The sequence below is a fragment of the Lycium ferocissimum genome, chromosome 3, assembly GCF_029784015.1.
Source record: "Lycium ferocissimum isolate CSIRO_LF1 chromosome 3, AGI_CSIRO_Lferr_CH_V1, whole genome shotgun sequence".
In the NCBI taxonomy this organism is placed as follows: domain Eukaryota; kingdom Viridiplantae; phylum Streptophyta; class Magnoliopsida; order Solanales; family Solanaceae; genus Lycium; species Lycium ferocissimum.
The window spans coordinates 3,934,059-3,993,940 of NC_081344.1; the positions used below are offsets into that span (position 1 = coordinate 3,934,059).

The 59,882-nt window shown below is 34.2% G+C and overlaps 5 protein-coding genes and 2 long non-coding RNA genes across 9 annotated transcripts in view; 3 read left to right on the plus strand and 4 right to left on the minus strand.

Annotated features, from left to right (window-relative positions):
• LOC132049333 (proteasome subunit alpha type-3) overlaps window positions 1-6,687 on the plus strand; it is a 6,876-nt gene extending 189 nt beyond the window's left edge. Inside the window, exons 1-9 of one of the 2 annotated variants that reach the window (XM_059440087.1) lie at window positions 1-97; window positions 164-247; window positions 1,468-1,541; window positions 2,599-2,685; window positions 2,780-2,864; window positions 3,021-3,067; window positions 5,181-5,246; window positions 6,044-6,134; window positions 6,408-6,687. The exon at window positions 1-97 is cut by the window's left edge and continues 188 nt beyond it. In XM_059440087.1, the coding sequence (XP_059296070.1) occupies window positions 1-97; window positions 164-247; window positions 1,468-1,541; window positions 2,599-2,685; window positions 2,780-2,864; window positions 3,021-3,067; window positions 5,181-5,246; window positions 6,044-6,134; window positions 6,408-6,479 (703 nt within the window). In that variant the 3' untranslated portion in view covers window positions 6,480-6,687. Of the gene's footprint in view, window positions 98-163; window positions 248-1,467; window positions 1,542-2,598; window positions 2,686-2,779; window positions 2,865-3,020; window positions 3,068-5,180; window positions 5,247-5,751; window positions 5,810-6,043; window positions 6,135-6,407 lie in introns of those variants that run through there. The other variant, XM_059440089.1, reaches the window with a different exon arrangement.
• A 2,920-nt stretch (window positions 6,688-9,607) lies between these two features.
• LOC132050841 (uncharacterized) lies at window positions 9,608-11,460 on the minus strand. Its single transcript, XR_009413510.1, has 2 exons — window positions 11,004-11,460; window positions 9,608-10,146 (listed from the first exon to the last, which is right to left on the minus strand). It is a non-coding gene; the product is annotated as an uncharacterized LOC132050841 (long non-coding RNA).
• Window positions 11,461-13,732: 2,272 nt separating this feature from the next.
• Window positions 13,733-19,662, minus strand: LOC132049334 (uncharacterized). The gene is made up of 2 exons (XM_059440090.1): window positions 19,591-19,662; window positions 13,733-16,373 (listed from the first exon to the last, which is right to left on the minus strand). The coding sequence occupies exons 1-2, from the start codon at window positions 19,595-19,597 to the stop codon at window positions 14,284-14,286; spliced, it is 2,097 nt and encodes a 698-aa protein (XP_059296073.1). The 5' UTR covers window positions 19,598-19,662; the 3' UTR covers window positions 13,733-14,283.
• Window positions 19,663-22,163: 2,501 nt separating this feature from the next.
• LOC132049335 (COP9 signalosome complex subunit 2-like) lies at window positions 22,164-31,002 on the plus strand. Of its 2 annotated transcripts, XM_059440092.1 has the most exons (12): window positions 22,164-22,273; window positions 22,803-22,895; window positions 24,827-24,905; window positions 27,327-27,567; window positions 27,658-27,732; window positions 27,832-27,966; window positions 29,012-29,199; window positions 29,608-29,676; window positions 29,757-29,847; window positions 29,927-30,061; window positions 30,262-30,374; window positions 30,634-31,002. In XM_059440092.1, the coding sequence occupies exons 1-12, from the start codon at window positions 22,264-22,266 to the stop codon at window positions 30,722-30,724; spliced, it is 1,320 nt and encodes a 439-aa protein (XP_059296075.1). In that variant the 5' UTR covers window positions 22,164-22,263; the 3' UTR covers window positions 30,725-31,002. The 2 variants fall into 2 exon arrangements, with proteins under 2 accessions (XP_059296075.1, XP_059296074.1); XM_059440091.1 differs by lacking the exon at window positions 22,164-22,273 and having other exon boundaries at window positions 22,304-22,895.
• A 12,673-nt stretch (window positions 31,003-43,675) lies between these two features.
• On the plus strand, window positions 43,676-48,571 carry LOC132049336 (ubiquitin-conjugating enzyme E2 22). The gene is made up of 7 exons (XM_059440093.1): window positions 43,676-43,861; window positions 45,903-46,022; window positions 46,198-46,342; window positions 46,417-46,494; window positions 46,826-46,938; window positions 47,063-47,166; window positions 48,083-48,571. Exons 2-7 carry the CDS (start codon window positions 46,020-46,022, stop codon window positions 48,432-48,434), a joined length of 795 nt encoding a protein of 264 aa, XP_059296076.1. The 5' UTR covers window positions 43,676-43,861; window positions 45,903-46,019; the 3' UTR covers window positions 48,435-48,571.
• Window positions 43,887-44,334, minus strand: LOC132049337 (uncharacterized). The gene is made up of 2 exons (XR_009413074.1): window positions 44,072-44,334; window positions 43,887-44,019 (listed from the first exon to the last, which is right to left on the minus strand). It is a non-coding gene; the product is annotated as an uncharacterized LOC132049337 (long non-coding RNA).
• A 1,284-nt stretch (window positions 48,572-49,855) lies between the features above and the next one.
• On the minus strand, window positions 49,856-52,349 carry LOC132049338 (calmodulin-7). Its single transcript, XM_059440094.1, has 2 exons — window positions 52,175-52,349; window positions 49,856-50,383 (listed from the first exon to the last, which is right to left on the minus strand). Exons 1-2 carry the CDS (start codon window positions 52,248-52,250, stop codon window positions 50,010-50,012), a joined length of 450 nt encoding a protein of 149 aa, XP_059296077.1. The 5' UTR covers window positions 52,251-52,349; the 3' UTR covers window positions 49,856-50,009.
• Between the last annotated feature and the right edge of the window lie 7,533 nt (window positions 52,350-59,882).

The following is a 59,882-nucleotide window of genomic DNA, read 5'->3' on the forward strand; positions in this document are numbered from 1 at the left end:
GCCTGACGGCAGAGTATTTCAGATCGAATACGCCGGAAAAGCTGTAGACAACAGTGGTACTGTTGTTGGTATCAAATGCAAAGATGGAATCGTATTGGTAATTTTGTTTTTTTATTGGTGTTAATGTTAGGGTTAGGGTTTCTATTAATTGTTTTAATTGTAGGGAGTTGAGAAGCTGATTGCATCAAAAATGATGTTGCCCGGATCTAATCGAAGGATTCACTCCGTTCATCGTCATTCTGGCATGGTAATTATTTTTAGCTCAAACTTACTGATTTTTCTTGCAGCAATTCATTATCTGATCTCCTGAGGGATAATTATGTGTATTTGCCTTATTTGATTAGGGTAGAAGGTTAGTAGGTAGTTGAGTGTTGTCCCGCAGTTGTAGTATTACTCTTGTAGTTCATCTGTTGTTTCTTGTACTTGCGATTGTCGTATTAATTTGTGGTAGTTACTGCTTCTTTTTTCAGACTGCTCTATCATGCTTGTTATATATTTTGCCATGGCTTATTCGCTTCAGTTTTTTTTTTTTTTTTTTTGATTTTGTACTGCTTTGATTTTCTTGTCCTTGTGCCGAGGTTCTACCGGAAACGGCCTCTCTACCTTCCAAGGTAGGGGTAAGGTCTGCGTACATCCGACCCTTCTCAGGCCCCACTTGTGGGATTACATTGGGTATGTTGTTGTTGTTGTTAGGAGCTCCGTTTTTGGCTGACAATGCAACTAGTAGTACAATAACTGCTACTATGCTTAAGCCCCTAGGTGAATGCCCTAAGATTTAGGACCTGGAGTGCTAATATAGGAACCCCAATAAAGGTAACATCAACTCAATTCTTCCCATTTGCCTAAGCCTTGTCAGATATAGGTAGCTAAAATGTACGGGGAATTAGTTGAGGTGTGAGTAGGCTGGCTTGGACACCACCTTAATTTGAAATAAACAGAAGGAATTAAACTTGTAGGCCTCATTCCTTTTGGACTGGGTCGGTTATACGAATCTTCTAAATCCATTCTGCTCTATTTGGGTTATTGTCATTCCAATACGTAATAATTTGTGTTTGTAGACAATTTGGGTTCTCTAAAGTTAGGGATTCTCTAATTCTCCTACTTATTTTTGTCAAATATTGGTTCCGGTTTAATTTTGCCAAATCTTTGGCTAAGAAGATGAAAGCTTTCTGTGTCTATCTTTGGCTAAGAAGATGAAAGCTTTCTGTGTCTATGTTCTATCATCTTTCTCTTCAATGGTGTTTGTTGTGAAAAATTAAACTCAGATGGTTTCTAATGATGACAGTGGAGTGATGCTACTGTTTCTTAATTTGTTAGAACTTGGATGTATAAATTTACATAAGCATCACAAATAATCAATTAAAGTACAAAAGTTCCTATGACATAGTTAAAGTTTTGAACCAATGCTCTGTTGGATGATTCTTCAGCGATGATTCATTTTATTTTGCTGATTTCCTTTATGTACAGGCTGTTGCAGGGCTGGCTGCAGATGGGAGGCAAATTGTTGCCCGCACAAAATCTGAAGCAACCAGCTTTGAAAGGTTTGCTTCTTGCCACCGTATCGGAAAACATATGTGTGTGTTTACTTACAGCTTGATGTGTGAATTTCGGTTCTACCTCTGTCTCCTGTAGTTTAGCATTCATGGGAGTTCACATCTGACATTCCGAAGATCCATGAAAACTACGAACCAATACTATTAAAAGCTTTTCTTCCCACCTCGTAATTTTCTACTATTTTTTTGAAGATGTACATTGATTGGGACCTATCATCTATTGAACAAATTGACGTTCAAAAGAATCAGCTCGTTCTATATGGAATAATTTACGTTGTATGGTGTATTTGAGTCTTTGACTAGTTTTAGGTAAAGTGCCATACTTGATACTCCATAAGTGTGGCACATGGACGAAAAACTTCATTTGAAGTATCTATGCATGGTGTCACGGCTTTGAAGTGCAAAGTCGCTTCTAGAGTGAGCTTTTTGCATGTGAATTATTTAGTCAAGTTTTTCGGGGTTATAAGAACATAAATGGATGTCCCGGGCTCCAGGCCCTTATGTATAGCTATTTAGTTATCTATGTCAACCAAGAACTCAGATCAGTGAAAAACATTGCAGATCTAGAATTCCATTATGAAGCTACTCCAGACTAAAGAAATTTGAATTGGTTTGATTTTCTTTTCAGAAGCACCTTCTTATTTTAAAAGTGAGATACAGTGGTATTAAGGTCATTTTCTGGCTCTTCTATTGGTACTAGTGCGTCAAAGAGGCATTGTTGGATACCTCTCTGTTTCTGTTGACATTTCCAGCAAAGATTTATTTGCACTTTGGCAGATCCTGCTTTTAACAACTTCATCCTTAGAAAAATGCCAGTGATATTTAATAACATAGCTTTGGAGGGCATTTGCAGTATGCTTATTAGTTTATATGTTCCTTCATTAGTAGATGGAAACTCAAAAGATTTTAGAGCCTCATCTTAGAACCTGGATAGTGATGATAGTTTCGTTTGCCGCTCAACATTATGAAATTTGTTGCTGCACAGTCATTGTATACCACCATCCTAATTTTTGACTCTTCTATTGACTGGGTTTATAATTTGTAGTGTATATGGTGAACCAATTCCGGTGAAAGAGCTTGCAGAACGTGTTGCTAGTTATGTACATTTATGCACGCTTTACTGGTGGCTCAGGTATGTTGGAACATCTGTTTCCATTTTTGATACTTTCTACTTCTTCCTTTTACTTGCTTTCTGTACCTGAATTATTGGAGTACTACTTGTGTAGGCCTTTCGGATGTGGGGTGATCCTCGGAGGCTATGATAGAGATGGACCGCAACTCTACATGGTTGAGCCGTCTGGTGTCTCCTATGTGAGTTGAATCACTGTTTAACTGCTATATGTTTGCACCATGTAGCCTGCTATTATATTTCCTTAATCATCTAGATAAGCTCCGTTTCCTTGCTATGGACCAATGCTTATTAATTACAATTATTAAGATGTTGATGTGTCGTGTTGTTTGTTGTAGAGGTACTTTGGTGCTGCTATTGGGAAGGGCAGACAAGCTGCAAAGACGTAAGTGTGTAGATCTCTGTACAGCCTAAATTTCAGAAATGTATCAATCAGGCATGATTTGTTGATGTTGATGATTATTAGAATTTGCACACACCTTTCAACTATAAAAAAGGATTGCACGAAATGTTCCAACTTCCAACTTGAGATTTCAGTCAGCCTTTTCACAATGCTATGGATAGTATCTTGGGGTTGTGCAGTTAGCTTTTCTAGATTTGGAGCTCTGTCTGTTATCATCTACAAGGAAATGACAAAGTTCATTATTAAATAACTCCCCTTTCCCCTAAGAGAATGACAAATTTTTTGCTTTACAAAAAGGTTAAACTGATTAATATCTGCTCTAGTTCTGTACATTGATTAATTTATCTTTGGAAATAAAACTTACGGATCCAGAAACTACATGGGAAGTCACTGCTTATAGGTTTGATTGGGCTAAAATCAGAATGAAAAAGGTCTTGTCAAAGAAGTTTTTCTTTGACCTCACTATGACACAGAGTATCAAAGTCGATTTCCTGATACATTAATCGTGCTTTTGTTGTTCATATGATGCTTTTTACCCAGACTACTGGTGATTAAACACTTCCGCTCGTCTAAAAGCACTGCTTAAAAGGTTCACATATCTTTTCATGCCAAAGTTTGTCAGAGGTGTCTGTAATTGAAAACTGGGGACATCTTGTTTGGACTCCACGTGGTTTCGACAACAATGGGAATATCTTCTCGAGCTTCTACCATAATATAACACCCATTATCAATGAGAATAACTTGGTCATCATAGGAAGTGAACACCCTTAGCTAATTTATGTCATTAAACTGGTCCAGTATGCTTAGGATATATCATCTATTTTCTATATGTCTTATTAAGCAAGACAGATTTATTTACCTATCCGCAAGAGAGAGAGGGAGAGATCTATAACCCATTGGTGTGGCACACTTTCTTGGGTCCTTCTGAAATGTCTGTATTAGAAATGTTATCCTATTAACTTTGAACTTGCTGGAATTCAAATTAAAACTGCCCTCAACCAACCTGATCGTCCAAATCTGGTTGTCCTTTGATTTATGTTTCCTTATTTGAACTAATCTTCTTGCTGTTATTCAGCTACTCTCTTTCATAATCACTTATATGATATACAAGGCTAATTAATAGTAATTTATATTTCACGCTCTGTCAAAGTATGTCATAGACAACGATTTTATTGCTGTGAATTGAAAATAGTCACAAGCAGTTTGAATATGTTAGATTCGTGAAGCTTAGAACAGCTAGAAGCCTTCTATTTTCTTTTCAATAAAAATATGCTATGCTGTTATTTATTACCCTTTTCAAAAAAGTAAAATGTTATGGCTCTTAAAAGGACAAATCAGTATTCTTTACCTTGACTAAACTATATTAGAGGTCAGTACTAGTATTTACAGTTAGGGTAAATGATGCATGCATGGTTATATTAAATTTCGAAGATGTATTGCAGTTTAAAAATAAACATAAAGAGTAGGAGATGTGAGATGTGTATCCTGATCAAAGCACACTATATGAGAGGTCAGAAGCACCGTCTCCATGGTGCATTTTTATTTTTAACTTATCCTCCATACCGGCCAAATAAAGTGAGGAGCATCAACAGCTTTGGTTTTTGCCTGTTGGGTTCCTTTTCCTTTATTTCCCTCTTTGGCATTGGGGCTTACAGCTGTAAGATACATGTTTTGGGGGTTCTAAAAATAAAAACTTAAAAGCATTGGAGTATGATCCCAGGATGCATATGGTGGACTATCTGGAAGGAAAGGAATTCAAGATGTTTTGATAACAAAGGCAACCCTATCCAGAAGATAAAGCTTAATTGTATTCGACTTTTGTATTTTTGGTGTAAAGAAAAGTACATAGATGAAACAGAGACGCTCATACAATTTCTAGAGTCTCTCTAATTGCTAGTTTATTATTTTTGTGCAGCTTTAGCTAGACTCCCTGTAACTATGGCCTTTCACTGGCACTTTTGATTCAATACAGTTTGTTACCATCTCCAAAAAAAAAAAAAAAAAAAAAAAAAACTTAAAAGCAGAAAAGTTATGTAACAAGAAAACGAATTTCTTTTATGCTCACTAATGTGATTTTGAAATAAAATTTTGGCAGAGAAATTGAAAAGTTGAAGCTCTCTGAAATGACGTGTCGGCAGGGAGTAATCGAGGTGGCCAAAATGTAAGTTACTATTCTCATTGAACTTTACAATTTGATTCATGTTAATATTTTATTGCTGATTTTTTTTTTTTTTTTTTTTAAAAAAAAAAAAAAAATCTGACACCAGTGCAAACACATGATTTAGTTGTATTTTTATGTTCTGGGTTTTGACATTTAGAGTTGGCTGCAAATCAATTTATAAAACATGTTCCAGTTCTCCCGACCTTTGGTTATTTCAATATTTTTCGAGCAGCCAATCACAATCTTAGCTTTATAATGATATTGTTTAGTTGCAAGTGAAAGTCAATTTGCGCAACTGGTGTTTAACTATGTAAAGGGATGTTGGTATCATCTTTAACATTTGGGAACACCAATTTTAGTTCTTCATGAAATGGCAACTCTATGCTTATCTGTAGGTTGCAAGAATTGAGGCATCAATTTGTAGTTTCTTCCAGATAATTTTAGTAGTTTGTGTTGCATGCTTTCATCGTTTAGCTTTTTGACAATATCTTCTATCTGGAACCAGAATTTACGGAGTACATGATGAGATCACAATCTTAGCTTTATAATGATATTGTTTAGTTGCAAGTGAAAGTCAATATGCGCAATTGGTGTTTAACTATGTAAAAGGATGTTGTTATCATCTTTAACATTTGGGAACACCAATTTTAGTTCTTCATGAAATGGCAACTCTATGCTTATCTGTAGGTTGCAAGAATTGAGGCATCAATTTGTAGTTTCTTCCAGATAATTTTAGTAGTTTGTGTTGCATGCTTTCATCGTTTAGCTTTTTGACAATATCTTCTATCTGGAACCAGAATTTACGGAGTACATGATGAGGCAAAGGACAAGGCATTTGAACTGGAGATGAGCTGGGTGTGTGATGAGTCTAACCGACAGCATCAGAAGGTAATTCAGGATCCTTCTCGAGTACACTTTCAATAGGAACTGGTATCTCTGTGTTCCTTCTGCATTTTTTTTTTTTGCTTGACCTGTCACACAAGCGAAAGGAGATATTAAAGCAAATAACTCTTTTTAGCTTTAGTTATTTTTTTTTTTTTGGTAGTTTTCCACCTTCTATTTTGTCTTCGTGCATGCATCTCATAATGGTGAGTGAATATTATTTGATGTTAACTGAAATAAAAAGTCAGTAACTCTTGCTACTATTTGATGTTGCCATAGGTTCCTAGTGATCTGTTAGAGGAAGCGAAGGCTGCAGCCAAAGCTGCACTTGAAGAGATGGATGCAGACTAGTGGCACAAAGACACCTTATTCCTTATTTATCCATGAACCTACCTTTTATAACCTGAGTCAACTTGTCTTGCTCTGCCATGTTTGGAATTTGGCACCTGTATGACGAATGCTTTTAGTGATGAAAGAGATTTGATATTGCTTTTAACTTTTGAAACTGTAATCTGTACAAGTAATTTCCAAGATCGAGAGGATAGGTTATATTCTCCTATGTGGAATTCTCGTTTTTTTAGCACCTTTTATCTTTGACAAATGGCAGTTGGTCTCGTTTATCTCAGTTGGTAGATTCTTATCTCTTCTTGTTATATTGCCACAGATTGCTTTGATTGAGCGAAGAATTACACTTCAAAATGGCCTGTTGATGTTATGCCTTGAAGATATCTCAAATTAAACAAAATATATTTCCCCCTACCACTATTTACAGTTGACAGCAAATGAGTTGCAGTTAACCTGTCTTCTCGTCTACTGGCGGTACCTGTGCTTCTGTCTCAGAAGTGGTACTAATTGGAGTGGATTCTATATAATGTTTATTTAACAAAATAATACAAAAGCTTTATTTTGACATAATACAATTGAGTAAATAGTGTGCGCTTTTAGATAGTTTAAACATCTAGATGAGATGATTACCCAGTTTAATATGGTATCATAGCAGGTTTAGGTCATGAGTTCGAGTCTAACTGCCATCTATTATCACAAGGTGTGTTGAGATAATGTAATCAAGTACAAAAGAAGTATGTTTTCTCTGACTGCTTTAAGTTTTGGGGATATCTCACAGCTACTACACTTGCACAAAAGAAAAAGTTTCCGAAAGTTACACTTCTTTTGATAAAAAAAAAAATAAAAAAAATAAAAAAAAAAGACCCACTAACCAGCAACTTCGATGGGCCTAAAGGCGAGTCTGATATTGGATGGGGCCCAATAATATTGCTAATGGATTACGGAATGAAAAATTGCACTTTTGTCCCTCGAATGAGCTAGTCTTTAATTTTTTCCATTTAGCTGTTGAACTTATGCCTGGCGGGGCTTAATTTATGGATTATTATGATGCGAAAAAAAGTTATTTGTTATGAGGAGCAAAAATTGAAAACCAGCACAAAATAGGGTATAAGTGAATGCAACAGGGGGCCGCTCTGAGTGGATTCGAATCAAGGACGCCATCAAATATTGGGACATCACTTTTGTATCCATTTCTTTTTTGGGGAAATAACTCATATATACAGTCCATGCATCTAGTTTGCAGCTGATATCGCCTACTGTATCATTAGTGTATAAATAATGTATTTGCTCTGTATAGCTATACTGTCAAAACATCTAGTTTGAAGGCCATGTAGCCCACCATATCATCGGCGTATAGATAATGTATTTGTAATGTAGTTATATATACACATTGTATATAATTTGTATATATAATATATATGCTTTGTATAATCATGTATAAACACACGAAACTAACTCAAATTACAGTGTATAGATTATTTGTTCTGTATATCTATGGATAAACATTACTATATACTACAGTGCCAAACCAAGCTTCACCAAAGATTCGCCATCTTCTTCTTCCTCTCTCTCTCTCTTTTTTTTTTTTTTTTTTTATTTTTTTAAATTATAAAGAAAATCACCTTTTTCACAATTACAACAAAGGAAGACGGTAAAGACATAAATAGAAAAATTGAAGGAAAGAGGAAAGATATGGGAGATGGTGTAAGGACCACACAACTGGGCTGTTTGCAGGAGGAAAAGTGAAAAATAATTGGGAAACTTACAGAAATGACTATATAATTAGACCTGTTAACAACCCGTAGCTATGTTTTGTGTATTTACATTTTATAGCTGGTTTTTAGGTGTATTTGCGTGTATTCGAATACACTTTCTAGTTGTATTATTAGCTAGGTTTTAGGTATTCCCATGTATGTTTGAGTGTATTTGAATACACTGCTCAGCCGTATACATAAGTATATAAATGAAACAAACAACACATAAAATAAAAAATCCAATTCATTTGGCGATCAACAGTCATAGTACAATCAAAATATGTATTCAGCCATATACATTGGTATATAAATACTCAGTTTTTGCAGTACGTAACCCAAATACATTCAAGTACATATATACTATTGCATATAGCTATGAAACGTAATTAACTTAAAATAGTAGTTATTAACCATAAATGTTGGAAACAACTAATCCCGGGATAACTTATCCCGGGATTAGTTATTCCACCCTCAAGGTGGGATAAAAAAAACACTCTAATCCCAGGATTAGTTATTTGGAGTTTTTTTTCCAACCAAACGTGGGATAAGGCGGTACTAATTTTTATCCCAGGATTATTTTTCTCTATCCATCATACCAAACGAGCCCTTAGAGTTAGCTATGCCATGTAAATTTTCCAAAATAATTTGCATTGAAAACCCAAAAGAAACTTAGAGAGAGGCAAAGGAGAAAAAACTAATGGGCCGTAATTGAGAAGTGGAGCGCGGGATTAGTGGGATATGTGGGTGATAAAGCAGGAATTGGGTTATATTTTGAGATCTAGATCACCAAACGGTATCAGACTGTAATTTTCCGTTCTTTTTTCATAAACTAGACGACACACCGAAAAGGTTGCCCGTAGTGGACGGGTGCGTTACTGAATTTGACTTTAAGTTCCGAGAATAAACTATGTATTTTGGCTAAATGTTATATACTTGGATGGTGTCGCCTCTAACTTATTTAGCCTTAGAAGATAATATACGTCAGCATTTAAGTTTTGTGCATTAACTGTGTAATTTGTTTTACATCATCAAGTTCAGTGGACCTACAACAATAAATAATTATTTACAACAAATTTGATATGGTAACTGGAAAATAGTGAAATAACCTGCTATAGCCGGTAAATTGCATAGACAAAAGTATACATAAAACATCTACCCAAAAAAACGAGGATGAGGTAACAGAATTGCATGGGAGGCATTTAATGGCGGAGCTACCGTTAATAGTTATAGTTACAAGTTTGATAGAACCCAATATTTTTGGCTCAAACTCTATATTTCGATTAAAATTTCATACAATACATACAAATAATCTATTCAGAACTCAGTAAGCAAAATAATTGTAGTTCAGAATCTATAAACTAAAAACTCTGGATCCGCCTCTCAAGGCATTATCCATATTTCATTAATATAACAATTCCCTAAATGGGATATTAAAACACAAACTTTTTTTTCTCTCCATATTTCACAATAAGTACAAACCATAATAGATCAAACAAACTAGCATTCAAACATCACAATATTTAGTACACGACTAGTACAATTACCCCCACATGACTTTTAGCTAGCATCAGAAATGCAGCTAAATTATTTAATAGTAATCTATACAACATTAGATTATAATTAATTAAAGTGGATCTATTTTTAATTTATCACACACTTCATAATTATGCAGGATTTAACAATATATATCTTAATTCTTAATTAATTCATCTAAAAGCTCCACACCCAATCACATTGTGTAGGTATATATCCAAAATATCTGCATGTTTTACAAGCCCATGCTTCACTACAATCAGCATTGGTGTTGCAGTGTTTGCCACAAGTATAAATATCACTTAGAGTTAGCCTTTGTCGGAGTTCTTTTAATTCCTCAGGCATGTCTCTCATAGCCATGATCACTTGTGACCAAGTCAATACAACTGCACAACAATATATATATCAAAGTCAAGTTCGAGCAGTGACGGAATCAGAAATATAACTAGCTAGGGTATTTAGTTAAAAAAATTGCAAACTTGCACAGTGAGTGAATATACCTCTTAGTTATGTAGACATAGCAGAGGAGTTGAACCTAGTTAGGCCAGGTTCTGAGGGAGTATTTGTCACGCATTCACTTAAGAAGTTTGTTTATTACAAACACTACTAGAAAAATAGGAATTAGGGATCGACAAACTTTATAGCTAAACAGAAAAATTCATCACTACTCAGCTTAATTAGCGACGGATTAACTATAAATTTTCAAGAAATTAGGTTAGCTGCGAGCTATCTAGCGACAAAGTTCGCATCTACTCCCATTTTTTCGTAGTGAATACCATGAAAAATATTGACAATTTGCAAATTGCAACCAAAAAAAAATGAAATAAGCGGGTTGATGAGAAAATGGATGCAACATTTTTGGGAGATGCTTATAATATTTATCATCAAAGGCAGAGAGTGCTTGATTCTTTAAAATGGTAGGGAAAAGAAGTTAGCTATACCCAGTGTTATAAATCAAAGCAATGTAAATACGTGACACATTTGTAAAGATCAGATGCATGTAAGGTACCGTCTTTTACATATATTATCACTTAACTAAGGTAAGTTAATGTAGATTGACGTAATCATCTGGCGTATGTTAATTTTCTCAAGCATCTATCCTCTCAAACATATCTAAGACATACTAGTTAAACAGATCTAGACATAATATTTTAATAGAATGACTGTCACATATCCAACTATGAATTTGAGAAATGAAGAGGAACTGAATCCATTAACGTGCGCAAGAGAGAAAGAAACTAACCAATTACAAGGAGAACTTTGAAAACCAGACCCAAATTAAGTGATGAAGGTGCACCAGCCATTTTAACACTAATGATGATAAAAAGTTGCAGAGTTTTTTTTTTGTTTTTTTTGTTTTGGTTGCTCTACTTCTCTTGTAGAGACCTTTATTTATAGGGCTTCGGAGAATGTTTTTTGTTGCAAAAAAGGTCCTTTGCTTAATTGCCTTTACTTTCTCATTTTTAGATTATATTTTTGTGGCCCATCATATATTGGTGGTGTCCACAAATTCCTTAATAATATGAACAGTTAAATCTAAATAGTCATCCACCCAATCACTTAAATTAAAAATTGTCGGCGGATGTATAATATATGTATAATTCATGTATTTTTTAAATTGTATATAGAGTCAGACCTCTATAACAATCATCTTCTAAACAACATTTCACTATAATAGTCATGTTTTTTGTGGAACCAATCATTCATGTTATGTTATATTATATGTTCTCTATAACAATATTTTGCTATGGCAACCAAAAAGTATCTCTAGTAAGTATTATTATTAACCTGAAAAAAAATAGCAATAATGCTATAAGGACAAAACGATAACATGTAACGTTAGACGTAACATTTATACATTAACAGTTGTGTTTTTCGTTATCGTATCACTTAAAAGCTAATTATAGGAACTATCTATAGCAAGTATTAACCTGAAAATAAGATAACTAATCGATGCAGCATGTGAAATTACAGTAAAGTATAATTTATTTTTTTTAACTTTATAAATAAGTATGTAGATATGTATGTATTTTTTACCTTATATACAATCACACCACGCAAAACACAAACGTTGCACGAACATACTTTTAACTTGACTTGTCAGTGGATTCTAGATAATTTAGACAACTTATCTTTATATCAAGAAAAAGAAGTGAGACATATGGCTCCTTGTCAGTGGATTCTGGATAATTTAGACAACTTATCTTTATATCAAGAAAAAGAAATGAGACATATGGCTCCTCACAAAAAATATGCGGGCCGTAATGACGAATTCAGAATTTTTCATAAGAAATTCATAATATAAAGAAGCTAATTAAGGAGCTCAACATACACTATATTATATGTAAAAAAAAAAAAAAATTAAACTTATATATAGAATAAATTTTCGACAAAGGGTTTCTATGAACCCCTAACTTAGCTCCGCCTATGGCGTGGTGTTATCTTTGCGGCTAAAAGTTCAGGTCTAGGTTGAGTTATAAAATCTTAAATTACAATGAAATAGAAAATGATAAGTTAATAACTCATTAAGCAATAAATCCTCTTCGTGACCCTTTGGGACAAGCTAATATTTATTTAAGAAAAATATGCATAATAAGTTTAGAAATTGACTTCTTTTTTTCCCTGAAGCGAGAACTTTCTAAATTAAAACACTATAATTCGAGCGTTCTCATTAAAATAGCAGTAGAAAAAAAAAACCTATATATAAATGCAAACACACACCCCTCCTTGGCTTCCTCCAAAATTAGTCTTTCCTTGGCTTCCTCCAAAATTAGTCTTTCTCAAAAAATCATATTTTTCTGACTGATCCTTTCTACCCGACAATGACTAGATCGTTACGCCTTTCGTGCAGGTCGAAATTTACCCTACAAGAAATTTTGCTATCTTAGAATCATTAAAGTTACGGCACGCCGTTCACGGAGCTTCCATAAATTAGGGTAATACATAGATATAATACTAGTTATATACATGCAGCAAATTTATACGTGTTTTTCATTCCGTTCAAATCAAACCAAAGTGCATGTCAATTTTTAATTTTTCTTGATCACCAACCTGTCAAGTGGTCTTTGTTGCTTATTTTCATTATTATTGATATGTATATATGGGGTCATTTTATCACCAAAATGATGGGGGTCTTTCGAATTTGATTGGTTAAAAAAAAAAAAATTGAGATAACGTGGGATATCTTTGTCGTCGTATATCTTTGTCGTCGTTGGTAATAATTGACAAAAGAGAATTAATCATTCATAGAAGAGTGAAGAACATGTCATTTTCCTAATAACAGTAGACTTAATATCAATTATTAAGAAGAGCAAAGAACATGTCGTTTTCCTAACGACGACTAAGACCTAAATATCAAAAATCAAAAAATATTATTTTATACTACGAATATTTAAATAGATCACGTGCAAACTAAATAAATAAATACACAATTTTTTTTTTTTTTTTGTCCTTCAAATAAATTCTTCAATCCTCATATTTGTCGATCCTTATTCAAAATTGATCAGTTTTAGCCACCAATACTAGAGATAGATCAGGCTTTTACAGTCCAACTATCGGCTGATTTACGCAAATGTTCCTTTTAAAACCACCATTCAAATTTTATCTATACTTTTAAAAATTATGCAAATATAATCCCTCCGACTGATAAAACATTAGACTGTCATCTGATGGTTACAGTATTTTAGATCGTAGTCTAACGCTTTTTCATAGGATTTCAATTTGTTCAAGCAGGATCTTTAGACCGTGATCTAACAGGTCCATAAGTTGCATGAAAAAAAAAAAGATCATTTACTAAGCAACTGTCCTAAAAAGACACAACCGGCCAGAATTTCTGTGAACTATCCTAGTGTTCCATTGCTTTTCAGCTCAAATATTGTAGCAGAAAGCAAACAGCAAGAAGACTTTCATAATGGTAATGCCAATGAACTTTGTGGAAAAAAAAATGCCAATGAACAAAAGAATAATGATTCATTGACTATTTCAACTAAACCATGGAGTTTCATAAAGTGATGAATCATATTATCCCATTTACAGATGTAGAAGGATTTCTTGAACACTGTCCTACAAGTCCATATCCGTAAGCAAAACAATTACAGTTCAGGCCAATCTCACTAATTGCTTTACAAGAAATAATCACGTTTCTAAGAAATTACATATCTGTAACCACTCAATGCTGCTAACTCCAATGTTCTTCGTTCCAACGGACTGCACAAACTGTAAGAATTCTCTTGAGCATTTCCAATGCAAATAGACGGTGAAAAAATGAAACCAGGATCAGCTTAATAACTAAATAGAAAATGTAATCACCGAGATGTAGGAACCACAGGTTGATTTACTCCTCAAGTCGGAAAATGGAAATAAAAAGTCTCTAATCCGACCATCGAGGACCAAAAATAATTCAATTGGTTGCCTGTAGAACTACCTTCCGGTACGTCCAGATAATCTGATAGGCAGTCCCACAGCCACAAAATAATGGTCAGAGAAGTGCAGGAAGGCTTCAAGGGCTGAAGAAAAACAAAATTTTAACTTGATGTAACAATCTCCTTTCCATGATCTTCTTCACGAATATGTCTCTCTAACCTTCTAAGCCAGATATCATAATCCAAACGATAGGCCGTTCCACAAAGGCTGTCAACATAATCTGCAAATGCTTTCAAGACTGTAGAAATATCTCCAAGCTTATGGTGGATTAACCTTCTTGACCAAGAGGTTTCCCTCCATTGCAATGCCCCTTCAACTGAATCCAGATCAGGCATATCACCACCAGACGAAAAGTAGAGCATGTAAACCAGGCTCTCAGCATCAGAAGCTGAACACAATTTTCCTTCTTGAAGAGCATACGTAGAGGAGAAATGGAGATTCATTGCAGGACGATCCCTCTCTTCTAAAATAGCATGTCCCCAACCAACAAGAACAAAATATGGCTGCCTCACACCAGATGTAACAAAAATAACATTCTCAGGTCTGATGTCACCATGCCGAATGCCAGCTGAGGCAGCTGCTGAAAGGGCAGATAGGCAGTCATGGCAACACCTAATAGCCTCATCTTTACCAAATTGGCCCTCTCTCACCATATCAGCAACTGTTATGCCCACTGAGCTAGTCACTAGAATAGGGGTCCTACACCATGGGTAATCACAATTACCACCATTTAGTCTCCTGCACTGGCCAGGGTGAATAATCCGACCAGATGCACTCAATTGAGGCAGATATTTGCTAGATAAACCATTTTGTTTCATAATTTTTAATATCTTAGTTTGCCTCTGAACTTGATACCATAGCTTCATATCCTCCCATGCTGGTTCCAGCTGAGAAGGATGCGAACCTACATACAGAAATAAAGCCTTACCTGGATCTTCAACAGGAGATGCGACATAATACGGAATCTCTCCGTCAGTAAGGACTTCAGTGATCTGATAACCCTTCTGCCAATTTGAATCTTCCATCAGCAAGACGGAGCCTACTTCCAGCTTCATTGACTTCACAGGTACCAACCTGACAGATTCTTCATGCACTTCTATAATCTCAGGTGAAGCACTATGCTGCTCGAGGAGAAATAAACCATTTCCATTCGACCTGCTATCCCACAATTGCCTTTCAATTCTTCTTGCTTGAAGACGAGAACTGTGGTCCGCAGCCAAATCTTCAATTGAGTTCTTTGACATTCCAGCGTACTGAGTGATCGAGTGGAAAGTAGCAAAAAGTACCTGTAAAGCACCAATATCTCCCCAGTTAGCATTTCCAAGCTTGGTCCAGATTCTATCAACGGGGGAGATTGTAATTAAAGCATTATTTTGTATCCATTCAGCAGCACAACCATAAACGTCATTCACATCCATTTCCAACTTGGTTATATCTCCTTCAACTTTCATAACCCCACCATACTGTGAGTCAATTAAAAGTACAAAAACAGAATTCAAACTGAGAGGAATATTGTATCTGCTGAGGCTTCTTGCAAGCAATACACGTATCGTGAAGAATAAAGCTTCACCTAAAACTGAGAGAGAAGGCTTACAGTCATTCTCTACTGTAGCACGGTTACCAATATCAGGCCTTAGAATAGCGAGTTGCAAAACATCATCCCACTTCCCTTGTGGATGCTTTGGGTTCTTTAGCATTATAGCTGTAGCACAAAGCCCTACAACTCTCCCTTTAGCAATAGCTTTCTCAGCCTGGTAGAATCTCAAGTTTGAACTGTAGATACTAGAAACATAGAAAGGCGGAGGTTCATCCTGACCCCAAAATGCTTCCCATAAACCTTTCATACTTGCATGTAGAAAATCTTCAAGGGCAAGATAAGCAGTTGCTTCCACAGCACCAGAAGCTGAGTCATAGATCGCTCTAGGCATTCGAATCAGCTGCTGAAATGGAACTCCTTCCAAAGCAAAATCAAACTTTTGAAGATCTATTAATTCAAAAGGAACATCAAAAGGAGGTTCCCCGTGTGGTGAATTTTCGGTTACCACTTCATACCATGTCTTAAGGTTTCTAATCAGGCTTTCGCTATCTGCAAACCTACGGAGAAATTCTTTTCGATCTTGGGTCCTCCCATCTGAAGAAATACTGGACTTTTTTGTCCCAGATTCCATGGATTCTCGATCTGGAGATCCACCTGTCAATTTTAGTACATAATCAGAAGCTGGTTGTTAGGTGTGTTCCAGGATTTTACTGATAAGAATCTTTCTACAATACATGAAAGAAAACATTGCAGAAAAAACATATAAATTTGCGTAGAGTGCAAAACAAAGCCCTGCAAGAAGGGATCAATGGTGTTATTGAAAGTCATCATTTTGTCACTTAAAGCAACAAAGCTATGCAGCACGCAGGACGAGTATCGCCTTGTGGGGAAGAGATGCACTTCACACAAGCACAAGTGTTAGAAAATAAGGTGCAAAGTGACACAGCGACAAGGGAAGGATTTCGCTATTTGAGTACTGAGACTCCTCTCCAAGAACGCTTCAGTGTTTTTTTTTGCCATTATGTTCTTCTTCTTTTCGAGTTTGTAATGCCAAGATTAATTTGTTGCATTCAATTTCATGCCTAATTGTGCTAGTAACTGTACTAAGAGAGGAGTAAAAGAGAGCTAAAATTCAGAACTAGTAGAATAAGTATAAGATGATACTTATACTTTTTTGCCATTATGTTCTTCTTCTTTTCGAGTTTGTAATGCCAAGATTAATTTGTTGCATTCAATTTCACGCCTAATTGTGCTAGTAACTGTACTAAGAGAGGAGTAAAAGAGAGCTAAAATTCAAAACTAGTAGAATAAGTATAAGATGATATGCATACTACAAAAAGAAGAATATCCATTGTATGAAGGGGGAGAGAGTAAATCAAAATCTTCAACAAAATATTAGTAGAAGAAGAGGCATTACAAATTCAAGAAGATGATGACCACAACAAAGAGTACTAGAGAGGAGTTATGGGAAACCAGACCTCGAGTCCGAATAGAAACTGAAAACACCAAGTGATTTCTTCACATCTATCTAAACCTTAGTATGAAGAATTACTCAGTATCTTTGCTAGTTGAAACTTGAAAGTACCAGGTAGCGGATTGAATAGTCAAGGGGCACTCAAGCTGACCTAGATACAATAGTTATCAAAAACACACACACCAGAAAAAGAGCACTGAGAGGAGTCTGGTATTCAAATAGCAAAAGCTCTATCTTTTCAGCCCCTTTTTTCTTTCAAAGTCATTCAGTGGCAAAACATGTTCAGTGAGCATTCATATAGCTGCCTCAACTTGTTTGGATTTAGGACTGAGACCGTGAGACCTAATTGTTCTTGTCGTTGTTGTTGTCAGAACCAATGGTGGCATTTGTAATGGAATTTTTTTGAAATCTTGCAAGAGAATGTGTCCAAAAAACGTGTTTGTTTAAGTTCCTTCCAGGAAGTTTTGCAGAAGTTATTCAAAAAAGTTTAGGGTATTTTTCAAAGAAAAGCTCAAAAACACTCAGAAATTTTAAAAGACGAGCACAACTACCCAAAACTTAATTCCTTTGCACAAACTTCTCTTTACCATAAAGAAATTTCAAAAAAGCTTTTCCCACAAGCTGCCCACGAATCTTCAGAAAGTTCCTTTTGGATCACTTTTCTACATCTCACTGTCTGAAGTGTGAACCTCTCAGAAGCACACCGCTTCACCCAAAAGGAGATAATCCCTTTCTTAGCATTGCCGTCACTTTAAGAAACAAGCCAATGACTTTTAGTAACAATGCTAGGGGAACTTCTAAAAGATCTGCCTAGTCCAAAAGGAATCTCATCATTGAAAGGATTCGACCTCCTTAAGCGTGAGACAAACCCCACCAAAATTTGTAATCTTCATTGTTTTTAATTGATAGATCCAGTGTTTGCCAAGAGTTTGTTAAAATAATTGCATGTTAGTAAAAAATGCAAAGAACCTCTAGAGGTACAAAACCCCTATTTTGTCCTTAGAACCAAATCATTGAGTGATTGAACTGAAATGGGTCCCAGCCTAGCATAGCGGATAGTGAGGATCCATATATCCAACCCAATTAGTTTATAATTAAAGCATAGTAGTTATTATTGTTTTACTGGCAGTAGGCGAGAGACTTGAAGGGTAGAGAGAAGGATAAAAATATGATTAAAGGAGGCCAATTTTCAGACAGTGTAGTGTACTGCCTTCCTTGACTCTGATTCATATATCTCTGTATTTAATTGCTCCAATTCCTTTAACATAATAAATCTAACCAAAAATTGAATCATGAGGATTGTGCTTTCATTTGATAACTTTTTCCTAATGTATGCTAGAAAGACATGTAGTTTTCCGCCTCCTCCATTCCCAATACAAGTAACAGATCCACGGAGGAAAGTCAATCAATATGCCTCTAAGCCAAATTAGTTGGTTCTGGTATAAGAAATCAATGTAATCATTACGCTCTAATTAGGAGATAACAACAACAACATACCAAGTGCGATCCTCAAGTGGGGTGTGGGAAGGATGGGGTGTAAGCAGACCTATCCCTCTACATTTGCGGGGTAGAAAAGTTGTTTCCGATAGACCTCCAGCTCAAGAATTACGCTCTACTTAGGCATTTCCAGAAAATAATTCAAGAAAGTTTTCCTTTTTCCGAAGAAAAAAGACTTTTAATGTGCACTTGTATGATTAATTTCCCCCCCTCTTCGCTTCCAAACAGAGACTAAATTCAACTTAAAAAAATCAAGAGCTGCATACTTCTGAGATTAAGAACGAAAACTTAATTCTGGTCAAATGAACAACAACAACATACCCAGTGTAATCCCGCAAGTGGGGTCTGGGGAGGGTACGATGTACGCAGACCTTACCCTACCTAAGGTCAAATATCACACCATAATTTCTTTTTTCTTTTGATAAGTGGATCAAACCATAATTTCTATACCATACCACTCTAAAGCTACAAACTTCACCAATTATTACCCAACAAAGAGGTTAGAAAAATCCCAATTCAGAAATTAACTTTTGTTACATTGAGTAAAACCCAAAATGCCAAAATCAGAGAACTCAAAAAAAAAAAATATCACTAAGCTTACAACTCACCAACCATTATCACAAAACCTCACAAATATCCCAATTCCAAGATTACCAATTTATTCCTTCCTCACAAAAAACCTACATTCAGTCAAAACTCAAAACCCATATCACTAAAAATACAAGAGATCACCAACAGTTAACCATTTTAAAAAAAACCCAAAATATTTATTTTTTAAAAAAAGAATTTGGAAATTGACTTTTATTCCCTCCACAAGAAGTCAAATTTCAGTAAAAAAAGCCAAAGTCAAAGAATGCAAAAAACTACCATAAGGGTTTCAACTAGAGAAGATTTTAGTACCTTCCATTATGGAGAAAAGAATGAAACTTCAACAGAATTGAAATGCTCTTTAGATTATCAGTCTATCACATGCTAAGAAGCCTTCAAAATATTTTTTCATTTTTTCAGTTTTCTCTCTCTCTCTCTCTGATGATGTTTTTTGTGAAATACAATAAATACTTTATTTGTTTGTTTATTGGTCCCTTGTTTTATTTAAGATGCTTTTCAATAATTTTCATTTTTTTTAGTTTGTAGATTTGGTTTTTTGTTGTCAGTATTTTTTGTTTGTTTCTATCCCACCCTCTTGACTATTTTGTCAAGACTCAAGTGGAGAAGGAATTTATAGTCAATCCTAAGTCAGTCGATGTCAGTTTGGTCAAAAATTGAAGAATCATTAATTGTTTGAGAATTGGGTCTTGAGTCTGCTTAGCCACTTGTATTCCCTGCTATTTTAAATTTTATTTTATCACATCTAATGATCACGATTTTATCCCTGAAACACGCGAGAGAGGTGTGAGGAGTTTGTTTGGACTTAGATTATCCTGTAAATATATCTCTCTTCCTGCAATTGTAGTACACATGATACATATACAAAAACCTCATACAAATCCACACTTAATCGAGTCCTTATTATTTACTGCTAATCAGCCCGGACCCGTTAATAAGAACTACTTTCAATAATTTTCATTTTTTTAGTTTGTAGATTTGGTTCTTTGTTGTCAGTATTTTTTGTTTGTTTCTATCCCACCCCTCTTGACTATATTGACAAGACTCAAGTGGAGAAGGAATTTATAGTCAATCCTAAGTCAGTCGATGTCAGTTTGGTCAAAAATTGAAGAATAACTTTATTTACACTTCTAAGTCAATCGATGTCAGTTTGGTCAAAAATTGAAGAATAATTAATTGTTTGAGAATTGGGTCTTTGTTTACACTTGGAATATCCGCATATATCCTATTTTAATAAGGTTGTTGTAGTCATTTAGTGTCATTTCGGAATGATCCACTTGGAAGATCTAAGGTTCCCGGACAATTGTCATTCTAATGCCGATCAAGTTCGACATATTTTAAATTTTATTTTATCACATCTAATGATCACGATTTTATCCCTGGAATACATGAGAGAGGTGTTTGGAGTTCGTTAGGACTAGATTATCTTGCAAATATCTCTCTTCTCGCCATTGTAGTACACATGATACATGCAAAAATCTCAGACAAACCCACTGTTAATCGAATCATTATTATTTGCTGCTAATCAGCCCGGACCAGTTAATAAGAACTACTTTCTCTTTCTCTTTATTATTTTTGTTTGATTATTTATTTGGTTATTATTTTTACATTATTTTTGTTACCTTTACATTATTAAATGATTAATTAGATTTGGTTAATCAAATTTCTTATGGCCTTAATCTCAAATATTTGATTGCTGGCCTAACTAATTTTTAGGTTAAACGGTAACAAAGTGAAGAATGCAGATGGAACACGTATACTCATTTAGAAACATCGAATTAAAAAGAAATCTGTATGTTGTCCAAAAGGACCAATTAGTTTTACCTTTTTTTTTTTTTTTAAGATTTTGAGACTATCAAATAGTCATTGAATATTAAGATATTGTATTAAAATCTAAATACTAAATAATTAAGATAGTTTATTTTCTAAATGTATTTATCTTTATTTAAAAATTAATAAAGAAAAAATTTAAAGAAAAAATTTAATTAATATATTACCATATTAACAAAATATTTTAAGAAAATTATATGGCGGTTGAGATGGTGACAATTACTAGTGGTAGTTGTGTTTGCTGATTGAGAACGGTATCGGTTGATGATAGTAGCTGATGGTGATGGTAATTGGCGGTAGTGATTAATGATGATTGTTGATGGTGATATTGACTGATAATTGTAGTGGATGGTAATACTGTGGTGGTAATAACTAATGATTGGTTATATAAACTGGTGGTTTGTGGTAGTGATTGGTGGATGATTGTAAGTGGTGGCTAATGATAGTAATGGACGACTAATTCGTGGTGACGGTGGTAGTGGTTGTGAGTAGTGAATGGTGGTAATTGATAATTGCGGGCAACATCGGTTAATGGTAAAAGTTGATGGAGTAATAGTGCTCTGCAATATTTATAGAAATCATTAAATAGACATCTTAATAACATTGATTTTTTTATATATATAAATCTTAATCACTTAGATCTATTCAAATATTTAACTGTTAATTAATGAAAAATGCATGTTTTTAATCCCTTCATGTTAAAATTATATTATATTTGATTATTTATAACACTGTATTACCATAGAATATAAAGTAGCAATACAAAATTCACATAACACACGGGTAACTAAACGATAGAACAATTAATAATTGTGGCAAAATTATGATATTGACAAGCAAATAAAAGAAGTGCACAACATAATTGAATGCTTAATGTGCTCAGACCCATAGCACATCAACTAAAATAGAATTTATCAATGATTGAGGGACCAAAAGTATCATTAATCCAAAAGATAAATGTCAAATTGCAATAAATGCAAAGTTTAGATTTCACAAATTACAACTTTAAAGAAGAAAAGAACCAAGTATAAATAGCCTTTGGCAAAAACAAGAAAGAATCCGAAGCTTAATTCACTCTGATTCTCTTACAGTGACAAACAAATCACTTCAAAGGGCTCTGTATTTATTCTTTCAATCATGGGTTCAGGTCAGAATTTCAATTTTGTATGTAGAATAATTCGTTTAATTGTTCTTTTTATGGGAGTTTATTTAAACTATATTCCCATATTTCTGCTAAACTTGATCAGAATTTGTATGAAATAATTTTTTTGGTGTATATATAAAAAAAAGATGACAATTTGAGATATGGGTTTTGGTTCTTTATGGATATACTTTTATTATTTGTATTTTTTAGATGCTAATATGGAGGATTATGGATATTCCCAAGTTTCTGCTAAACTTGATCAGGATTTGTATGAAATAAATTTTGGTGTGTATATACATTAAAAAGATGACAATTTGAGACATGGGGTTTGGTTCTTTATGTATATACTTCTATTAATTGTATTTGTTAGATGCTGATATGGAAGATTATGGATATTCCCAAGTTTCTGCTAAATTTGATCAGGATTTTTATGAAATAATGTTTTTGGTGTATATATACAATAAAAAGATGAAAATTTGTCACATGGGTTTTGGTTCTTTATGTATATACTCATATTATTTGTACTTGTTAGATGCTGATATGGAGGATTATGGATTTGAGTATTCGGATGAGGAGCCTGAAGAGCAGGATGTTGACATTGAGAATCAGTATTACAATTCAAAAGGTAATTTTGAAATTTGTGTTTGTGTTTATACAGATTAATCAGCTACAACATCCCAAATTAGTTTTTTCCGCCATATGAATTATCTGTGTCCACAGTATACGTGTTTGAGTTTTTAGCTAAAATTGTCCCTTATCTATGGGAGTAGGTCTAATTTGGCTCTTCGATATAACCTTGAGCATCTTTAGTCCCTTAAGTTTGCTAAAGTGGAGCACTTTTGGTCCAACTAACAGAATGGGCTTAAAAACTAACGGTGACTACCAAAAAGGCACGGCAAAAACCGACCGACCGAATTTTGACGGAAAACTCGATTGGATCTTTTAATTTTTTTAAATAAAACCGACCGAGCTCGATCGTTATTGGTATAATTTCATGCGTGATCAGCTATTTTGAGACATTGATCAATAGTTTATATGCAGTTTGCAAGCTCATAATCATGTTGTACCTTGTCAAACAGCCTAATGTTGTCGGTTCAGTCACTGGTTATCCATGGCCACTACAGATAATCTTCTGAAAATATGGTACATGTGAAACAGATTAGCTTAAAGTTGAATTAGAGCACACACACATCTTTCCATTAACTGTTTAAACTTTGATTTTGGTTAACTCTTACATAGATTCAATTAGGTTGTCCTGGACCATGGATAGTATTTATTGTTCTGCTACTCAAAATTCTTTTTTCCCCATACTTTGCCTTTTATCACCTTTCCTATAACCTGTCTTCCTCAATGCTTTATCTCCATGGTCATTTAATAATTGAAGTGTGATGAAGACCTTTCAGTTTCTCGTCTCCGTTCCTACTCTACAACAACATACCCAGTGTGATCCCGCAAGTGAGGTCTGGGGAGGGTAGGGTGTATGCAGACCTTACCCCTACCTTTGGTGGGGTAGAGATTGTTTCTGATAGACCCTCGGCTCAAGAAAAATGTTTTCCAGTCCCCATCCCTACTCTGTTCTTACTTAACACCATTATTTCCAATCTTGCCAAATAAAATGATTTCTGCCCCCTGAAATTATTTTCCCCAACTTTGCTTAAATATAGAAGTAGGAAGGTCACTTCCTATCAACTTTTTTCTTAGTTTCTCTACTTAACAGTCTTGCTGTATAGTAAAATAAGGAAAACAAGAGAGTTCTTATTGAATCGAGTGGTTAATAGTATGTACAAGGATTCTTATGTATAAGAGTTTGAGCTACACGTAATAATGAAAGTTTTCTAATTTCTCGGGATTCCAAATCTGCAACATAATCATTAAGACTTTTCTGCACAATATTCTTAATGATTTTTCTGACTTGATCATTCTCTTAACTTTTGACAAGCCTCCTAAATCTCTAGATCGTGAAGCAACTTGAGTTTGCTTTTTGTAAAACTTCAGAGAAAGGAAAAGGAATTATTCTCTTTCCTTTATTTGGTTCAGGAATGAAGTTATGAAATTTTATCTTTAACTCTTTTTATTCAATTAAAGAAGTTGGTCCAACAAAGTTACCGGTTCCAAAAACAAAAAAGAAAAGAAGTTGGTCCAACAAAATATGGCATTCTTCTGCTTTAATTCCTCTTTCTCCTTGCAAACCTAATGCTGAAAATGATAATTATGCAACTTTGCTTTCCTTTCCCTTGCTTTCTCTTGGTTCCAGCAGAGGTTTGAAACAAATTTCATCAGAAAAATGTTTTCTAGAACTCTTGGTGAAAAAATTGAGATGTACTGGTAACATCATAACAAGGATGAAAATTTCATTACTGTACCTGTGATTGGGACAGAGTTTTCTATAGTGGGGTGGCTAACTCAGTATCCTGGACTTTTGATTATTTAAATTGAAGCTTTTCTTCATGTTGTACATTATTTAGTCATTTCCAGTATGACATACATTATAGTGACTATAGTCTTATTCCTGCTTTCTAAATCTAGAGCTTCTTCTCTATTGCCCTGATTTTTCAGGTTTGGTTGAGACGGATCCGGAGGGTGCGCTGGAAGGATTTGCCGAGGTGGTACGTATGGAACCTGAGAAGGCAGAATGGTAATTTACAACCTTATGCATCTAACGTTCATTCCAATGGTGTTACTAATTTTCTTTTAGAAATCAGTGTTGTTGGTTGCTTTCCCATACATAAACTATGTTTCGTGCACAATCTGGTTAATAGAAGGAAAAGTTTATAGGCTGATCTAATTTATTGATTGCTTAACATTCTAGGCCCAAGAAAAAATCATAGCTTTTGAACTGATCTCACTAGCTGGAAAGCATAAGTTGTTGGCTGGATTGTAATAGTTTCTCTAATGCTTGCTGCCCAAGCTATTTATAGAGGGATGCGACATGCCAAAAGAACTATCAGACACAAAACGAAAAGCCTAAGAGACCACAAAGAAGCTGGCCTAGATAATCTTCCAACCGAAAGTATCCAAGCAAACAAAGGACTTGATTACCGACAACGAAGTGCTGAAACAACAGTCAACTTTGCAAACAAAGTACTCTATGCTAATGCCACTTAACACATTTTCTTGGCATAGCATTTATATCAAACAGTTGTTAGGTTATCCAATCCATTCCCATTAATCGCGCATATTTCTTCCATAGGGTGTATTTTGAATAAAGCCAAAATGGATTTTGCGAATTGACAATTGAGTCACCTATTACGGGTGCACCGAAAAGGATTTGGTAGTCGTTGTAACAACTTTTAATTGCTTATTAGATCTCTTCCATGCTACCCATTTGCCTATCTTCAATTTCGGATTTACTGTGGATATTCTACTATTTTATGAACTAGTCAAATAGAGGGTGCATTGAGTAAAAGTTTGTCTAATTTTGTTACTGATGTCTTTTTTGTCTTTTAGTAACTCGAAACTTATTAAGCAAATCAACTAGAAAAGAGAGGCTGAAAACTAGTTAAACAATTCACTATTGTTACCATGTGTATGGACATCTTTCGGATAAACCACACCGAGCTTATTGAGTTCCCACATCGGTTGTGGGATGGGTATCTGGTCTCTTTATATAGTCTTAGGCAATCCTCAACTCATGAGCTAGCTTTTGGGGTTGAGTGAGAGACCCAAGGTCTATTTTATTATCATGGTATAAAGCCGGACCCTCCCAATTCATGATTTACTCGTGGGCCCCATCTTATATTGTCCATGCTCCATGTCCGGTACTGGGTGTGCGGGGGTGGTGAGTTACCACATTGGTTGAGTGGTATCTGGTCTCCCTATATGATCTTGGGCAATTCAAGTTTCAACTCATGAGCTAACTTTTGGAATTGAGTTAGACTCAAGCTCCATTTTCCTATCAAAGCCTTTGGTCTGTAACATAGGATGGGGATGTTAGTAATGATTTGTATATAAGACATGACATAGCATTTCTCCCAGGGCGGATCTACTAAGGAGGGTGGGGATGCCCTGCCACCCTCACACCTCGATCGAAACTCTATATATATATATATATATATGCGAGTATACATAGGATATAGATAAATATATAAAGTGGCACCCTGACTAACAAATGGCTGTTTGGTGCCAGTGGTCAAGGGCTGAAAGTTCTGCCCGCAGCGCCCTAGATCGATTACTCCATTTCTTTTTCAATAAACCGTTCTGCTTTCTAAAAAGCTTACAGGAGATTCGTTCTCCTTTTTCCTTACTTTCTTTTCCTTGTTTCTTCTTTCTTTCTTTTTATTTTTTTGCTGTTGTCTATTGACTTTTTAAGTTTTATTAGTCCCTGCTTCTGTTTATAGTTTATAGTGTTTATTTAAGTTTTTATTTTGAGTCTCTAATTTGCATCTAAAGTGCGTTCTAATTCTAGTTTATTATTCTTGAGTTAGACGATAGCTCCGGAATATAAAAACTCGTCGAGGATAATTATAAATGAATAATATATTTTCGTTGATATTAGTAATACTATTGAATTTTTATGCTTTGTTTAAAAATGTCATAATTATTAATTATTTCATTAACGATTTGTCTATATAAAGCGAAAATATGAATAATTTGAACTGTCGAAGCTCGAAATAAATAAAGTTGAAACCCAAAATAGTGTGGAAATCAGTTTGTCTATATACACGGAAAGACAAATAACTCGAACCGAAACTCAAAATAAATCAATTTGAAGTCCAAAATAGCGTGGCAATTGGGTTGTCTATAAAAATCGAAAGATTGAATAACCCAAACTGAGGCTAAAAATAATTTAAGTCGAAGCCCAAAATAGTGTGGCACCCGGAACCTCAAATTCCCGGATCCGCCTCTGATTTCTCCTAACAATCTTCTAGGTCTTGGCTCCTTGTTTTAGCATTATAATCCATTTGATCAGTATCAATGTATTTCTCTTCTTTAATTTGACTTTTCTTTAGGATATTGCATTATCTTCATCAGTCCTGTTTTCAACATTGAACTGGTTTTTACACTATTGATTTCAGTTGGACCATGGTTTATGATCTTCCTTTTGTGTCTTGATCAGGGGTTTTAAAGCTCTTAAGCAGACAGTCAAAATTCATTATCGTTTAGGGAGGTATAAGGAGATGATGGACGCTTACAGGGAAATGCTTACTTATATTAAATCAGCAGTAACACGAAATTACAGCGAGAAGTGTATAAACAACATCATGGATTTTGTATCTGGCTCAGCTGGTCAGAACTTTGGGTTGTTGCGGGAGTTCTACGAAACCACACTGAAAGCCCTTGAAGAGGCTAAAAATGAAGTAAGATAATACATGATTTGATTACAACATATATCTGCTTCCTTTCCAGGGTGAAGAATATTTGCTAAAGAAATACTTTTTATTGTGCAGAGGTTGTGGTTTAAGACAAATCTTAAGCTTTGCAATATCTGGTTTGACTTGGGAGAGTATGGTAAAATGAACAAGGTATAGTGTCGTTTGGATATACATCCTTAGTTTCTCATGGATTATAGAGACTGTCATGGTTGACTCTTTTCTATATGCCTTTTATTTTATCCACGGAAGATTTTGAAGGAGCTTCACAGATCTTGTCAAAAACCTGATGGCACTGATGATCAAAAGAAGGGGACTCAGCTCCTGGAGGTTTATGCTATTGAAATTCAAATGTACACTGAGACAAAGAATAACAAAAAGCTGAAGGTAAGTCATTTTGAGTAATGCTACTGCCTCCTCACTTTTATTTGATGATCCTAGGGAGATACCTATGGAATAACTTATCACAAACATATCATGAAGTACCAGTTAATATGCCACTTGTATTATTAAAGATTCTAGACGAACATAACAGTTATCAACTTGTTAGATGTGCGTTTCACTTTATCTGATAATGTAATTTGCAAAGTGGGTTAACCCCTTTTCATTATAACCTCTAGTCTAACCTATAACAGCTTCTTTACGCTAGCCAGCTTCATCTCTTCTCTTCAATTATCATCTGCATTATTGGATTGGTGGTTTTAGTTTCTCTTGCCAATTGCTTTGTCCAAATCAATATTTTTTTGCTATAGGCGATAGGTACGTTATGATATCATTAAAATCATAAGCAGTAGGTATCTTATGGTTGTACCTATTCATTTTGTTGTTCCAATTATATCTTATAATACTGAATATCAAACATGTATCATGATATCCTTGTAAAACACATGATTTTTACAATTCCGAATTTTTGTGGGTCATATTAGGTGATGATTTTTGAAGGGGAGCCTTGGCGTAACTGGTAAAGTTGTTGCCATGTGACCAGGAGGTCACGGGTTCGAGCCGTGGAAACAGCCTCTTGCAGAAATGCTAGGTAAGGCTGCGTACAATAGACTCTTGTGGTCCGGCCCTTTCCCGGACCCCGCGCATAGCGGGAGCTTAGTGCACCGGGCTGCCCTTATATTAGGCGATGATTTTAATATTGTTCTTGGTGATAATTATACATTTATTTAAAAAGAGCTTTAAGTCAATTTCATTGTTTTATGCTATATTTTGTCGTGTCATACTATCATAACTTGCTTTTCTTGTCTTGTTAAGTTAAGTGAGGTGTCTAGATTATTTTTAATAATTATTTATATAAGCAGTGGATTATTGTTCACGGTGATGAATGGCCCAATTTTACAACATGATAATTGGTAAGTTAGAAATATAACTTGTTTCAGCTCTTAAATTTATTTTCCTTTGACATGTCTGGTAAAATGCTTAATGATAGGAATTGTATGGGAAGGCTCTTACAATCAAATCAGCTATCCCCCATCCTAGAATAATGGGAATAATTCGTGAGTGCGGTGGGAAAATGCATATGGCACAAAGACAGTGGGCAGAGGCAGCTACTGACTTTTTTGAAGCTTTTAAGAACTATGATGAAGCTGGTAATCACCGGCGCATCCAGTGCCTGAAGTAAGTTAAAAGCTACTTTATAGTTGTTTCTCTTATTCTGTTCAGATCATTACAAGACCTGTCCATGGGTGACTAGAGCTCTTGCAATAAAATAAATTTGTTAATTGGTTGAATAACTAATAGTAATAGTTTGGTAGACCTCTCTCATACTACAGAGAATATACCTCCGAAAAGTAATTTTATACTTGGTAATAGTTTTGTAGGCCTCTCTAGGAACTTTAATATTTATGAACTTAAAAATGTATAAAAGGAGAGCTCCTTGCACCTGAGTTTGAGGATATGAGTCTTCTCTGAGATTTCAGCATTTTCACACTCAAAAATTTGTTTGTTTGTTTGTTTTTGTTTTTTTTCCCACCATCTTCAAAATGTTGTCTCGCTTGTTAAAATTCATCTTTTTTAACGTTGCAGATACTTAGTACTGGCCAACATGCTTATGGAATCACAAGTGAATCCATTTGATGGGCAGGAGGCAAAACCGTATGTAAACCTCTATTCGTTATGTAGTTTATTATGCTTATTTTGTTTCACTATTCTGACTTAGCAAGATCGTATTCTAGGTACAAAAATGACCCAGAGATCTTGGCCATGACAAATTTGATCGCTGCATATCAACGAAATGAGATATTGGAATTTGAGAAAATCCTTAAGGTGAGGATTACTAAGGCCCTTTAATTGGTTTATCACATCTAGAAAGGGTAACACAGATGGAAAAATGGGTTTTTTGCAGAGCAATAGAAGAACCATCATGGATGATCCATTCATTAGAAATTATATAGAGGACTTGTTGAAGAATATAAGGACTCAAGTGTTGCTGAAACTCATTAAACCATATACACGGATCAGGATTCCTTTCATATCGAAGGTACGAGTAATTCTCATGCCATTTACAATATTTAAATTATAGTTCTCCTCTCTCTTCAGTGAATGAAATTAGTATTTCGTGTTCTTTTCATTTCCCCTGTCGAACTTTTGTAGTCAAGTCTTTAGTCGGTTGTTTCCTGCTTATATGTATCTGAGAAATCCTCTGTTGAACTGAAAGTTGGCATGTTCATCTGCATTCAGGAGCTCAACGTACCAGAAGATGATGTCGAAACGTTATTGGTGTCGTTGATATTGGATAACCGGATTCAAGGTCATATCGACCAAGTAAACAAATTGTTGGAGCATAGCGACAGGTTCTTCCCCTCCCCCCCTTGAGTTTAAGTTCTATGCACTGCGGTGTAAAAAGTCATCACATATAACATAATTACATATAAATCTCTATGATAATCATTTATCTGTAACCTGATAAAACATAATTAACTTGCTGTCATATGTTAAACTACTCCGTCAGTGTATTTAACTTAAACCTCTTTTACTCCTTTTTCTTTCTCTAATATTTTGACTTTCAACTTTAATTTTTTGATCTACTTTATTGGATATTTGCTACTACAGGTCAAAGGGGATGAAGAAGTATACAGCTATAGATAAATGGAACACACAATTTCACTCTCTTTATCAAACCATTAGCAATAGAGTGGGCTAAAATCTGAGTTCAATTGAAGGAAGAGTAGTGTTTTTTTGTTTCTAGCAATGCATGATTAGCAGCAAGTTACAAAGAGAAAGAAGGACAAGAAGAAAGAGTACTAATTTTCTCCTGTCTATTTATGTTTTCGACTTTACAAATTTAGCCCTTTGTATTTCCATCCTCCTATTCAATTTTTAGGTTGAACTCTGAGAAATTTTAAGAATAATGAGTACTTGCTTTGATGCAATGTTTTCCAAGTTGTGAGATGAGCTTATAGACATTGATTTTTTTGCCAAGTTGTTTGATATCACTATTTTTTTTTACTCCGCTATACAAGCGGTAAAAATTTACCCCCACCGCAACACGCATTTCTCACTTAACGGTGATTAATTGAAGTGTATTCTCACTTTAAGTTTTAACTGTTAAGGATAGATTTTATGGTTTGATGTAAACACCGGATACTAGTAAATATTTACCGGTATATGCTTAGCCAATCATGGCTGATCAAAAAGTCGGATAAGAGAAGGTTGTGGTAGGTTGACGTGAATATAGCAATATAAACTTCATTAACCTGCGTTAACTTAAAAACATGAATGTAAAGAAATACCCTCATTTGGATTCAATAAAATATCAAAATTTATAAGAAATCAAATTTTGGGGTTATTTTTGAAAAATTAAAGGGAACTCATTTTAAGGAACATCTCGTCTTTGAAACTAATGGTAGAATACTTTAAGATGTTCGTTAAAAAACTTTTATCACTCGATTATCTAAGGTTAGCTATCACATTCTTCATTTCGAGAAAATATGTATTTTGAAAAGTCATTACTTCAATTATCATCTTCCGACTTAGTCGACACATTGAGATGTCAATAGAGATAGTAGAAATCATTTGGATTCAATAAAATATAAAAATTAATTAAGAATAAGAAATCAAAGTTTGGGGCTATTTTTCAAAAATTGAAGGGAACTGCATTTTAAAGAACATCTCGTCTGTGAAATTAATAGTAGAATACTTTAAGATGTTCGTTAAAAACAATTTTTATGACTCGATTATCTACAATTAGCTATCACATTCTTCATTTCGAGAAAATATGTATTTTGAAAAGTTAGTACTATAGTTATCCGACTTAGTCGACACATTGAGATGTCAATAGAGATAGTAGAAAAGCGAGTCCTAAGTGTTTGAGACTCGTAGAATTTTTTTTAAGAGCAATTTGGCATAAGCTATGCACAAAATCTGGAAATACATCAACAAAGAAAATAGAATTAATGAAGGTTACACCTGACACGTATGACAAATGTGAACATATACATTGCAAAATCTGGATACATTCAACAGAAAATAGAATAATTAATGTGACTGGTGTGAACATATATATTTACAAAATCTCAAAATTCATCAAATGAAGGAATTCATTCAACAGAAAATAGAATTAATAATAAAATTAAAGTGACGGTGTGACTGGTGTGAACATATATATTTTCAAAATCTCAAATTCATTAAATCAAACTAATCCTAAGTTCCTAACATCCCTATAAAGTTGAAGTTCCTTCTCCATTTGCAGAACGTCACAAACAACCCAAAAATGGTAGGAATTTATATCATGAAAGCTAAGACCACAATAGAAAGCATTAATCCTAATGTTACTGCCATACCATTGGATGTTAATTGTAACAAACTCATTAATGTGTGTTGTAATAGTATGTGGCTTTGTCCCAACGCCAATGGTTTTGTTGAAGATACGTTAATAGTTGGATAAGTTATTGGAACCTGTTATAAATATTATTATAATATTGTGATGTCTATCTTTAGGAGGAATTTTAGGGTTCTTAGGGTTTGTGATTTGGCACCAAGTCAATTCTCTCCTATAAATAGAAGGTTTCTTCATTGTATTTCATCCCTCATAAGAAATAAGAACTCTCTTCTCTCTTCTTCTACAAATATTCTTGTTCTTGCTTTATTATTTTATAACACGTTATCAGCACGAGTCTCTAATTATTTAGTGGAGCTTGATTTTTATTCTTCACAAAAACCAGAACTCCATTGGTTCACGACTGTCCGTGTCAAGAGCTGATCGTGTATGGTTAAGGTCCTGTATACCTCTTCATTTGCTACTTAGTATTTTCATGCTTAAATACATATGGGATTTTGTCCCACCTACTTGAACATGATTTTCCTTTGGTATAATGATATTATTATATTCTGTAAAACATATTTAATGGTGATCTAGTGGAGGCCTCTCAAAGGAGGCAGGTTTTGATATTAGCAAGTCATGCGTTTTCAGTTGCCGTAACTAAAATTATTTTTATTATTATGATGGTGCGCACATCAAGGTAAACTCCACCAGCAGATGTAATATTTTCGTAGGGTTGCTATGATTATAATTATAGACATATTTTTTATTATATGTATATCTGATCTGCTCCTTGCTCCTGAAGTAGCAATATTTTAAAAGAGGTTATAAGCGATCATAATTTTATATGGTTATGATACGTTCAGATAATTATGTTCCATTCTTGAAGAATGAGAATTTTTGATAAATATTACAAACATAGATCCATTCCCTGAAGTGAATGTGAGAGCATTTAATAAAGCTTATAACTACGGATGTTCGTTTGGTTGTAAAGTTATAACGACTCATCTCCAGAAGAGATAAAATAATTGAGAAAAGATATTCAACGTTATATTCCCAAAGTGAGAAACTCAGGAATCAATCTCCGGAAGTAGCAAACTCTAAAATCTCTTCTCGAAGTAGCAAATTTTAAACTTTACTCCTGAAGTAGTAAAACTTTAAACTTTACTCTTGAAATAGTAAACATGATATTTACTCTATTTACTCTCAAAGTAGAAAGACTCTGAAATTTACTCTTGAAATAGTAATTCTGAAATTTACTCCTGAAGTAATAAGATTTTGAAATTTACTCTTGACTTTAAGACTTTGAACTGTATCGAGGAAGTTAACTTTGTTGATAACCATTTATATTGCAGCCTCTGTGACGAGTGCTCCAATAAGTTTCACGGGTGTGAAGGTCTCATCTAGATATAGAAAATTGTAATTGAGTTGAATAACTTAGGCAGATCCAAAAGGCAAGAACGTAGATGCCAAAAAGTGAAGATAGAAACCAATTCAAATATTAACTCTTTTGATCGGAAATTCTGAATAATTATTCTTAGAAGCAGTTGCAAGTGAGGACCAATTTATTAATTGAGATCAAAATGTGCTTGTGCTACTTTTTACTGTGCTTGAAGTTTATTGTGATTTGCTTATCCATAATTGTTAATTATGAATTTGCTTATAGACGTGGTGCTAAATTTATGCTCATAATCATTAGAAGTGGTAGTATTTTCATATGTTTTTTTTATTGAGAGAAATAATGAGCTATTGAAAATTATGTATAAAGCTCATCTAAATGACCAGGTTTCATTCCCCGAAGTGAATGAAGAAATACCACAACACACCACCTGAAGAGATAAAACAACGAAGAATATACATGTTATTTTGTGGCATGAAGGTCATTGCTGCACATACCTGTCGTACGTCAAATCATCTTGGATTTTTTTTTATTATGTATCATTCTAAGGCAAAAGGATACAAATTTTGTAGAATACTTTCTCCTATAACCACATAAAGATATTATGTTTACTTACTGATTTTCCAGAAGGAAATAACAATTCGTACAAAAACCTTCCTGAAGAAAGAAATAACTATGTGGTTGTCGCTTTGATATAAAATATTCGGATGTTAGTGGGTGTTCTCCCTGAAGGAGATATTTACCATAGAATTTGATGATAGAAGTACCAAAGACTGTATAACTTAATGTTTACGTTTTGTCATGTATGAATTTAAGAATGTCATTGTAATATTCATTTGGTTGCATTGTTTTTTTGTCATGACACTAGCGATGTCAATGTAATATTTGACAATACTAAATCAATTAAGGGCTCCAGAAGAGCTAATTATTTATCTAGAAGATCACGGCACTAGTAGTGTCCAAACAATATGTGATTATGGAGAATAAATTAAAGGCTCCTGAAGAGCTTATATCTTTATTTTGTAATTCTTTCTAGATTGTACTACACAAAAGTTGTTATGATCGAAACACAAGTTGTAGTAAACCCGAAGTTTACTTAAGTAAATCATGACTATCATATTGAAGCTATAAATGACGGGAGGATTAAATATCTTCAAAATTATAGTATGTGAAAGGTTACACGCCTTATTCTCCAAAGTATACTACAATATAAGCATGATGAAATCACATGTCATGGTAACCAGAAGTTTATCGATGCGAAAAATAATTCATGTCTTAGTAAATCAGAAGTTTACTAAAACAAATAGCACATGGCATGGTAAATCTGAAGTTTACTAGTATAGATAACTTTATCAGTTGGCATGAGCAATTTGACCATCTCGATTCAAATCTGATATGCAGATTGAATATTCGACATATATTGAAGAACCAGAAGATTCTTCAAGAATTTATTTTTGTTGCTTGTTCTCATGATAAGTGGATTATACTGGATAATGTTGGGATTGAATTTCCTAACTCTGAAAAAAATATAAAAGGTGAATATGGGTCCGTTCACCTATTATGTGATGTCTCAAATAGATGCATCGATAAGACAGTCACATATGTGTTTATTGTCAACCTGCAGTTTGACATATGCAAAGTTACTTGCTCAAAATAATTGAGTTGAGAGCACAATTTTCAGAGTATGTAATCAAGATAATTCATCTTGTTAATGCCGGTTTATTTGGCATTGAATGCCTCCGATATATAGCTAAACCATTGTTTATGAGAACAAAGCTTCATATGGTGGTCTGAGATATGATATACAACATCATTTGTATGCTTCAGACCAATAAATTATGATAATTCTCCCTTCACAATTGGTTCAGGGTTAGGAACCAGATATTTCCATCTAACAGTTTTTTCGTGTGTGGTATATGATTAATTAATCTACCATGATGCACAAAGATAGATTCCCCCAAAGAAGATGGGATATATGTTAGTTTTTCTAACATAGGGGGAGAGAATAAACGGTAGGAATATGTTATGAATTATCATTAGTATGATCCTCATTCAAAAAATAATTCAACTCAAATGCTAGAAGCATTTGCGACCCAAAATTAATTTCTAATTTCAATGCAAAATGCTCCTATTAAATTCATGTCCCCGAAGGACGAGAGTCTATAACATGCATGAAGCGTGGTAGACTAATCGGTTCCAAATGCAATAATCATTGAAAAGAAAGAGGAGCAAATGATCAATGATCATTATAAGGAGGTAATGTGCTCTTGAAGAGCCTACGACATAACACTTTATGAAACCTTATGAGAGGTTAGGTACCTAAAAATAATAGAAGTGATGAGATCTCAATAAGTTATGTCCTATTGCAAACCGATACAAGATAATATATCGTCGACTATATCTTTGGTACAATATAGCGCAATATTGTAAAAGGTTGTGAGGATCTAAACTCTACGTTTATTAAAGCATGCTAACGTAGAAATTATTATCAAGTGAAATGATGCATCTTGGTAAGCGTAAAGCTTATTGGACCTGCTGTCCAGACACCCGAAGATGTCACATATTTAAATAGAAATGGATGTTGTCACAGCCCATATGAATTACTTGACAAAATTATATGAAAATTCCTGAAAAATTTTGAATGCCTGAAGCATATACAAGTTGTAGAAATTTGTTCATAATTCTCGTATGAATTAAGTGAAGCAAGGTGAACGCGATTTTATCACCTTAGTGAATATTCACTGACTAAGGGCACAAATGACTCTATTTATCCTTACGTCTTTGTGGAAATCAAAATCTGTCATATTGTTGGTGCAAGTTGATGACTTGAATATTATTGAAACTCTTGAAGAGCTCTCAAAAGCAATATATTTTCTGCTGAAAGAAGTTGAAATGAGAAACTTGCAGAATTCTTTGGTCCTGAAGTGCCATATCTTTATGTTGATCATACGATGTTGTTCTACATGACAGTCAAATCATATAAAGATAACATTTGTTTATAAAGAAAGTTGGGAATACACTTGGAGTGATTTCAACAATACAACTCTATTCAAAGACTGAAGATGCAGCATCATACATAGCCCAACTAAAGAGTGGATTCATAAAAGGACAAGGCATAACTCACCAAGTTGTTCTTCACACACGATCTCCAGAAGAATGGTGATATTAACATGCAAGAGATTTGTTCGAGCGATAATATGACTGATTTATTCACCAAGTCTCTACCAACTGTAACATTTGAGAATATGGTGCACAAGATTGAGATGTGAAGATTCAAATTTTTTGATTGAAGTTCTCATCAGGGGGAGTTAATACGCGTTGTACTCTTTTTCCCTTTCAAGGTTTTTGTCCCACTGGGTTTTTCCTTGTAAGGTTTTTAATGAGGCAACCAAATGGCGTATTATTAGAAATGTGTACTCTTTTTCCTTCACTAGAATTTTTTCCACTGGTTTTTTCTAGTAAGGTTTTAATGAGACATATTATCTATCGAAATAGACATCAAGGGGGAGTGTTATAAATATTATTATAATATTGTGATGTCTATCTTTAGGAGGAATTTTAGGGTTTGCTAGGGTTTGTGACTTTGGCACCAAGTCAATTCTCTCCTATAAATAGAGAGGTTCTCTTCATTGTATTTCATCCCTCATAAGAAATAAGAACTCTCTTCTCTCTTCTTCTACAAATATTCTTGTTCTTGCTTTATTATTTTATAATAGAACCTAAATTGTTACTACCTTGTACTTCTTCTTGTTTGTAAGCTATATAAGCAACAAGAATGTGACATGCTTGATGCAAACTTTTCCTAGTTGTGAGATGAGCTTATAGAAATTGATTTTGCCAAGTTGTATGATGTCACTATTTTTGTAAAAATTAGCCCCACCCAATATTCAGATCAAACCAACGAAAGCAATTATGTTTTTCACAATACATATTTATTACTTAATTATGATTAAGTGATATGTATTCTCACTTTAATTTTTAACCGCTGAGGTTAGATTGTATAGTTTGGTGTAAATACCGGGTACGCATAAATATTTAACTTTATAAGCTTCGCAAATCATGGCTGATCTAAAATTCAAATAAACAAAGAAGATTGTGGTGGGTCAACGTGAATACAACAGTAGTCTAAGTTGATTAATATGGATACATAAAGTTTGATGGTTATAAGAAGGAAAAATGATTAAGCAATATTCACAAATAATTGAATATTTGAAATATGGCATCACTTTGAAGATTAATGGTACAGTTACCAGTTAATTCACTTGCCATAATATGCTCATTATTTACCCCAATCAACCTACTTTTGGCTTAAAAAAGAAAAAGCAAACGATGCCAAAGTTAATTGTCTAATCCCACCAATAGATGAAATCAAATAAGATGAAATCAAATAAAGTTCTTGTCAAATGGTCTCTTTACCAACTAACAAAATCCTAACACTTATTTGGAAGAGATTAGATGCTTCAAATTGGTCTTATAAGTTATTCCTTGTTTTTTTTTTCTAATTGAAAAGGTTCAAATTTGTCTTTACAGTATTAAAAAAGGCTTAATTTTACCTTTAGATATATTTGAGTTTATTCGTGTTTTTGTGTTAGCAAATTGTCTTGCCGTTATCATTGGCATTAACAGGGCTCCAACTTGAAATAAGTACTCCAAGTGTCAAAGTACTTTGAGAAAAAAGGTTCAAATTTATCTCTTTACTTTTGACTATGAAATAAAATTACCTTCTTTTATACTTTATATTGGAGCTCCATTAGGATCAAGCGCAAAAACAAAGCTTTTTCCTAATGGCTGATTAAGATAATACTCAAAAGTATAATATGTGGCAAAATTATTCAATTTCTGATAGTATAGGCGCAATATTGATTCTTAATAGAGTTATAATCCTTTTTTTCTTTTTTGATTTCTCACCTAGTGTCCGACATCCACTTTGGAGCCCGACTAATCCGAATTCGTGTTGGGAAGTCTTACTTTAGGGGTGCAATGCTCCCTACTAAATACGATTTTATTCTCAAAGCTCAAATCCAAAATCACTAGTTAAGAATGTAGAAGTGTTTATCGACCGACACAATAATCCTTAAATAACAACTTTACGAAAATATATCATCTTGAAATACCTCAAACTCCAAATACAATTAAACACAATACTAAAATTCCACCATCTACAAGGAAAATAAAATACAACATACCTCCACATTTGCACGTGTCATATTTGTACACAAAGAGTCGAGCAACGTGCATTCGATATGGCACAACAACGAAACTTTGCATAAATGCAAAATCTCGTATTTTTTCCTTTTAGTAATTCAATATGTTAGTCTAAAAAATAATGATTTGATAATTTAAAAGGAAATATTTAGACTATTCGCTTCTAGTACTCTGAACCACCGATCCAATTTGATGTTGAAAATGGGACAATTAATAGGCGTTGGCCATGAATTAATTGATATATTTTTTTTTTTAAAAAAAGTAATATTCGAAGTTAAGTTTTTTTTTTTTTTTTTTTAAAAAAGAGATAATGGTCAAGAACACATCTCAAGTATCACCTTTTTTTTAGTTTCATACCTAAATTATCAGGTGAAAACTTTCGTAAAAGCTTTATTTCAAGTTTAAAGTTGAAAAAATGGGTCAGTCTTCGTCTCCCATAATAGCTTGAACAAGATCCCCTATGTTCCACTCCGGAGGAAATTCCCTACCTCTGACTCTAAGCAACTCCGCGCTATTTCTATTGGATCAAGTCATAACCTAAGCCTTCTACTAGTAGACTACTATGGAGAGACTAAGCTCTATTTCAGAGATTGGACTCTCTTACTGTGATTAGCTCCTACTAGTAAGAAGGCGTTCCCAGCTGAGTTCCCCGGATCCACGTGTTCCTAGTCGGCCTAAATGGATGAATGAAGAAGCGCGCCGGCAGACTTCAAGAAACTCTTGCTCTGCCTATCCTCCGACTTCTTATTAGGGGTCATAGAAAGATACGAACCGCCTACTCTTTAAATTAAAGGGTTGGTGTGGCATTAGATTGTTGAAAATGAAAGCGGCTTGTCCTCACTAATAAAAAAGAGCAATCCCTCCCCTTCGTTACCTACTTTTACTCATTTCTTCGGTATACCTCAATACAAGACAAGCGCGGAAAGGATAAACAATCAAAACCTAGCTTATCGCCCTATCGTCGCCCGACTTTCCCTCTCCTCTACGGAAGTAATCTTTCTTTCTATTTCGGGGCTCGTGTCCGTCGCTATCGCCCTATTCTCTCTCAATTGCCTATCCTTTCTCGATGAGGGGAGTCCGTAGCGGTAGCTTCCAACACTTAAGATTGACCTCCTCAAGTGCCGGATATGAATGTTTTCTCGAATTTCATACGGGACTACTTACTTACCTAAAGTGCACTTTTGGCTTACCAAAAAGTGGATCGAAGGAACTGACCTAAGCATAGCTCTCTCTCTCAAATACAAATGTCAAGAAAGGGATTCCTTGGATAAGGGAAAAATGCTCCAAAAATCCTTTCATTTCTCTTTGAAGGCCTTTGTCCTACTTATAGTATCAGTCCTCCAGCCTATACTTGTGTTTTTATTAACCAAGAACACATGCACTTTGTTGGCACTCAAAAAAAAAGGTTATTCAATCCACTAGTAACCGAAGGCGCGGCCTCTTCGAACCTAACAAGAAAGAGCTCATAACCACTGCTTGTGAACAGCTCTCCTCAACTTAAGGCTAAACAATCACTTATTTGAAATAATCTCAATTATTAGTTCAAATTTTTGAAACCAAGTTTTTTAAAAGAAAAGAAAAATGCAAGATAATAAAAAGCTGGCAGGGCCAACGGCTAGTTTTTGAAGAGGACGGTCCAACGGTCAATAAACGAGCCACAAAGTGTCGGCAAATTTGAATTCGAGAATAGTGTCCAGAACCCGACAATATTAAATTAAATAAATACCTACTTTTCTTTATTAAAAAAGGAAATAATATTTTTAATTATAAGAAAGAAGACCAAATGCTCTTCATAATCAATCAATAAATAATACTTATTCCAAATAAAGATATAATTTGGTTTGTGGAATTAATCCAGGCATCTCTTGTATGAGTCAACAACCAAAGGACTTAATTATTATCATCCTTATCCTTATATTGATTAGTTATATATTACTATAGTGTTCTTTTTTAATGGTAGTAATATTTTTTCCTGTCAATGTAATTAATTGGAGTTATGTGTCTTAGGATGTTTTTCATCAAGCAGAAGAATTTATGGATTCATTGGCTTGTACCCAGGGCGTATAGCCTATTAAGTGGGGGTTCACTTTCGAGGCAGAGCATAAATTTAAGGGTAAAAAATTGTAATATATAGTAGATATGAGTCCTTAACTTTTAAATATAATGGGTTCAATACTAAAAACTGTAAGATTGAACCCACAGAGTTTAAATGCTGGATCCGCCTCTGCTTGTACCTCTAATTAAATATATATGGTTTATTTATTTAATTTAGAAATGTCCTTTGAGCTTGGGCAGTCATGTTGAGGAATCCTCCATCTACCGAAGCTCATGCTAAACATATGTACATTAACATCATTTAAGTTAGAGATGTGCACAAATTAATATGAAAACTATTGACAATTAAAGGATATAACTTAAAATATTAAAATTCAGCATATCACTTGTCGTAGATATTAAAATGAACACACTCACCAAAAGGTGTCAAATAGCATGCATTGACTGGGGCGGAGCTATCTCATCGGGTGCGGGTTCGATCGAACTCAGTAGTTTTGGTCCAAACTTTATATTTGTATTAGAAAATTCATTGAACATATACAAATTATTAATTAGAAACCAATAACTTTAAGAAACTAAAACCTCAAACCCATAAATGTTCAAATTTTGGTTCCGAAAAAACGCGCATTGAGATAAAATATTAGAAAGTCGTTTGAGATAGTTTGGACATGTCCCGTGTCGACCTACAGATGGACGATTTAGGTGTTTCAACTACGGTAAGTGAAGGTGTTAGCAGGGAATGAGATAGCTGTACAAGAAGTTGTCTCGAATGACCTACAATCAGTACATACTAAGAAAAAATACATATAACTAGATAAGTGATATCTACTAGTTGAGAATATGTTTTGTTTAGCATGCTCGTGATATGAAATAAGTTCAAATATAAAATCGAGAATTCATATAGCCAACTCCAACTTATTTAGATCGAAGAATTATGGTTGTTGTCGTGTAACATAAAATATTGAAACATTGCAAAAAAATCAAAAAGTACAAGCTACCCAATTATTTGTTCATAGGTGGACCTACAATCGGAACATAGAGGCGATTATTGTCAACGGGGCGTGACACAATGACCATGCCAACTATTTTAGATATCCCTATTGAATTGACAAATAATTGCCATTGGCATAGCAATTTATTAGATAATTTTAAATTTAAAAACCTCTTTATAATCTATGGCATTCATAAAAGGATTATTTGTGATTACGAAGATGATTTGTTTTAATAATTTCCGGGTAATTACATAAATTCTAGTTCATGTAGTTCCTTAATACAAAGAAGGAGGGAGTGTTTTATTTTATAATCCCAATTATTGAGGGGGTTAAATTTAACTTATTTTGAATCTTAAGGAAAGACAAAAAGAGACATAATGACAAAACATGCTTACTGAAATATAAATTTATAAAGTCTAATAATCACTTTCAGCAATTAGATTTATACCGTAAAAATATAAAATAAACTGTGAATCTATTATCGTTGAAACTAAGAGCACCTTTACAAAAGCAATTAACTAGAAATTTTTTACAAATAATTAAAGTTACTCATAAGCTAAGATTAAATTTTGGACGATCACATACTAATGTTGTTACTATATTAATTAATTTGAATATAAGGATAATTGAATTCTTGAAATGATCAAGGGCTCTACCCTCTCGCATAAAATCTTACGCTTTTACCGTCAATCTTCATGGCTTTTTGCTCGTTTGGTCTTTTGCTATTTTGTTCATGATTATCTCTTTCAAGATTTTTTTCATCCTGGAATTTGCTCGATCAAAAGATGTTGAAATTGTATAGATTATTTGCATCGTACGTACTAGATCTTGATTCACGTATAAATTCCGAAGTTATAAACCTTGCTGAACACCGCGTGAAACACAACCTATTCATGAATCTGACCAAAACTCACTTTCACCATAAGGTCAAAATTTAACTCTTCGTAAGTTCTCATTACCAAGTTCATAAAGATCGAGTACCGTATTTTTTCTTATTTGAGATTAGTGATATCGTTTATTGAAGTGGTACAAGATTCAAATTTTGTATTGGGGAGTGGTGATTAGACAGGACATGGTGCAGTTTCAGCTTATCGAGGACATGACCTTAGATATGGGTTATGGAGGACTCATATTAGGGTAGAAGGTTGGTAGGTAGTCCCGCTTATCCTTCCGTATTAGTAGTCACAGCTTTGCTCTTTACTTTCTTGTCCTCTGATTTGTGCTACCATCTATTGTTTCTTGTACTTCAATTATCTTATTTATCTGTGGTAGCTACTGTTGCTTTTTTCAGACTGATTTATCATAGCTTTTTCACTCTCGTTACTTTCAATTTCATATTGCTTTGAATTTCTTGTCCCTATCTGACCTTTTTTGCAATGTTTTTTCTTGAGCTGAGGGTCTTTCGGAATCGGCCTCCATCTATACCTTCCAAGGTAAGGTAATTTCTGCATACATTTTATCCTCCCCAGATCCCACATTGTAGGATTTCACTAGGTATGTTGTTGTTATACAAAATTCAAATTTCATCAAAGATACCTTCATTTTTTTCTGTTTTTTTTTATTCTCTTATTCACAAGCGTACCCTCTGAAAATAAAATTAAAACCAATTATTTTCTCACTTTTTCCTTATATTCTATACTTTCCTCTCTGGACTCTGTTGGTGTGTGTAACGTACATGTACAACAACATACATATACATCAATCAAAACCCAATTTATTAAAAGGCTTCGCTTTCTGGATATTTGTGGGTGTTGTTCCAAGTTAGGGAAAAGGAAAGCAAATAGACCCCTTACTCCTCTAATCCCACACCCATTTTACCCACTTGTGTTCCTTTCAATCTCTCTCTATCTTCTCTCAATCTGCACAAAGGTGAATTTTTCCCATCTGGGGTTTCTCTTGAATTCTGTTTATAGCACTATCTTGATGACTGTTTTTTATTCAATCTTGATTTTTGGTACCTGATTCTTGACTTGGGACTAATAAAGATTTGATTTTTGGAATTGGGGTTGCCATTTCTTGACTTGGGACTAATAAAGATTTGATTTTTGGAATTGGGGTTACCATTTCTTGAATTGGGACTAATAAAGATTTGATTTTTAAAATTGGGGTTGCCATTTCTTGAAGTTTTGAGTCTGATCGATACTTAATCTGATGTTAATTGTTAAAGGGGATTTTTTAATTTTATTTTTTGTGTGTGTGTGTGTGTGTGTGTTAAGTTCTTTGCTTTCATTGTTGGACCTGTGTGTGGGGTTTAATTGTTAAGGTGTAGGATCTCTTTACTTGACTGATTAGGTTTTCACTTATTTTGGTGCATTGGTGTATGTGTAAATAGCAAGATTGGGTGTTTGATTTGATTTAAAGTGGGTTTGGAAAGTGTCTTATCAAGTCTTTGACTTTGGTTGTGATAAGCAATTTCTCATTTTTCCCCTTTGTTGAAATCACCAAAGTGCAAGATCCTTTTGAGTCTTCAATCATCCACACTAAATAAGTGTTTGAAATATGTAACAACTATTTTCCCCTCTTCATCTTTCTAGGGTTTTAGTTTGTCTTATGGAGAACCATACTTGAAATTGAATTTTGAGAAAGGTTGGTTGATTATTTGCTGTATTCTATTTTGATTTCAATCTTGTGTCAACATGGTTAGGCAGACAACCTTGTGCATAAATGATTTTGGCACTGATTAATTTTGTCATGGTTATACTGAAAGTTGTTCATCTTGATTACTGGTTCGACGGTGTTCAACTTTTGGCTAGGATGCCAAACATATCTTTCTCTGGACGTGTTGTTAGTTCTTTTAGCATCTGTTACTCTGTTGTTTGCTTATTGGAAATAATCATTCTTTAATCTTAATGTTTGTAATTATCTGGTGAAACGTGTACTAGAAATGTTTGTGAAAAGTTATTTAAACTAAAGCACCGTCTTTGAGGGCAGTTATAAGAAATGACATGTTGCTGCCATTAAGGGATGTTAATTGTCAAGGGCCAAACATTCTAAGTAGCTTGTTTTTGTTACTTTTACCTTATCAAACAAAAAAAGTAGCTCGGTTTTTTGTAATGCCTATCCACTTTGGAATTTACCAGATTGGGGAATATGTGATCGACTGTGAATTCGTGCATTCTCAATATCAATGGGTCACTTGAAATCTTGTAACTAATTGATTTAGTGACAGTTTGAGCAACATTTGGGTCACGGAGTGAATATTTTTTGCCGGAATGCACACCATTTCACCTTTCGTCTTTGGTTGGATGCTCAGATTCTTTTACTAATCTTTCTTTGTAGCACTGTAGCTTCAGTACTATCATTTTCTGATTGGCTTTCAGGGTCAAGTAGTTTTAGTCTTTTAGATCAATCTTTTATGAAGTGAGGATGAGGATACTTCAGCATCTAACATTTCTCTTTCAATTGTTGGATTTTCTAATCATAGAACTGGACAGCGTCTTTATGTTCGACTTTATGCTGAAACTAGTCAAACTAAGATATCTGATGATGTTGATGTCTTGATTCTGAAGGGAATTTTCTGACTCTATGTAGTGGAACGATATTAAAGTCAAGAATTCGATTGAGCTTCTTAACTAAAAGGGCCCCTAGAGTCAGTGCTACCGGGTAGATGGTGTAAGTTGGAAAACAAGAGCTGTATGTGTGATTGCAAGTATATTGTTTCATCTTGAGTTTCCAATACTTTATTAGACATTTGTCTAACTGTATGGACTAATATAAAGAGGAGGAGTATGTGGACTTGTACTTCTGTTGACCATTTTGTGGTTTCTCTGATATGTTTTCTGCGTCTGGTGGATTGATTAACACAATTTTATTGAAGATAGAACAGCTCTTTACTTGCTTGTGTCTTGTGATTGTTTGGACAAGTCTTGAAGAATTGTATTCTGACGATCTTTTTCTGGCCCTTTTGCAGGATTCTTTCATAAGCTTGATTGTCTTCAACATCTGAACTACCAGCTAAAACTACGTGCTGCACTGATAACTCATCAGCGAAGTTGCCAACTGCTGTTAGGTCTACTTATATTTGGCTATGGTATTTTCCTCAAATTCAATGTGTTGCTAGTACTCGGTTTCTTAATGTCATTTTTATTTTTCTCCTTTTCCATTCCTTGTGCTGAAGTAATTTAGTATGTTACATCCTCTAACCTATGTAGCACCTTTTGCCATTTGTCAATCAATACGGTCCTAAATTTTGGTTTTTGGCATAGGCAACTAATGAAAATCTCCCACCAAATGTGATAAAACAATTGGCCAAGGAATTGAAAAATCTTGACGAGACTCCTCCTGAAGGCATCAAAGTAGGTGTAAACGATGATGATTTTTCAACCATATTTGCTGATATTGAGGGCCCAGGTATGTTACGTTTGTTGTCTATATTTCAGTTCTTGAGACACACACTTGTTCTAATTGCTCTATCTATCATGCAGCTGGGACTCCTTATGAGAACGGGGTTTTCCGCATGAAGTTGATTTTGACACACGATTTCCCCCATTCCCCACCCAAAGGTTTGTCTTCACATTGCAACGTTTCAAGTTTTACCAGTGTGACATGCTTTGTAGTCTTATACTTATATAGTTCAACTTTGTGTTAGTTTTTGTTTCAATCAGTTGGCTCTGTATTAATCACAATTCAAGAGCCTAAGTCGTATTTTGTACCTTTTGTCGGGAAAAAAAAGAGCCTAATCTACATTTTCACCCTTATTATTCTTTTGTTTTAGGAACTTTTTTTTTTTTCACTTTCTTTTCATTTAAATAGGTCAACTTGTTGGCTGAGTACATAATTTTTTGATTGTTATATGGCTGAGTACATTATTTATATTTTTTGATTTCTTTCTAGGTTATTTTCTGACCAAGATTTTTCATCCCAACATTGCTTCGAATGGTGAGATTTGTGTCAATGCTTTGAAAAAAGATTGGAGTCCTAGTTTGGGCCTACGACATGTTCTCATGGTAAGTTTCTGCTTTTTCTAAGTGAAAATCGAGTCTGCCTGTGGAGGACTTTGGAAATATAGGTGTGAAGTGACCTTTTCCTTTCTCTGATTTGTTACTTTTGTGGTCACGCTTCTTGTAACAGGTGGTAAGATGCTTATTGATCGAGCCATTCCCAGAATCTGCTTTAAATGAGCAAGCTGGCAAGATGCTGCTTGATAATTATGACGAGTATGCTAGACATGCAAGGTGAGTTAGCGTGTTCTAACTTCACTTACTCATGTCACCTTCACTTCTATGATGTTGTGCATTTTTACTTGGTTACTGTCATGCTTGATTAACCTGCATCTAAGCGCCATTTTATTTATGGTGAGAACATGGATTTGTCACGCTTTTAAGTTGCTAACTTCTATGAATTTCATAGAAATGCCTACAGTTAATTTTGAAATGGTTGAAACTGGAGATGAAAATAGGAGATCCAAGTGAACCAACTCATTCTCACTCTCTTTGTATATATAAAATGTATGAGGATGAAGTGCCATAAAAAGTCTTGGAGGCACAAACCTAAAATTCCTGCTCATAAATCCAATGGCTAGCTTGTTTGACCAAGCTTCTCCAAGGCCAAAGTGCTTTTTTTTCAAATTCGAGGTGTTTGGCCAAAGCTTTTAGGAGTTGAAAATGTGTTTTTGAGTAGAAGCAGAAGTTGCTTTTGAGAAGCTGAAAAGAGTAGCTTCTCCCCAAAACAGTACTCTTTTGAAGAACACTTTTGAGAAAACACACTTAGCTAACACTTTTTTAAAATCTTGGCCAAACACTAATTGTTGCTCAAAAGTGTTTTTCAAGCTGATTACCCAAACAACACAAACTGTTTCTTACCAAAAAGTACTTTTTTTGAAAAGCACTTTTGAAAAAAAACATTTTTCAAATAAGCTGATTTTAGAAGCTTGGCCAAACAGGCTCTAAGTCGAATACAGACTTAGACCACTCTGGCTGACGTCATGGGGAATATATTTGTTTTTAGCTATTGCCCTGCTCTGTGTCCGCCCTTTTGTAGATGAATAAAAACTAAAATGAAGAAGAAAGCTTCCTTTGTAGTTTAAAGTAACGTTAGCTGTTTGAATGCACTTCTTGACTGTCTAATGCTCCTCCGTGTTTAACCATGCAGGCTTTATACCAGTATTCATGCTAAACCAAAGACTAAGTTAAAAACAGGAGCTATTTCCGAATCAACCACAGCCCTAAATGTTGGCCAGACACACACTTCATTGTGTACCCTTGATCAGAAGACTGTGATATCTGGAGTTACACCTCTCCAACCGCCTTCTCCGTTAGCCCCTACAGCTAACATTGTAAAAGGAGGAAACAGTCTGGACCAGCCACTAACTGCGGACACAGCGGTCAGTGGGTCAGCAGCACCACCATCACTGACCATGAAGAAGGAAGCTGGATTGGTGGCGAAACTCCCTGCAGACAAAAAGAAGATTGATGCGAGAAAGAAAAGCTTGAAGAGATTATAACTTGTTTTTAATGGATTATGTGACTAAATCATTTACTCTGTTGCTTTTGTTTGATAGATGGGAAAAACAGTCCTGCAGAATTGAATTTGTATTATGCCCTGATAAATGAAATGGATTATTTCAGTTGTTTCTTTCTAGTTTTATGGTTCATTATCAGTCTGTAGTGTGCAATGAACGTAGTTGCAACTCCATCAAGAAACTGCTAACTTATAATAATATTCAATGTGGTAGCCTCGTGGTCGAAGTTGCGTCCTTGTTAAAATGGGCTATTTGGAATATGAAATTGGATTGATAATTTTGTTATAACTAAAAGAGAACATCAACATGTAAAAAGATTATACCGAGGTTCCCTCTGGTGTGAAGCCAAATGTGTCCTGTGATTTGTTATTTCATTGGTTGAATTATTTTTGGTAGTTTACTAGTCTTAATTATTGGCAGTCACTCGGCTCTTCTTCCCTTGAGAATGGTAGTTCATTCATGTATCTGATGTTTGATGATCAAAGAAAAAGGAAACTACCTGAAAAGTTAAAACATATGGAGTACTTCTTTAACACAAAGCATAAAATGTCATTGCGGCAAGATTTGAGTACCTATAACTTCTGTTCCAGTTCTCATTCATAATGGAGATGGTATTAGGGTCATAGGGTGAGTTAAAGGTTTACCAAAAGTGAGTTAAATTAGGTGATTGCGTTAGGATAGATTTCATGCATTACAGCCCCTTGGGACGCGGCCCTTCTACCGATCCTGCGTGAACTTGGGATGCTGCATGAACCGGGTTGCCTTTTTACTGAAGTATGACAAATAATAATTATGTCTCTCGTCGAATTGGCTGTATGTGAGGTCCACCAGGCCACGGTAAACATTTAACAGTCGAATAAAGGAGGAGAGTAAGGCATAGGACTTGTCAATGCAGGATGATGGAGGAGAGTAAGGCATAGGACTCGTAAATGCAGGATGATTTTCACGCTCTTTAAACTACAATCAAGCCAAAGAAAGATTCATTTACCCATCATGTGTGGCAAAGATTCATTTATCCATAAGATTCATTTACCCATCATGTGTGGCAAAGATTCATTTACCCATCATGTGTGGCAAAGATTCATTTATCCATCATGTGTGGCCTCTCTAAGGTCAAAATTGAAAAACGAAACCACACACCCCCAACCTATTGAGCGAAGTCTATATGCACAACATAGCTACCAAAAGCTGCAACTTTTAACATCAAAATTCAAAGCAACCAAGAAATTTAGCCAGTTACTAAGAACTCAAAAGAAGTTAGTCATGTAATTCATGGAAAGAAGAGCACAAGAGTGCTAATGAAACTGCATCCATCAATTAAGAGGATCACAGAAAGTACACAACAGTCAAAGATTATCGAGAAAAGGAAGAAGAAAAAAAAAATGAGAGATACTCCACCACCATTACAACAATAAATTACATTCATTCAAGGTCCAACACATCCAGATGGTAAGACGAAACACATTATACTAGGCAGATCCTATCCAATGAAATATTTTTGGATTTTTTCACATTTTTAACAAGTCTAAACTTAAACTTTAACAAGAGATGGTGCAATCACTTGGCCATCATGACCTTAACAAACTCCTCATAGTTAATTTGACCATCACCATCCACATCTGCTTCCCTAATCATCTCATCAACTTCTTCATCAGTAAGCTTCTCCCCAAGGTTAGTCATCACATGGCGAAGCTCAGCAGCGGAGATGAAGCCATTTTGATCCTTGTCGAAGACTCTGAATGCCTCTTTCAGCTCCTCCTCGGAATCGGTATCCTTCATCTTCCTGGCCATGAGGTTTAGAAATTCTGGGAAGTCAATGGTTCCATTACCATCTGCATCCACCTCGTTTATCATGTCCTGGAGTTCAGCTTCGGTGGGGTTCTGTCCCAGCGATCTCATCACAGTTCCAAGCTCCTTAGTTGTGATGCAACCTACACAGAACTTAGCAATTTAGCTAACTGTAGGAAAAAGACCCAACAAACCACACTTTCTGACCATAACATTGGATTTGGTCAGTGAGCTACTCTCCAATCCACACAAACAGTAGAAAACAGCAAATGCACTACTTTCCAACTTATGCCCCAGAAAAGAACAAACTAAACAGGCCAATATTAAGCAACTTATAAGCCATATTTGTAAGAACTAAAAATCAGTCTTATTTGGCAAAAAACAAAGAGATAATGTCTGCTGTCGTTTAACACCCTTGTCAACCCCCATATCGTCTTCCTCAATCAAGATTTGACAGGTCACAATTGAAAAGAGTCAATCTTGCGGATGATACAAGACAAGCGGGATTAAATACCATAACACGTTCAAAAGCTAACAATAACTAACACATACATCATTCTTGTGTGTTTGATATGAAGGAAAACATATTTTTGGAAACTAATTTTCAGGATGAAATTATTTTCTGGCGTTAGAATACTAAAAAATATCTCCAAGGAAAACATTTTCCATCAATAAAAGAAAACATTTCCCTCATGAAAGGAACACATGTTCAATATGTCAACTCAACACTTGCCTTCCAACCAAACACACAAAACCATTCATCTAATAGTTCATCAACCAATCAGTTCAAACAAATCCTAAGATTTAGATAAAGATTTTGGTTAGCATTTAAAACAAGCTGAAACCACTTATAAAGGCCAAATCTATCATCTAAATTAGATTATTATTATTTCTGCTTATATGTATAATCCAATTCCATTTACTCAGCTTCTCCAAAATAGATCTTAACTTTTTTTCTTTTTTTCTCCGAGTAAATTTGCGCACACCTCAACTAATTTCATAAGGCTACAACTCCCACCAGCAGAGCATGAGACCTCATGGTTCCAAAATAGCTCTTATTAATAAACTAAATACAACAATTCATTATTCACCAAAGTAACATCAAACTACACAGCAGATAAGTGGGAGTGCATGATAAGTGCCTTCATGGTTCCAAAATATTTAATTGCTCTTATTAATAAATGTCACCCTTAGGATCGAATCACTTTTAATTATTTTTTGAGCCTATTTTTAGGAAAACAATAAGTGTTAAATGAGCCATAGACTCGAACCTTCACCACATGTTGCATCAAACTACATGGTTTCATTTTCTTCACTATGTTAAATTTTATTTATTACACATATTTGACTACTTGTATTTTCGCCACTGCTATACTTATTAGTGACCCGGTCCGACACGTTTTTTTTCCCTAAAAATTTTGTTGGCGTTTATGTTAAGATAATAGTGCCCCCGACGTTTAAAATCCATTCCGCCTCTGAAACTACATGGTTTCCATGTTCTCTAGTTTTTTTTTTTTTTTCAACTTTTCCACAAGCTAGGAAAACTATTCTTCCGATTTTACCAAGCAAATATTCTCATACAAAAATCTGTCACCTTAAAATCCCAAACACCACAAGGACTAACACCTAAAAAATCAACCAATTAAAACAAATCAAACGTCAGATCTGAAACAAACAGATTCCACACACGGCTAGAAGCATCAAACACAAAACATTTACGTGATACAGTTCGGATTTCAAGAGTCAAATAAGAAAATATTCAGCACACCCTTTAAATTATTTTAAATAGTTAATTATTGTGACTGGTAGTTGCTAAATACGTAAATTATTTTTTCAAAAACGTTGTCTGTCTGTATTCACCGTAAAAAATAAAGAAGTTTGACTCTCAAAACATGTAAATTGAGACACAGTACACATTTAAAAGAAAATCTGACCATCTCCATCCTTGTCGAACAAACTGAAAGCCTCCTTAAACTCAGAGATCTGGTCATCAGTCAACTGATCCGCCATTTTTTTACACAGAAGATTGTTCTAGAATTTCAGACACAAGTATCGGTTATTTGATACGTAGTTTTTTCAGTTCTCTTCTATGAGATGGTTGGTGCTTTTATACCAAAAACTAGAGTTATCATGGTAAATATAATAATATAAGTAAATAAAAAAAAATGGAAAGAAAGAATTTGGAAAAAAAGTGAAGAATAAATAACCAAATTAGTAAAGACTTGTTTCTCACCTTGCATTAGATACGGATAGTGATTGGTTTATCTATTTGATGTGTCCGTTTTTCCCGCTTTACCCTTCAAGTTTTGTTTAAATAGTGGAGTAATTAATTTTAGTATAGAAATGTTAAACTTATAGAGAGCAAAAATTAATGAAATTCCTCCATCATAAATTGATAAATATAGTTCACCAAGTGAATCAACTTGTCTTTTGGTAATGTGTTCTAACATTTTGGAAACTGCCTTTCTTACTTTAATATGTATAGAGAAATTATAAGATAAATAATACTATACGAGAGTAAATATTGGGGAGCAAAAATTTAACATAATCACAAAATGAGTGTGTTGAAAAAATTTACATACTAAAAAGGATCTCCGGTCATATAGACAAGATTAAATACGATCACGTTTGTCAAAAGGTGCAAGTGGCACACATTAAAAATAAATGAGAGAATATCGTTTAAGAAAATTTCTTTCATGTCCTGCATCGACCTTGAGATGTGCCGATCACTTCATTCCAATGATAGAAAAATTAATGGGATTCAAATATGACAACAATGGGATTCAAATATGACAATCAATTTTAAGTCAGATGTTAACCATTATACTATTCTACATAGAACTTACTCCTTGTGTTCAATTTTATGTGTCTTACTTTTCTTTGTAGTCTATTTCAAAGGAAACATTGTTTTCTATATTTAGTAGCTCTTTAATTTCAATATCCCACGTGACATTTTTAGGACCACGAGATCCAAAAAACATTTTGATACATTTATATACATCTTTAGTTTAAGACCATCTATTATTCAAAAACCTCTCTAGCTTTCTTAAACTTTGTATTTTGTTAAACTAGAACACATAAAAATAAAACGGAGAAAGTACTAGTATATATTATGATTATGGAAGATAATAAGATGTGGTTCCATCTTTTGTTTAGTGATTTTTTTTTTATAGAAAAATGGTGTTATGTCAACCTAAGAGAGTAAATTCTTTGCTCCATTTTACTTACATAGAGAGGACATTATTCTTCTACTAAAATATAAATTTTCAAGCTAATGGGTAACAGATATGTGCCAAAAGTATACCTTCAACCAATTTGATACATTTCATTTGATAAGTGCCGGAGATAGAGGATCGTTCGGTATGAAAGCAAATGTTATTTCAACTTCTTATTCTGGTTATATCTCTTTTATGCTAATATCATATCAAATATGCCTCTGGTCTTATCTAAATATAATAATGATCACTACCTCTTTTATAAAAGTAAAATAAAAATAAAAAAAAAGTATTGAGGATTCAATAGTCATTTAAGTCCACACATGCAAACTGTCTAATCTCTTCAAAAACTGAATACCAAGATCAAAGGGGTAAAATAGTAACTCAAAGCAAGTCAAACATAAAGAAACAAAACGAGTGTCATGTGGTTCCACCATTAGATTCTCAAATGATCTCAAAACACCACTCATTTGATGCCACGTGTGCTAGCTCTATTAATTTTTCCCCTTAAAAATGAGTTATCAATTTCAAACGTTTTAAGAATATAAAAAAGGAAAAGAATAAAAGAAAGACCATTTTTCTCTCCCTTCCATTAGAGATTACGCGGTTACGCGTTTCATACACGGAATGGCTTACGTTGACTAAAACAGTGTCTGCCACATAGGATTATGTCGTTTTCGCTCTTTTGAAAAAAAAAAAATTCTCTTTGCTTCCACAAAATTATTCATATTTATTGATTCTCCTGTGCCTTTTAAACCTTTTTTTTTTTTTTTTTTTTTTTTGTAGTAGTAGTAGTAGTAGTGGAACATTTCTTTTGGTAATTAGTTAAGAGAGACAACTGATTCTATTTTTAGGCATTTAATTATAGAATTTGAGAAAAATAATAAAATACTCAAGTATCACCGAGGAGTGTGGCATAGTAGATGATGTTATAATACTTTCTTATTTAAGCTAATGGTTTTTTATTCAGAATTCTAAAAACGAATAATTTCACCTTCACATTAGAAAGTGTTTTATGTGGTTAGACTCAATATTGATCTTAACAAGGCAAATATAAATTAGTTAGGCTACTAAGTTTTTCGAAAGTAAATGCCTAAAGTGAGGAAGGAGAAAAACATTCAACCAAAATTTGATTTGGGGATTAAATCCTAAACATGATGTATTGATCACTAATTCATAACAAGGACCTTGCATTTGTTCTTTGAAGGAAAGAAATGAGATGCTCCTTAGTCGGTGTTTATATCAAATGTGCTTGGATTATTCAAATTTATTAATTTATGTATTGTTTTATCAAATTAAGAGTTATTGAGTATAGTATCAAGAAATCCACAAAGAAAAGTCGTGAAAAAGACCCTTTACTCTTATAAATCATCTTTGTCAGCCACTCAGCCTTAATAGTAGCAGATTTCACTTTCAAACTCGACGTGTATGGGGATTAACAGATGTGACAAACATTGCCAAAACAATTACGTAAACTTACTAAAATGTCATCCTTGTCATTTCATTAGGAATTAACAAAGACAAGATATAATCCAAGTGTCGACAAAACCCAAAACAAAATACAAGATACACGTAGTTTTCAATAATTTATAATAAGGAGAGGATACTTTTGTTGTTGCTAAGGATTTAGGTGATTTAGATTATGCAAACATTCTAAATTATTCAAGAAAATGGTTACCACGCAACCATTTGTTCACTAATAAGCAGGGATAACGTGTGATATAATAAAAAAAATTATAGGTATCATAATTAGGGACCTAAAATAGTTCGCTTTCGCCCATTACCATCTTTAATTATTGAGGGTTCTATTACACCCCTATTATTGTCCAAAATGCATCTCAAGCTCAAATTGAAAATAAGATCCATATTTGCCCCTGAATTTTGAAGAATAAGGCCATGTATTATTCAACAGCGACATAACTGTCATCTTCAACCTCCAAATGCCAATTTTTTATCTCCCAAACTCAAATTAAGCACCCTCAAGCCTTTAACCATTTTAAATGAAATTCAAGCAATAACTAATAGCACTGCCAAGTTGAAATTCCACCTCTTATCGGAAAATATATCGTAGATTTTGATAATATTTTATATAATGAAAGTATCTTATGTTTAATATTTCTTATGCAACCTGCCCTGATCTATAGTGCACATTTGATACTTCTAATGAACAATAACCAAAAAGTTGACATAGATTATCAGGGTATGAAACATTAAGATCTTTTGACATTTACATTTGCAAAGTTAGATCGGGAAAGAACACATCCCATTATGTGACTAAAAGGGATCAAAATTTGCAGGTTTCTAAACTTACAAAATAGAAAGAAAGAAAGAAGAAGAAAATAGGGGACTAGTACTTCTTTATTATACAGATAATACGGATGAGCAAAACCAAAATTGAGAAGGGGTAACGTGTAAGGGGAAGAGTAAATGGGTTAAAAACAGTAAACAAAGTGTGGAAATTGTTTAAAATGGGTTATAAAAATTAGGTTTATTTCGAGTCATTTTTTTTTTGCGTAGATTGTCCTTCAAACGCGATGGTCTTTAATTTTTGCCCCTTAAAACTCGCAAGCTACCAAAGGTAGGGATGTCCAGGTCTTATTGTGAAAGAAAAAAGCCGCCCCACCACAGCAGACGGGTTGCTTTCTCTATCGTCATCGGGGAGCTCTTGGTGTCTTAACGTACTAAGTAAGGTGGTTTTTTCTAAAGCGGCATTCTCCCTTCTATCTATCAACAATTGAATTATGGAACTTTCTCCGCCTTCCTCTGGTAATTGACCCTTTCTTTTCTGCTACGCCTATCCATCTGTCAGATTGACATCCAGTAGGATAAGCGATAGCGGCTCCTTTTCTGTGAGCTTGGTTTACTTGACCGAAGGGTGTAGTAGAACTTGAAGGAGAGGAATAAATACCAGGTCTATAATTTTGACAAAAGGAGAACCGCTATTGGGAAATATCTTCTTGTTGGTCTTTAATTTTTGTCCTTCACCTAAAAAATGGCCGAATATATCCCGAGGTTCTGGGTTCGAACTCTGACTTAGTCAAAAAGATAATGACTTCGCAAGACTAGGTTTCGCAAAAGTTAGGCCTTATAAGACGTAATTTGGTTATGTTGTAGTTCTATAAGGCCTAACTTAGTTATGTTGTAGTTTCAAATTAGGCCTTATAAGGCACAACTTCTATAGTTTTAAGTTATACCGGACAAGGGGTAAAGTAACTTGTACAGAAACTATGCCTTAAGGCATAACTTGCCTTACAATTTTTTTTTTTTTTTTTTTTACTCTGCTCGAATTCTAGAAAAGCCCGAATAGGCCTAGTTTTGTTACAAAATCTACCACGATTTTTTTTTACTGAGCCGGATTCGAACCTAGAACCTCAAGATATTTTAGGCGAAAGACAAAAACTAAAGACCAGCAATTTGAGGGACAAAAATTAATGACCAGTGCCTTTGAAGGACAATCCGCGCAACAAAAAAAAAATGTTCTAAAAGGGTTTCCGGATATGGGAAAAAACATTTTGGGCCTGATATGACAATAGTCCATGCGGATTTCAAACGAACAGGCCCAAACTCCTCTTCACACCTTCAGGAGCACTTTTCTTTGGGGAAAATCATTGAAATGTCCTTAAAAAGTTATTTTTAGAGATTACTAGTGAATGCAATCAACTTCATGTCATATTGAGACAGGTATTCGATTTTTCAACTGCATCAATAAAGCCAGTCGAGACTCAGAATAGCTATTTCCTGGTGTTAACCAAAGACACCATTAACGTAGTCAAATGGTCATTCAAGTAAACAAGTCAGGTGTGTTTTGTTCAGATGTTAGTTTGAAAGCGTCTTTTTATTTCGTTTGTTAGTCTTATTTTTTTGTGTTTCCCCTTAATCCTTTCAGGAGAAAGTTCTAAGTCATCCTTAAATATGACACTCTTCTTAAATCTGTCCCGTTTTATCGATCAGTCCATGAAGACCCTATTAATATATTCTTTTTGTTTGTTTAATATGCCCTCTCTAAAGGGTGTAGTAGGTAGTCCAGTTGGCTCTAACATTTGCCAATTGCCTCAGTAGAACTCTGTAGACAAACAAAAGATTCAGTTTATCCCTAAATTATCAAACTGGTGCATGTATGTGTTCTCTGCAATAATTGGAAGTATGCTCCTGAATAATTTAAATAGGTTCAAATACTCTTAAACAATTTAATAAGGTCCAGATGTTTCCCCGTATGGCTTCAACCATATTAGCCAAAACAAGATCAATTTGCACGATCGCCCTTAAAAAAAATATTTTTTCGCTCAAAAATTTATTTATAAGTTGTATGAAATGTGTATATCTAGCTCAAGACTTAAAAAGTTCGCTCAAAATTTAGTGTATAAAAACAGTATAAAAAATGTATGAAATGTGTATATCTCATTTAAGGCTTAAAAAATCTGCTCAAAATTTTGTGTATGAAAACGGTATGAAATTTGTATCTCGTTCAAGGCTTAAAATTTAGTTCACATTTTCGTGTATAAAGTTCATGTTAGATTTCTGAAAAATTAATACAACTACAACAACATTGTATACAACTTTGATACAACATTCAAGACTTAAAATAATCGCTCAAATTTTTGTGTATGAAATGTGTATATCTTGCTCAAGGCTTAAAAAGTTCGCTTAAATTTTGTGTAGGAAAAAAGTATGAAATGTGTATATCTCGATCAAGGCTTAAACATTACGCTCAAAATTTTATGTATGAGAATGGTATGAAATGTGTATATAATGGTATGAAATGTGTATATCTTGCTCAAGACTTAGAATTTCATTCACATTTTTCATATATAAAGTTCATATTAGGTTTTTGAAAAATTAATATAACTACAACAACATTGTAACAACTTTCATACAGTATTCAAGGCTTAAAAGTTTTCGCTCATAATTTTGTGTATGAAACTTATATTAGAAATTTCGCTCACACATACATATATCATACAGCTTTCATACACAAAAATTTGAGGTAATTTTTTAAGCCTTTGAGCAAAAAAAAAAAAAAAAGTTTAACATATTTTAAAAAATATATATATATATATATATTTTCTGGAAAAAAAAATATATATGAAAATCCGTCATGTTTCGTAAAATATCGTTATATTTTGTAAATAAGAAAAACTATCTATATATTTTGTAATAAAGAGTCTTAAGTAGGCACCCTATGTCATTTTCCCATTTATGTTTATATAAAATATTTCACATAGATATAATTGATCATCTTTGCATGTTTAATCAATATCCAGTCATTTTGCTTTTAAGTATTATACTACTGTTGCATTAAATTTCAAGATTTAAAAGACCGTTGCATTTAAAAAAAAATGCTAAATGTCAATCATCAACAAAAATATTCTTGAAATGTTTGTAGACTCTTATACCATTCAAAAATTAAATTATTTCTTAAAAATATAATTCTATATAGAATAAATCGAAAAGTTAGCCTAATATGAATTTGCATAAATTTCTTATTCGAATTGAGTTCCAACTTTTATAGTATCTGACTTATTGTAACCTACCAATTTTTGAAGTCCAAGAGTCATACAGTTCTAGATGGATAAGAACACATTAAATCACCCAAACAACTCTTTTCCATTTGCGAACATTGAAGAAGTCATCTCCTGATTCGTTGAAAGGCCAAAGAGTCATCTTTGAAGGCTATACTATGCATCCTTATTCATAGTAGAATGTAAGGTAGGTTTGGGTATAGCAGGACTTGAACCTACGACCATTAGTTTAACAGCTCGATGCTCTACCAACTGAGCTGAGATGACAGATAACGCATTGGATGATACGTATTTAGAAATAAGCAGATCATAGATAAGTTTTTTCATATGAAAGAATGAAAAAGTGCTTTCGTTCTTGTGGAATAAGAAGCCTTTGTATCTTAATTAATGCATGTATTTAATTTATTCAGAGCTATTAGGGCCGAAACCACTTTTTGTGTGACATGTTCTAATTCTGATCGCTTTTACGCGAGAAAGGAGGACCACCCTCTAAGCCTTGGATAAGTGTGAGAGATTCCAAAGTTGCCTTTCCACATAAGTCTGGTGCTGGAAGTCGCATAGAATCTTTCGGGCAACTTTCATACTCCGGTTGAGGAAGCGTTTGAGCGAAAGGAGAAGACATAAAAAAAGATGCCTTCATCCTTAGAGGTGCATGAGCTTGCCTTAGGACAAAAACTGCGAATATCCGAACGGCGTACTATTGTTTTTATTTTTATTTAGCGCCACACTACGTAGAATTATATTCACTTTTATTTTAGGGAATTGGTCATTGTACCTCGTTCATATCTGACAGTAATAATCATTTTAGAATGTTGAAGCAATTGAATGTTTATATTTTATGTATGCATTTCGTAGCATTTGAAGCAAGATATAGAGACTAGTGTGTATATATATATATATATACACAC

Excerpts from the sequence above, each read along its gene's own strand:
- LOC132049338 (XM_059440094.1), bottom strand. The coding sequence starts at position 52,250 with ATGGCGGATCAGTTGACTGATGACCAGATCTCTGAGTTTAAGGAGGCT. Across the intron at positions 50,384-52,174 it reads GTTCGACAAGGATGGAGATG|GTTGCATCACAACTAAGGAG; the intron begins GTCAGATTTTCT and ends AGTTCTGTGTAG.
- LOC132049335 (XM_059440091.1), top strand. The coding sequence starts at position 22,649 with ATGGAAGATTATGGATATTCCCAAGTTTCTGCTAAATTTGATCAGGAT. Across the intron at positions 29,677-29,756 it reads GATGGGCAGGAGGCAAAACC|GTACAAAAATGACCCAGAGA; the intron begins GTATGTAAACCT and ends ATCGTATTCTAG. Across the intron at positions 30,062-30,261 it reads GGATTCCTTTCATATCGAAG|GAGCTCAACGTACCAGAAGA; the intron begins GTACGAGTAATT and ends ATCTGCATTCAG.
- LOC132049336 (XM_059440093.1), top strand. Across the intron at positions 46,495-46,825 it reads CCCCCATTCCCCACCCAAAG|GTTATTTTCTGACCAAGATT; the intron begins GTTTGTCTTCAC and ends ATTTCTTTCTAG. Across the intron at positions 47,167-48,082 it reads GAGTATGCTAGACATGCAAG|GCTTTATACCAGTATTCATG; the intron begins GTGAGTTAGCGT and ends TTAACCATGCAG.